General features: G+C 47.5%; 2 protein-coding genes and 1 pseudogene across 4 annotated transcripts; 1 reads left to right on the top strand and 2 right to left on the bottom strand.

Annotated features, from left to right (window-relative positions):
• Nucleotides 1-21,295: 21,295 nt before the first annotated feature.
• Nucleotides 21,296-22,289, bottom strand: LOC144125549 (E3 SUMO-protein ligase ZBED1-like; annotated as a pseudogene).
• Nucleotides 22,290-31,426: 9,137 nt separating this feature from the next.
• On the bottom strand, nucleotides 31,427-47,159 carry LOC144115931 (large ribosomal subunit protein uL29-like). Of its 3 annotated transcripts, none has more exons than XM_077650559.1 (7): nucleotides 46,988-47,159; nucleotides 46,510-46,580; nucleotides 42,845-42,951; nucleotides 42,535-42,715; nucleotides 40,101-40,217; nucleotides 39,703-39,858; nucleotides 31,427-31,723 (listed from the first exon to the last, which is right to left on the bottom strand). In XM_077650559.1, the coding sequence occupies exons 6-7, from the start codon at nucleotides 39,726-39,728 to the stop codon at nucleotides 31,492-31,494; spliced, it is 258 nt and encodes an 85-aa protein (XP_077506685.1). In that variant the 5' UTR covers nucleotides 39,729-39,858; nucleotides 40,101-40,217; nucleotides 42,535-42,715; nucleotides 42,845-42,951; nucleotides 46,510-46,580; nucleotides 46,988-47,159; the 3' UTR covers nucleotides 31,427-31,491. The 3 variants fall into 3 exon arrangements, with proteins under 3 accessions (XP_077506685.1, XP_077506687.1, XP_077506686.1); XM_077650561.1 differs by having other exon boundaries at nucleotides 39,703-39,820; XM_077650560.1 differs by having other exon boundaries at nucleotides 39,703-39,817.
• A 152-nt stretch (nucleotides 47,160-47,311) lies between these two features.
• Nucleotides 47,312-52,741, top strand: LOC144115930 (histone H4-like). The gene has a single exon (XM_077650558.1). It carries the CDS (start codon nucleotides 51,382-51,384, stop codon nucleotides 51,691-51,693), a length of 312 nt encoding a protein of 103 aa, XP_077506684.1. The 5' UTR covers nucleotides 47,312-51,381; the 3' UTR covers nucleotides 51,694-52,741.
• The last annotated feature ends 19,142 nt before the right edge of the window (nucleotides 52,742-71,883 follow it).

Genomic DNA, 71,883 nt, shown 5'->3' with positions numbered 1-71,883 from the left:
CTTGCGCGCTAGTTCCCCAGGCGCCCGCGAGAGGCGCTCCGCGGATTGTCTCCTCCGACGGCGTCACGAGACAAACGAGTCAAAATGATATTAAAGTCAGTGGAACTTTAAATGGATGGATGGATGGGATGGAAGGTACGAGCATCCTTTTTGAACCAGGGCAGTGGTTGTTGCCACTATGCTGTTTTTTTCCTTTATTTTTGTTTACTCTGCTGTAAGTTGTTCATACAATTCTCCATTTCCTTTAAAAAAACGTCTTCGTACACTTTAAAACTTCTCTCACCTCTCTGCTTTTGTACCACCAATCCTCCAATCGCTTTTTGCTAATTTCCACCGCAGATTTGTTTACATGACTAATTGTTATCTGTAAACCCTAAGGCCTCAGGAAGAGTGACTGTGCCTGCATCGACATCGGGATGGATAACATCGTATTTTAGGATGAGGTGTTCTATTGTTTCTTCAGATTTACCACACACAGCCCATGTGTCATCTTTTTCGTTAAATTTTTTTTTCTGTAGCTGCGCGTTCTAAGACACCCTGACCAAGCGTCAAAGAGGAGGGCACTGCCTCTCGAGTTATCATAAAACGTTTCCTTCCTGATCTGCCTTTTGCAGCATCGATATAGTTCTACAGTATGCTTCTTTTCCATTGAATCTATCCAATTTTTACCTTCGACGTTTTTAACCTGCGGTTTAATGCTCTTTCTTTCTCCTTCCTCGTCTCTGGCAAACTTACTGGCCAGCTTTCTAGTTCGTTTCCGCCACTGTGTGTCAACGCTCTTTCTGTACAGGTATTTAAATACCTTAGCTGCCCAGCGGTTATCATCCAATTTCCTCAGGCGTTCTTCGTATAGTATTTTACTCTAACCTTCTCGTGCTTCGAACGTTGGCCAGCCCATATCCCCCTGTACTGCCTCGTTTGTGGTTTTCCCGTGGGCACCTAGTGCTAACCTAGTGCTAACCATTATTCCTTTCCAAATACCTCTGGGGACTTCATACCTGTTGTACCGCCACAATGCCCTATGTTTCGTTATCCCGACATCTCTTCGCCCTTTTGCTATGAGAGACTTCGTGATTTTCCATGTACATATGCCCGTTGTTTACCCATACCCCGAGATATTTGTATTCGGCCACTCGGGTTATTTCATGGCCTTGTATTGTAAGCTCCTCATCAGTTGTGCCGTTGAAAACCGTCGCACCTGACTTTTAGTTGCGCTAAAACTGAAACCTAGACTGTCTCCTTCGTCTCCACAGCAATATGATATGCACAACCAGCGCCATCTGACGAGCATGAGGGAAGACATGGAACGGCGGGAGGTTTGAACCACCGCAGCAGGGCAACAAAGAAGAAAATGTGTTTCATGGGAGTCAACGCAAAGGGCTCACACACTCCGAGCCCCCGCGCTAACGCATTCCCTACGCATCAACAACATTGATAGCCCGTGACTTTTTTTGTCGCTCGATATTCCGAACCACAATGCCGATCCAGATAATTTCACAACTGGGCTCGCATTTAATGTTGACAGCCTTCTATTTCGCAACATATTTGCAGTAAATATGAAAGCTATGCACCACCCCCAATAATGACACTGCAGCATGTTATAAACACTCTCGAATCTCGTCGAAAATTCAGTCGGCTCGCTTTCTTCTATAACTGCCTTTCAGGTAAGCAGAAGTTGCCGGAATGTGTAAAGCCGCATTTATACCAGAAAGACTACACACACGTCCTCATTTCCTAGCTCCGATTTTGGCGAGAACAAACACTTCTGAACCCAATTCTTACCCAGAACTGTCACAGAGGGTAATTTTTTTTGCCGTAGCACACTTTTGCAGCAAGCGACATTGCCAAGGAATTGTAGAGTCAGTTCTTGTGTGGTTAACTGTATTTCGGTTGTTAAGAAATTTTCTGCTTGTCTAGTTTTCCTCAATTTACGTGTATGCAATTTCTTTTTAGAGTATAACATGCTTGTAACGTGTGAATTTATATTATGTCCTGGGTGCCCCTTCTGCCGTGACCATGTATATGTTCGTCGGGACAGCCTGACTGCCCCGGCTGGGTGAGGAGGGAAGTCTCCCTCATGGGGAAAGGGAACGGCGACGGGAGCGCCACCTCGTAGGTTACGCGGAATTCTGCGGGACCGGACAGAGTGTTCGGGATCCGGCCAGCGTCACGAGGGGTAGGAGCCGCACGCTCTCGTCACCTTCCGCGGCAGGCGCACGGGGATCCTTTGTGCCTTGCCACTGGACTTCTGGTTCCAGGCAGCGAAGCGAGCGCAGCAAACGCGCGCTCTGGTCGCCTTCCCCAGCAAATGCTAGGGAATGGCTTTGCCTCAAGAATGTTCGCCGCCGATACTTCCGAAGTCGCGCCCTGCCCCAGCCGGTAAGTCGGAAGTCCTTGTTACGTAGCCTTCTATTTCCGTGGAATGCCTCGTTGATGTTTTGTATCTAGCTGGCCCGCTCTGTGTATTGATTGCAAGTGTAATAAATAGCATACGAGTGTTAACGCTATTGTCGTCCCTTCTCTTTGTCCCTCGAGCACGAGCCCATCCGCGGTTAGCGAGCGGGAACGATGCATCCGCGGAGTGGGAGTGCGGGGTGGCGGGCGGAAGGCTGGTCCCCTTTATTTCCACAAGATAAATCTCCCACACCTACTCTGTTGGGCTATATATCTTTGAGTACTTAAATAAATTTATCACTATCAATAGGCTTAACCACAGAATGGGGGAGGGCATTACATTCTCTTATCGCCAGGTGTACAAACGAAAATCTGACTGCGTCTGTTCGCGCAAATGGAGGTTAGATCCTTTAATTGTTGTCACGTCGATGAAATGCACGTACGGCAGAACTAATCAGCAGCGCGCAGTAGGGTGTAAGTTTAAAGTACATTTCATGTAAAATGACAAGACGTGATATGTTAATCATTCTACTTTAACGGCGCCAAAATCACACGCACGCACGCACGAGAGAACAGAACGGGACAGAGTCACAGAGCGCCTGTCCCGTTTAGTCCCATTCTCTTCTCTCGTGTGTGCGTGTGTGTGTGTGTTCTGAAATGTCAGTTTCTGGTGTTCACGACGTTCCTATTCCGACGATGGCGTCAGCAGTGCAAGTAAAGATGAAGGAGGCAAGCTCCTCTTGGTTATTGATAATTCTTCACAAATTTGCCGAGATTAAAAAAAACGGAGTTATTTTAGTAGTTTGTCGCGGGTGGCGGCTCTGCGGAGCGCATAAGCAGACCTTGTCGCTCACAACATCATACTGGCACATCCAGAGAATAAATTTCTCAAAAGAAAACCTCGCTTTTTCGTTTGAATCACCGTTTTCGCGGGAAAAATCTCGTAGTTTTTTTTTCCGGGCAAATTGGATCCGTGGTGAAAAGTCTTCCTCAATATAAACCTTGGAGTCCTTAAAGGGGTAGAGACACCACATTTTTGTGTTGCGCCTGTCGGTTGTAAATAACGCGTAGCGATTCTGTAGGCATGATACAGGATGTTAGAAGCACGAACTCGTACTATATATTTATAATCGTACTATTTGTACCCACTAGTATCGGTCTCGGTTCCTAGTTGCCAGGTTTTTACATGACGTCAAAAACCAGGCAATGCGCTATCACGAGGGCCCGGAAAACCGTGACGTCGAGTGGGCACGTCGTCTGCTTGACACGCACGTAGCGCGCGTAAACATGGAGAGACGGGAGCAGGGCAAGTCGCAATGGCGAATAGCTCCGAGTCGGAAGGTGAAGAATTTTATTTTGGCGAAGGCACTGATTATTAGGCATCGGGGGACGACACAGACGATGAAGAAGAAGACGCCACGGCTGCGAACTCCTACAATCTGTACTTTTTGTTTTTCAGTGCGCTCTACTTGTTTTTCAAATGAAAGATCCTGTTGATCTGTCTCTTAGTTACCAGCGACAAAATATTCCTCAAGTTAAGTCATTAAAATGTCTTGGTGTCATTTATGATGACAGTTTCACATGGCGCTCCCACATTGACCATGTAGCAGCGAAATGGGCTCGTGCTGTGGGCATGTTGCGTAGATTAAGTAATCCCCGGTCTGGAATGCGGAGAGGTGAACTTTTGCTGGTATATGTGTTGTATGTCCGACCAATTTTAAAATTTGGACCTGTGCTTTTTTCTGGTACGGCTGCTTACAAAATTCGCCCGCTCGTTCTTTTGGAGCGGGAAGCGCTTCGGTTGTGCCTTGGCCTCCCCAATTGTGTGGCCAATAACGTGCTTTATCTTGAAGGCCGTATTCCTCCTTCATAATCTAGATTTCAATTCCTAACTGTTCAGACGTACCTAAGGATATATGAATCAGATTTACGCCGCTCCTTGTCTGTTTTTTGTTGCCAGCCGACTTCTTTTTTTGGAGTCCACTGGCCTAGATTTCATACCCCGCAGGTAGTTATGGTACAAAATTTGCTTGAACCTTTAAATGTTCTTTTGTATAACATCCTTCCGACAAAAAACAGTGGGTACTCTGTAGAAATTGTCTGTGATGATATTTTTCCGAAAAACGCTAAGCATTTACCACCCCTAATTTTAAATGGATTATTAGAGGACCATTTACAAAGCCTACCTATTAGCTTAACGATAGCTACTGACGCCTCCCAATGTGATGAAAAGGCAGAGGCGGGAATATTTTGCTCGGTTCTAGATTCCTCTTTTTCTGTGCGGCTTCCCGACTACGTCCCAATTTTCCTAGCGGAGTTTCTGGCGGTGGTGCTTGCTCTTCGCAAACTAGAGCCAGCTTTCTCTTCAGTGGCTGTCATTACAGACTCTCTTTCTTTGTGTTCGTTTTTTGCTTCCGCTGTAGATTCGCCAATTCTATACGCCTTCCATTCCTTACTGCCTCCGCATTTGAGCCTTGTTCACATGATATGGGTCATAGCGGTGTGACAGCCAATGAACTTGCGGACTGCCTGGCAAAGGCGTCCCTCAATGGCCCCGTTCTACCTATCGTTCCCGCTACAGCGTACATTATAGCAGCGGGGTTCTGGCGACAAAATTTGTTAAGAATGACAACTGAATCACTTTTAAGATCTGATGATTACCTGCACCTGAGGTATTCATGGAGCAGGCAATCATGCCATTCACGGCAGGTTGAGGTATCTCTATCAAGGCTCCGCTGCCGGATCCGTCCCTTAATTTTTCGTTTGCACAGGTCTTGGTTGGCGCTTAATCCCGTCTGCGTATTTTGTGGTGAGCACGAAACCATAGACCATTTTTTGTTGTTTTGTCAACGGTACAACATGATGCGAAGACGGTTTTTAGAGAAACCTCTACAACAGCTTGGCCTTTGTTTGAACAACCCAGTCTTGTTGTAAGGAGCCACCATACTTGGGTACAGCCACAAGTCTGTTTTTACTGCCGTGCAAAATTTTTTAATGGAATCAAACGGCTACCTTGTTAATTTTTTTTTTCAATATTATTTTTATTCTTACAATTATCATTATCATTTACCTACTCGGCTATAAGCATCAGTCTCGATCTCCTGCGTGCGTTATGCACTTCCCTTTTCATTTCGTTGTTGCTTTTTGTTTACTTCTTCCGGAAGTTCTTACCACTCATTTTAATTTCGTCCAGGAATTATTTACCTCAAAAACTCTCTGTGCCCCAAATTCTTGGCCAATTCCCCTATGTGGGCCTGTGCCATACTATGTGGACAACAACTACAACCACTTTATTTTTGTCCCGCTGGCCGGCGATTCCGAAGAGGAGGCAGGCGTCTGGCCCGACGCAGTTCTGGTGGTGCCAACGGACGCCGAGCGTATAGACTTCAATTGGTAAGCAGTGTTGCTGTCGCGTTATTTTGCTGCTCGTCTAAGGGATTTTTGTTTGTTTTCGTCCAGCTGCAGTGTCCGATCTGTTTGCCATTATGTCAGTCACTGCCAGTCAAACGTCGCCAAGGACAAAAAAAAAACGAGTCCACTAACACGTACAACCTCGCATGCTGTAGCTCGGCCTTTGCTGTTTGCGTAAACAATGCGTACATATTTTGTCGCGAGCACCCATTACGCCGTTTGGATGCCATTTCTCCCTGAACTGTTAGCACGTGTTCTCCCCCACATGTATAGTGCCGTTGACTTTGCGTGATTGAGGAGTATAATTTTGGCGGTCCAGCACACCTCTATTCGTTTCTTTTATTGTTTTGTTCGTGCTCCATGAAATACACGATCTTGCGTGTGTCGCATGATTCCTATGTGGCGAGCGTGCGCTAATTCGATAACTCGCAAAAACGCGCCTGGTGCATGCACAAAGCGCTATTTCCGGAATTGCCTTCAGCTGCGGGCGCGACGGCTTGCAAGTGCAGTTTTGCGTGCTTGAATAGTAGTATAGTAGTAATAATAAAAATAACGACGTTTATCGTAGGTGTGAATGCGGCCGCTGTCGCGCCATGGACACCGTGCTCGGGTCTGTGTGCTGCCGTGAAATACCTGAAGTAGCTGCCCACATCCCCGAGTGTGCGCAGTGCATCACCAGCAGCAACACGTCTGTACAGGGGTGCCTTAACATCTACGCACTGCAACTTGCATATCTGGCACCTACGGCTCCTGCGCGCCCTGGCCTGCTGCCTCGGAGGTACAGCGAGAGATCGTCGGCATCGCGGGAAAGCGGAGCACACCCCTCTGTGCTGTGCAGCAGCTGGTCAAGCCGTCATACAGGAGGAGCCCCAGGACCATCTCCTCGTGTACACCGACGGCTCAGTGGCCCGCGACAGCTGCTCCCTTGCAGCGGCGGCTACCATTCCCGCCCTGCAACTGCACATCCAGCAACACGCAACCTTCCTGGGCTCCTCCACCACGGCGGAGTTGAAGGGGATGCGGCTCGGGCTGGACCTGCTGCTCACCCTCGGCCCTCTGCCGCCCAGGAGTGCTCTGCTGTGCGACTCCCGCGCCGCCCGCGCCGCCCTCAGCCGCCTGCAATCTAACGGCCGCGGTACTCCACTAGTGCGGGAAATTCGCTCGCGCATCGAGCGCCTCGCGCAGAGAGGATGCACCGTGCGTGCACAGTGGGTGCCCGGTCACTGCGGCACCGCCGGAAACGAAGAAACTGACGAGCTCGCGACCACTGCACATCAACTACCTGCCAGCGGTCTGCCCCTTGCTCTGGAGGACGTGCGTGCGGCCATCCACGACCATCTCCGAAAGCAGCACCCCGATCCACGCATCGCAGGAGGTGAGCGCATCGACAGTATCACCGGCTGTCGCGCACTTACACGGTCGCAACGTGTAATGATCCTCCGCGCACGCATTGGCTGCGTGTGGCCCGGGGAACGACGGGAGCGTAACGGAATCGCGACGAGTGATGTGTGTGACGGATGCGGTGCAGTGGAAACACTAGAACACCTGCTCCTTCACTGTGCCGCGTTCGAGATGCTCGTCGCGATATGCTTGCGGCCTATTGGGCGCAGGGCATACTGCCAGACTCCATCAAGACGCTATTGTGGCCGCAGGGCAGTGCGCGCACTCGTGAGCGAACTTTGATGAGCCTCTGTGCATTCCTCGAACACACGGGCCTGACGTCCCGTCTGTTCTCTGTCAGGTAGTTACACGCAGTGACCGAACGCTCCGCGAGTTCTACATTGAACGATTAATAACTGGACGCCCCACACCAGTTGTAGCCAACACAGTGCTGTGCGCGTGTTTTAATTCCTCTAAAATGAACTAATCACGCGCACAACCTGGACACATTTCTTATTGTGTAAATAGTTTGTATACATTACTTCTCCCCCTATCCTCTCTTCCTGTCCCCTCACCTCTTTCATTTCATTTCTCCATTCTGCCTACTATCCTTTATTTCCGCTGCCCCAGCTCAGGTGCTTCAGTATCGATGGCAGATGCCGGGGCTAGCAAAAATATTTTCCTTCCTTTTTACTACTATTTTAATAAAAAACCACTACCACCACCACTACTGGAAGACAGACCGGCCTCGTCAACGCACCAGAGATCCAAATGTAACTGGATGCTGCATGTTCGATCATATAAGAGAGGCACTTGCAAAATTGTCATGCTCCACTCCTGTATCAGTTTCAGTGATGACATTTGTGTCTCTTGCATTAAACTCCACATTTGGCTTGATCCTCAAACCTAGCTTCGACACCATTTCGCTTGCAGCTATACAGTCTGAATGCAGCCACCTTAGTATGAACTGAGTTTCAAAGTTTCAGCACAGTCGTTGAAATTTTGGCAATCCTGACAGCAAATCTGAAAGCAGTGAAAATATAGCTTCCTACATAATATCGCTACATACTCTCTTATTCTCTATACACCTAGCCAGGAACCTCAGTTGCTGGCACTTGGCACTAATATTGAACAACTAATAGAAAAACTGATTCAAGGTTCTGTAACTAAATGTTTTTTTGCGTTTCGCACATCACCATCATAACGCAGCGACTATTTTTTGCAGCCGTTACAGGTACACGGTGCACCGACAGTTTGTGCGCTGGATTTGGCGTCGCCTTGGGAGGAGAAATCATCTATTTATTTACTTTTTATTACTTATTTTTTACACTTTTCTTTATTTTTCTACATTACGACTCCTTTATGATTCGTGTTTAGGAGCCGGACGTGACAGCGTGTTGCGGCATTGCCAAGGAGTCCACGGAACGCAATCGTCTGTTCGGCGCGGCGCCTGGCCCGTTGAAAAATTTAAGGAAAGGAAATACGCGCCGCAGTGGCTCGTTAAAGATCCCAAGGTGGTCGAAGCCCTCCACTACGGCGCCTCTTCCTTTCTTCTCTTAGTCGCTCCTTTATCCCTTCCCTTGCGGCCCGGTTCGAGTGCCGGCCTAGATGTGAGACAAATACTGCGCCGTTTCCTTTCCCCAAAAACCAATTTTCAAGGAAAGGAAATGACGCCTGTCGCACATATCTTAGTGGACACCCAAACCACACCGTAAGGGAATAATAATAATAATAATTGGTTTTTTGGTGCAAAGGAAATGGCGCAGTATCTGTCTCATATATCGTTGGACACCTGAACCGCGCCGTAAGGGAAGGGATAAAGGAGGGAGTGAAAGAAGAAAGGAAGAAAGAGGTGCCGTAGTGGAGGGCTCCGGAATAATTTCGACCACCTGGGGATCTTTAACGTGCACTGACATCGCACAGCACACGGGCGCCTTAGCGTTTTTCCTCCATAAAAACGCAGCCGCCGCGGTCGGGTTCGAACCCACACCGTAAGGGAAGGAATATCAATTGAAATATTGGTTTTAAGGAAAGGAGACGACGCCTGTCTCACATATCTCGATATACTTTTCCACTCCTGGGTTTTTTTGGTGACAACGGCACGAAATTTCGTTGAACGGTCGAGGTATACAGCTTCGCTGTAAAAAAATGTGGATTAGCTCAGCTAATCCAGGATATACAAAGCGAAAGCTGTCGGCGTTCACTGTGTTCATTGGCATTGGCGTTGACAATGTTCTAGACGGCGCGTAACTGGCTCTCTGGGTATGCGGACGCCTCATTCTTGCTTTGATACATGCGGCGGTGGTGAGAGAGATGTGGCCTGAATGGATTAGCGCTGACAGCGTTGTGGCTGACATGCGGCACTGCAGCAATAGCTAGGCCGCAGCGTTCATTTGCTATTAATCTCTCGCGATCAACCATTAACCGCATGCCACCTCCCAGGGTGGCAGGGAGGGTGCGCTGTTTATCCTCTGTGCGGAACCCAATCAAAGCAGTCTTTTGCAGTTGGGCACCAACGCCACGTACATGAAAGCGAGATTGAGGTCTCCACGGAGCCGGTTGTGCGCCTTTCGTGAAAATGAACGGCCTTTGCAAAATTGTCAACGCCAATGAACTCTATGAACGCCGTCGGCTCACTTGTTTTGTTTGGTTTTTGCGGAAAGGAAATGTCACAGTAACCGTCTCACATATCATGGTGGACACCCGAACCGCGTCGTAAAGAAGGGATAAAGGATGGAGGGAAAACGGAAACTGGAAATTGAATGTTGGATTTTGAGGAAAGGCGCTGCGCAGCGGGGGAACACCTATGGCACGCATGCGCAGTAGTGACTAGGGAGCGAGCGAGAGAGACAGAAATATCCGCGGCGAGGCGCGCGTTGTGACATCATGTGCCTCCTCGGAGCACCGCCACGGCGAAATCGCATGTTCGCCTCCTCCACGACTGGAGAGCGCATGCGCTCATCTCCTGGCGGCGGCGCCGCGAAACACCTTGGAAGTGTCACGGCCGGTCTCGAGCGGGGGGGGGGGGGGGGGGGGGGCTCTATATTTTGGCGCTGCACCACAGCTGATCTCCGCGAGAGGGCGCTGCGAGCCAACCCTACCTAGTGTTCCTGTATATGCTCCCGCAGGGAGCAGAGTTGCGCGACTGTTTTCCTCGCGCCGCTCTTGACGCCATTCGCCGAGCGGCCGTCACGTGATTCCGCAGGCGACGTTTGCTCCATTTGAAGTGGAAGAGCCAACTGTCCAGGCGCAACGGCGGTTCCTCGCCAGCCCCAGTACCCTCTCGGCTGCCATCGTGATCGGACGCGTTCGGTGCGGTCGGCTGCGGTGTATTCCGGCCTTTTCCGTGCGCTCCAGTTGCATATATTTTGATAGTGTGCAGTGACGGCAGCCTCCAACTATGACGGGGTGCAGTGCTCCAAGCTGCAAGAACCGTACAGAAAGCGGAAAAGCTTTTTACGCAGTGCCGTCCGGACGGTCAGTCGTACGTCAGCGACTGCGCTGGCTTTTGCGTATGGGACGCGTGAAAGCAGCCCCGAAATGAACCCGAATATTCGAGGTAAGAGAATAAACAGCACAACCTTACCGTATTTGCATGACTCACTTAGCCACATAACCTCCATTGTCTCATACCTCCCTCCGGCGTTGCAACCATCATTTGGCTATGTGCCTAGTCTGACAAAAATTACAGTTCAATATAAATTACAAATTGTTCAGCTGGCACGCTCAAACTCCATGCGGCGACTCATCAACAAATTATCTTCATTTTTCCAGCAGCGCTACAAGTTGAACAACGATTCTGTTCCTAACCTGGCTGCACGTGACAGATCATTTCTCATGTGCAGCCGCTGCCCGCCCGTCTGCTTATTCTGCTGCCACCTCCAGCATTTTGCAGAAATTGTTTGTTTTGTGAAATAAAGAATGTTTGACAAGCAAACTCTATGTGAAATTTTGTTCTAGTCCCAGTCTACAACACAGAAGTGGGAGGCCAGTCTCTCAGCATGAGAACAAGCTTTGCCTAGGCTTTTTAACTATTTTATTTGTTAAAAATACCCTTAAGGTTCCACTGACATGGATGTTAACACTGGAGGAGAGGGGAACAAAAATACCATGAAATACTTGAAAAAGCAAAATTGGATATTCAGATAATTATTTTTCCTTGACTAAAAGCATAGAGCACTCCAAAACAAAGATATTTCATAATGCAGTGAAGGTACATATAATTCAAGTAGGTCAAGAGAAAACGCTATAGTGCTTAAGGAAGAACGAGCAATTAAATAACAGCACCAGAAAGAGATATCACTTTTCGAGATCCTTAATTGGAAACTCGTATAACACAATTCAGCTGCAGTGACTTAAGGTAGGCTTCTCTAACTTTTGGATATTAAAGAAGTACGACACGTGATGTGTTTGGCTTGAAAAGATGACCATGGCATAGGAAAAGTGCAACTGAGGGCTAGAAGTCAGAGCAACAAATGATACGTATATTTTGTGAAAGATAAGCGCGCGAATTTGCGATATCTGTGCCTTTAGTGGGTTACATTTACTTGCGTGCAAAATGCATAGCTTTAGACTGCCCGCATTCACATCGTATGCAGCGTGGTTTCACAAGCTTCGTGCGACATCGACGGTCGCAACCCTATAGAATAATGTATTTCAATGTGGTTCTGCAGGGAGATGCACTGCCGCACTTCTCTTCATCGCACAGCTCACGCAGGTTTTTCATTTCTAAGCATTTCTGCGCCATTAATGTCCGTACTGCGAGCTATCGCTGTCATTCCGCGATCTTTCTGTCATGCTGTATGATATTTTCGTCAAATCAGATTATTTCTGGACGTTTTTTTCAACGAAGTATGATAGGCTTAGCATCGATCCCTAAGCACTGAGACAGTAAAAGGAAAAAAGGATGCCCGCAATCGAGCGCCGTTTGTAAGCTTTTTAAAAAAAAGCAAACTGCTCTACAACGCCAGCCCCGTCATGATCCCAGCGCCTGTGCGCTCGAGGAGCTGCTTTCCCGCACAGCTTGGAACAAAATGGCGGACCTTCGCGCAACTCTGCTCCCTGCGGGAGCATATACAGGAACACTAACCCTACCCTAGCCTAGTAGGGGGGCAAATCAGCAATTATCGGTTAAGAAAAAGGTTAAAGAAACAGAGAGAGCTCTGTGGGGAACAGGGGTGCTGACGAAATCGGCACTGGGAACATACCGAACCTTTAAGCAGGAAATTGCCAAAGAAAATATCTATGATAATTGTAGGGGAAGCTCTTTGTTATTCGAGGCCAGGACGGGAGTTTTGCGCACTAAGACATATAGAGCCAGGTACCACGAGATAGACACGTTGTGCGGTGCGTGTGGAGAGGAGGAGGAAATGGCTGAACACTTGATACTTTTCTGTAAAGGGCTTCAGCCTGCAGTGGGAAGCAGCGAAGCTGATTTATTCAAAGCATTGGGGTTTAAGGACAGTGAAGGAAAAATAGATTTTAAGCAGATAGAAGTCCCCAAGCGAAAGTTATCTGATTGGTGGATAAAATTAAGACAAGAGTAAAATTTCTATGAGTCATGGATAGGTGGCTTGAGCCACCGCCCGATTTAAAGGGTTCAGCCTTATCCCCATCCATCCATTCATCCACCCACCCGTCCGTCCGTCCATCCATCCATCCTGGTAAAGCCCATTTAACCCTTGATGGATGCCTCAGCGGAGGGGCCGCGCGCATCGAGGCACCCTTAAAGCCCCTCAATGAACTTCTTAAATTTAGCAAGGGTTGGCTCGAAGCGCCCTCTTACGGAGACCAGCGGTGGCGCAGCGCAGAAATAAATGCTACCCGGGTTCAAACCCAGCCGCGGAGGCCGCGTTTCGATGGAGGCGAGAACGCAAAAAGCGCCTGTGTGCTGTGCAATGTCAGTGCACGTTAAAGATCCCCAGGTGGTCGAAATTAATCCGGAGACCTCCACTACGGCACCTCCTACTTCCTTTATTCTTTCGCTCCCTCCTTTATCCCTTCCCTTACGGCGCGGTTCGGGTTTTCATCGAGAGAAATGAGACAGTTACTGAGTCATCTCTTTTCCTAAAAAAACAATAGAGACCGGCCGTGACACTTCCAAGTTGTTTCGCGACGCCGCCGCCAGGAGAAGAGCGCATGCGCTTTCCTGTAGTGTAAAAGGCGGATTGACTGATATTGCTTCCCTTTTTTTTTGGCCACAGCGAATCTGTTTTAGCGATTCTGGGATAAAGAAATAAACACTGCTGGGGAAGACTGCTCACCATGCAGTCTTCCCTCATGAGAACGGGGTGGTTCGAAGTCAAGGACGGTATTCTTCAAGCGAATCACGTTCACAATGCGCAGCAGTGGGCGCGCCTTCAGGCAAGGCTTCAAAGCCGCTCGTTCTTCGAGTAAGTTCTTCTCAGTGCACAGAGCTGCTGTAAGGAAATAAAAATTCAGATATGATATGCCTCAGCAATGTCTCTAGTCAAGTGGTCTGGATGGTGATTTTATCGAAGTCAAGGGCGGTATTCTTCAAGCGAATCACTTTCACAATGCGCGGCAGTGGGCGCGCCTTCAGGCAAGGCTTCAAAGCCGCTCGTTCTTCGAGTAAGTTTTTCTCAGTGCACAGAGCTGCTGTAAGGAATTAAAAATTCAGATATGATATGCCTCAGAAATGTCTCTAGTCAAGTGGTGTGGATGGTGATTTTATCGAAGTCAAGGACGGTATTCTTCAAGCGAATCACTTTCACAATGCGCAGCAGTGGGCGCGCCTTCAGGCAAGGCTTCAAAGCCGCTCGTTCTTCGAGCAAGTTTTTCTCAGTGCACAGAGCTGCTGTAAGGAATTAAAAATTCAGATATGATATGCCTCAGCAATGTCTCTAGTCATGTGGTCTGGATGGTGATTTTATCAAGTAAAGGCTTATTGCCTACATTATGAGCAGTGCTTAGAAATATTGAACGAGGGCGGCCTTTTTAGGGACAAAAAGTGCTCTTGCAGTTGCACATTTAGGCAACGGCCCGTTTGACCAATATAGGTCCGACCACAAGCGAAAGGAATGTGGCACGCCACTCCTCTCACACATGTAACATAGCCGTTACCATGCTTCACAGTGCATCGCTTCTTTCTATCGCGCATGCCACTGCGGGCAGCAGCCCGAGCACAAATACTGCTCAATTTTTGGTGGGCAGAAAACAAAGCCTTCACGTCATATCGGTTACCCACATTTTTGAGTTGGTGCGGAAACCGATGCACATAAGGAACAACCACGACCTTTTTCTTTGCCTCCCCTGCACCTGAAGAAGATTTATTAACAGCTTTAACTTTTTAAACATCTTTATAGAAGCCAGAGACAAGACATCCACTGGGGACCCCGCCAACCTTAACCGATTCAGTTGTTCCAAAAAGCCTTCTTTTATAGAGTGAAAACACGACCTCTGCAGTGACGAACGTAAGCAGCTGACAGCAATTCCACATTTTACAATTTTAGAATGGGTAGACCTAAAATTTAAAAGTGGTTTCACTAACCGCGGTAAGTACACCCAACAAACGTGCCATATTCCTCTGCCATATTCTAAAAATAAGTTCAATATCTTGGGTCCAAGGACCAGCAGCAGATATTAAATCAGGTATCAGGTATCTGCAATCGAACCCATCCGCGGCAGCCGCGTTTTTGTGGAGGCAAAACGCTAAGGCGCCCGTGTGCTGTGCGATGTCAGTGCACGTTAAAGATCCCCAGGTGGTCTAAATTGTTCCGGAGCCCTCCACTTCGGCCCCTCCTACTTCCTTTCTTCTTTCGCTTTCTCCTTTATCCCTTCCCTTACGGCGCGGTTCAGGTGTCCGCCGATATATGACATATACTGCGCCATTTCCTTTCCCCAAATACCAATTATTATTTTATTGTTATTCATTGGTGGGCGTTCCAAATGTAAACTGCAGTCCACACCCATACTCCATAAAAAGCTTAAGCACATCCACTACCCGCCTTGTCAAATCATGTCTGTCAGCAAACACCAGATAATCGTCGACATACCTAAAAATCTTATTTGAAAGGCCACTCAAATTCTTTTCAACACAGGAATCAACTCTAGATAGAAAGATATCACTGAGGACGGGAGCCGCTTTGGATCTGATGCAGACGTCAGTCTTCTGAAGAAACAAACCCCCATGTGGAATTGCTGTCGCTTGCTTAGGTTCGTCACTGTAGAAGTCCTGTTTTCACTCTATGAAAGAAAGCTTTTTGGAACAGTTGAATCGGTTGGTTGGCGGGGTTCCCACAGTATGTCTTGTCTCTGGCTTCTATAAAGGCGTCGAAAAAAGTTAAAGCTGTTAATAAATATTCTCCTCCAGGTGCAGAGGAGTCAAAAAAAGAGAGAAAAAGATCGCGGTTGTTCCTTATGTACATCGGTTTTCGCACCAACTGAAAAATGTGGGTAACCGATATGACGTGAATGCTTTGTTTTCTGCCCCACCAAAAAGTGAGCAGTATTTATACTCGGGTTGCTGTCCGCAGTAGCATGCGGGGTAGAAAAAAGCGATGCACTGTGAAGCATGGTAACGGCTACGTTACATGTGTGAGAGGAGTGGCGTACCACATTCATTTCTCTTGTGGTCGGACCTATATTAGTCAAACGGGCCGTTGCCTAAATGTGCGACTGCGAGAGCACTTTTTGTTCCTTAAAAAGACGCCCTCGTCCCGTCTTTCTAAGCACTGCTCTAAACGTACCTTTGCTTGAAAAACCACCGTCTTGTTTCGCCATTCAGACCAGTTGAATTTATAATGGCTGGAGTTCATTATATTGAACGCAATTCGGGACGATCACATACAGAAAGGAATCATTTGTAGAGGCTGGTGTCACTACATATATTATGCGAGCTGATTTCATTATCGTCTCGGGTGTCAAAGATGGCGTTAAGACGCGCACGGCGTGCCAACTGGCCGTGAGGGAATGCGATAAGTTTCCAGAAATCAGGGGAACCGCGCAATAGAATGGATCGAAAACTGAGGAATGGACGGAGGCACTCAGACGCCACGTTGGGGAGGCGTCAAGGACGCTAATGGGGGACGATGCTCCCGGTATAGCGGATAGCCGACTTCTGCACACGTGGGAGGCCAAAGAAAGCATGGAACGCAGGCTGAAAAAAAAACATAAATGGAACAAGAACCTTGAAGACGGATCGTGAGGCATAACAAAAAAATTGAGAGCTAAGCGATTTAATTAAAACAAAACTGGTGCACCAGATGCGACGGAACGGAGGGAGGCATGAATCTCTCCAAAACGTGGAGCATGCTCAGGCATCTGCTGGACCGGACAAATTCGAAGGAGATGACGCAGAGTTTACGAATAAGTTTGTAAAGACATACTTTGGGGATACCAAACGCTCCGCCCTCCCGAGCTACGGTGGGGCGCTCAACGAGACCCTTGACGCCCCAATCACGGAGGACGAGTCGAGGGCAGAAATCGTAAGACTGAGCACGAAATCAATCCCGGGCCCTGATGGGATCACAAATAAAATACTGTAAGCAATCTGGACGATGAATCCATTAGTCTCCTAACGGAAATCATAGGAAAAGGTTGGGAAACGGACCAGTTGCCGGATAAATGGAAAACGGCAAACATAATGCTAATACCCAAGCCGGGCAAACCTCCGATTGGAAAACTTGAGAGCAATTTCCCTAACCTCATGCGTAGGGAAGCTGATGGAGCACGTAATAGACAAGATTAACGTGCTTCATACAGCAAAACAACCTGTGGCCGCACGAGATGGTCGGTTTCCGACCACACTTGTCCACGCAGAACGTGATGCTCTGACTAAAACATGACATCATAGACTCGCGATCGAAAGACGAAAGTGATTCGAAAGCGATTCTGGGCCTAGACCTCACCAAGGCCTTCGACAATGCCAGAAATGACGCCACCCTCGAAGGGCTCGCAGTACTCGGAGTCGGGGAGGGAACGTACACCTACATCAAAGACTTCTTATCGGGCAGAAAAGCCTGCATGAGATTTCAAACTTTACTCTCCCACGATAGAGTTAGTAAGCAAAGGCACACCGCAGGGCTCAGTGTTATCGCCTTTACTAGTCAACATGGTGATAGAGGACTCCAGGGGAAACTCAACAAAATCGAGGGGATAAATTTCAGCATGTATGTGGACGACATCGGCATTTGGACTAACCAGGGGAGCGATGCGAATACGGAGGAACGCCTGCAGGCAGCGACCGACATCATTGTCGAATACGCGGCCGAAAGGGGACTTTCGTGCTCGCCGCAACAATCGGAGCTGTTCGTATACAGCCCAAAATGCCTTCGCTGCAAAAACAGCGGAGACTTTCATATTCAGGAAGAGGGCAAACCGGTAGCAAAACTAGAACAGATCAGGATCCGGGAGCTGGTCATCCAATCGCACGGGCATAACGGAGAAGCCCCGATGAAATTGGAAACCTACGAGATGCAAACCCTCGGGCTCTTGAGGAGGATCGCGAATAAAGGAAGAGGCCTCAAGGAGAAAAACGTATCAAAACTTATCCAGGCATACGTAATAAATAGAATCAGTTACGCGACGCCCTACCTCGACATCAAAACCGGAGAGAAAGAGAAACTAGACTCCTTGATCCGGAGATGCGTTAAGAAGGCGCTAGGACTGCTCATGGGCACCTCGACCGAGCGACTGCTTGAACTCGGGGTGCACAACACGTGGACAGTATTGGCGGAGGCAGTGCGAGACTCCCAGTTAGAGAGACTAAGTACGACCGATACGGCCAGGGTGACCCTTGCAAAAGTGGAACTAGAGCCAGACAGAGGGATCCAAAGCAAAGTCGGAATTAGTAGGAAAAGCAGGAACGCCTTGGCAATCCCCCATTTTATAGAAACATGCACCCAGAAATTAAAGTAGAAAGAAGTGCCAAACGAGCCGAAGCTCTACAGCGAAGGTTCGAAAATATGGAAGCTATGGAAGTCCCCTATGTCGATGCGGCGAGTGGCAGAACGGGTGCGGAGGTAGCCTGGGTAGTCGATGGCCGAGGGGCGCCGGTATCCGCGGCAGCCATCATGTTGTGATTTGGCATTATGGAGGAAGAAAAAACTCCATGTTTGGCATCGCACCGCTGCCACCAATGTTGTGACTTTGAGATGGTCCCGTTGCGCTCGCCACCAGTTTTGTGACAGAGCGTTGCCAGTTCTCAAGTCGGTAGCGAAGACCCCGAGTCAGGCACGTTTCACATGCTGCGACTGGACCGAAAATATCCGGTGTAGTCGGTGAGGCCGCAGTGCGATGTTCGGTCACTGCTTTCACATGCGACACCGACACAACGAATTTGGTCGGAGGGACAGGCAAGGTTTCTCGATGTTTGCATAGGCAACCCATTATTAAACGCGACAGAAATGTCACACGAAATGTGTTGATGATTTCATGACCAGCGTATTTTTAGATGCATGGCAATATTTCGCATGTTTTGATTAGAATAATCAGTTTTGCTTCCACCGCGGCAACAGCTCCCACGTGACCCCACGTCGCACGCCGTCTCGGCGCTCCCCAATGGTCAGTCGCAGAGCGAACACACCGACGCTGCGACTGAATACCAACCGGACGGAACTCGACCGCAAGCCGTCTGCGACTAGACCGACGGCCCTCCCAGTCGCAGACCGACAGAATTCGCACTGTCGCAGGGGAAAATCGCATGCATGTGAAACGGGCCTCAGGCGTCGGTGAGAATAACAAAATGGATTTTATACACTATGTACAGGTCATTATACAGGACAAGATCGGCTCGGGGGCCGAGAGCTAACAGCAAACGCGACTGTTCTCGCACGGCGACGTCCGGTGAGGCTCCAACGCGCGTCACACATCTCACTCCCCTCGTGAGCGGCACTCGGCTCACGGTGGGTCGGTCTCTCTGTAGGTCGGAGGTGCTCTCCAGGCGGCAGCGTTGGGGCTTATAAAGCCCCGAGAAACGGTTGTCACTAAAACGGCCCTATGCAAAGCCAGCACTTGACGGTCGTCCGAGAGGTCCAACCAGCGACCGCGCTGGCCACCTGCTTCAAGTTTGCCGCGCACGGTGACTTCAAGGGGGAAAGGAAAACCGGCGCCTGGCTGTCTAGCAATTTGCTGCACGTTTGGGCATGTCGCTCGCCGATGCTTCTCCATAGGGCGCTGTTGCCTTGCGGCGCAGCACCGGGCTTGTCCAAGGGCGTTCGCAGGAGAAATTTTGCATCTTGTAGATTTGGAATCCGGGCTGGTTGTCCGGACACAACACCCGGGTAGTCGATGACTGAGGGGCGCCGGTATGCGCGGCAGCCACCCGAGGCCGCAACATAGAGACTGCCAAGGAAGTTTCGATAGCGCTCACTTGCGTAGGAACAAAAGTCAGGTTAATATTAGCGACTGCAAAACTGCCGCCCGAAATTTCGAAAACGGGAGGATATCACCGGAACGGCCAAAATCCTGACCAAAAGAACGCTGAATAGGTAATTTCAGTTAATTTGGACACCCGCGCACGCTGCCGTCCCTGGCAACGAGGCGGCTCACGAGCTAGCCCGAGCTCTCTACTTCCGGTTAGCCGTCGAGCCAACCGCACACTGGGCATACGACGAGCGTCTGCAAAATTACGGGGAAATCATCGAACATTATAAATTGGGACGTAGACCCCCGCCAGATGTTGGCCTAAATAACAGAGAAGCTGTCGCGTGGAGGCGGCTCCAAACTAACACCTTAATGATACCGGTCTGGGCGTTTCACGTGCTACCAAAACATAGGGAGAACGGTCAGTGCAAACACTGAGGGGCGAGGGGGACCCTCGACCACATAATTTGGGCGTGCCCGCAATCCCCAGGGGTGGAAGACCCTTCGCAGCAGGGTCTTCTAGGCTTGTCTTCCCTGCCAGCCTCTAGTCCTCGGGCGCGCGACTCCCTGTCTTCCCAGGCCTGCGTTCCAGGAGCGGGGAAGGAGGCGCCTTTTTTCTAATGGAAATAAAAGTTCCAATCAATTCATCCGCCAATGGGGTCAAGCGGCGGAAAACGAGAACTCAAAACAATTTCCGTTGACCAGAAGGCGGTCATTATCACTGCCTCTGGCCTGGCTCTAGTGATGCAAAACTATCGGAAAATTTGCTATCGATAGTTTTTTGGAAGCTATCGATAGTGTGAAAAAACTATCGATAGTGCTGCTGTCGATAGACTATTGATAGTACTATCGATAGTAAGACTGTTGATAACGAGACTGTCTACAGTGAGACTATCGATAGTAAGACTGTCGATAGTAAAACTATCGACAGCAACACTATCGATATTTTGCATTCGTTGCCCAGCGATATTGACAAAACATTTGCGATACTTTGTTGGTTTCACGGTTTATGAGGCTTAATCCCCGAAAGAAACTCAGGCTGTGAGGGGTGCGTTGTGCAGTCCGAATGATTTCGACCAGCTGTGGTTCTTTAACGTGCACTGGCGTTGCACAGTACACAGGCCTCTAGCCTGTCGCCACCATCGAAATAGAGCCGGCGTGGCCGGAATCGAGCCCGCGTCTTTCTAGTCAGCAGCCAAGTACCATAACCCCCGTGTCTGCAACGACAACTGACTGTCTGCAATGCTCAATTCATGCATTTAATAAACATATTGTAGACTGATAAAATATTTCATTCTGCAGAAAAAGTCCCGGAGCAAGTTCATCTTTACATTTACACTCAAAAGTTAACCACTACACCATACCAAGAAATTTATTTGTTGATTTTTTATTTCAAAACCATAAAATGCAGTATATATATTTGTGCAGTGCAATTTCGCAAACTTATAGAGGCTTCCTGTCCGCTACAAATGAACAGCTACGTCCACTTAATTATCATGCGTCGGCCAAGCATTCTGGTGAAGGAACACGAGCATGTCAACTTCTTGCCCTTCAGCCTGCTTCTTCTACCTGAAATGATCTGTCCGGCCGATGAGAATGCGCGCTCTGCCGGTACCGACGTTGCTGGAACGCACAAGTACTTCATAGCCACTTCAGAGAGCGGTGCTGTTGACCACTGCCATGATTTCCAGAATTCAAATGGGTTGCTCTTCCTTTCCTGTGGCTGTAACTCTAGGTACTGGCAAACCATTAACTCTGCATTAGAGGTTGCGGTTGAGGGCTCCTGTTATCGTCTCTCAAGGAACCGCCAAATTCGGCTTCCTGCCGAGACTTCGGTTGAAACCACCTGCTGTCTAGATGGTTCAACTGAACGACTAGCTGGGATTTCTGACAACTGGCGGCTTAGTTCACCGACCAAACAAGCACTGGCACGGTCTGCGTTTGCTTTAAGTGAAAAAGCTCTCTCCTTTAGTCGTGGGTCCACCAGTGTTGCAAGAGATGTTAACTGTCTTTCTTCGTAAGTGTCCATTCTTTTATGCAAGGAGGAGACGCATTCGCGTAACACTTCTTTACCAACTTATGTTTTCAGCGCAGGCCCTACACGCTCTTCCAGCTCTCGTTCAATACCGCAGACCACAGGAACGATCAAGGAAATGGTAGTGTACTCATCTCCAGAGAGCAATTTCGTGGCCTCCTCAAACGGTTCCAGTATTTCCACGACATCCTCGATGAGCATTATATCTTCTTGGTGCCCGGGGTAACTTCGAAAGCGTTAAAGTGAGAGCTTCTCCGACCTCCAAGATCCTTTTAAGCGTGCAAAAGACGCTGTTACACCGTGTCGGTGTCTCCTGTTTGAGCTTTAGCGGCGGAACCTTACCAGCACGCTCTTGCTCTTCTCGGAGCTTGGCAGTAGCAGTGCAGCTGGACCTTACGTAGTGCACCATGTCCTTGTACTTTTGCAGCACGGCTGCTAATTCTTCGCTGCTTTTTGGCAAATCCTGGACAGTGAGGTTCAGCGTATGAGCAAAGCATGGTAAGTGCTCGGTACCTAACAGACGAGCTGCAAGAATCATCCTTTTATCTTTGTCGGTGACAAGAGCAGTGATTGCTTTGCGAATACGCCAATCTTCAACCACATCAGCAATGGCGTCGGCAACGTTTTGTGCAGTGTGCGCTCCCTGAAAAACTGCAGCGGAGAGCACCGCAGGCCGCATAGTGGCACCTTGCAGAAAATGGCACGTGACTGCCAGGTAGCTGTCAGCCGTGCATGATGTCCACATGTCTGCTGATATGGCACAGTGGCTTGTTGACGTCAGCGTAACGCGCAACTTCTCCTTGGCGTTCTCGTATAAGTTCGGCAAAACATGAGAAAGCTGGTGGTGGTAAACACTTTTAGTCAAAATTCATTCAAAGGTGCTCTTTCGCAGATCGAGTGGGGTCTCCATTGCGCTTTTCTTCTTTCCCTGCTTTACTGCCGGTCGCGTGATGTGGCCAGGAGCCCTTGGGGCTCGGCGACTTCCAAATCTCGGCTCACGGCCCGGAATAGGGTCCTCGGGTCGGAGCTGAGCACCGCAACCTCCCACTCTTCGGGGTTCGAGAGCTGAAGGTCCATCGGCGGTGTGTCCCGTGGACATTCATGCAGTATATGAGCTAAGTCGGCCCTATCTTGACCACATAGTTTACACTGGGGCAATAATCCGAATACATAATTATGTGATGTGAATTATGTGATGATTTATGTGATCCGGCATCCGTTAGCTTGAATGCCGAAAACAAATCCGCGTGCTAGGGGATTGAACATTTGTTTTGTTTTTTTCACCGCGCACTGATATCGCACATCGCGTGGCCGCTTTTGCATTTTGCCGCCCATTGAAGAAACCGCGCCCGGCGCGCCGCCATCCGACGCCTCCTTCCTGACCAACCAGTCCTGACGTCACGCAAGCACTGCGAGGCGCCGAGAAGCTGGACTACCGATAACCGAAGCACAACGAAAAAAAAAAAAAGAAACGAGAGAAAATGCGAGCTAGCGTTCGTCTGCGGTGACCCGCGTCAGTACGAAAGCTAGGAGTGTGTATACAAAGACGAATGTAAGGCCGCTGTAGCAGCGCGAGTCGGTGCCAGCGTGCGCATCGAATCGTAAAAAGAAATCTCCTGGGCATTTCTGAAGGCGCGCGCGGCTGCAAGCGCATCACAGCAGAGGGGCCAGGACCTCCTCCTCCCCGCGACCTTGGCGAAGTAGGGCTCGCGCGGATGGTTTTAGGGCACTCCAGAATTCGGGGGAGACGTAGTTTAACGTGTGCTGCACCGCCTTCTCTCTCTTCCAGCGCCCGCTTCTGGAAGTATTGAACTGGGTTATTTAAGAGCGCGTTGCGTCATGTTATCGGAGTTTTTGGTCAGGCTTCGCGCAGCGGAGTAGCAGACCCCGGCTTTCTGCAAGCCGTGAAGGGTGAGTGTGGAGCTCGAGCGTTAATTTGTGTCAGCTTTGGTAGCTGAGTGTGCAGCCCCTGATGTTTCTGTGTATGAAGTCCAGTTTCTTCGTTCGTCTGTCTGTCATCGATCGTCCATAGCCTGGCTGTCGGCTACAGGTCCAATGCCAAATAAGCGAGAACCTCGAAGGAAGTGAGGTGCGAAGAAGGAAGAACCTTGTAACATCTTTACTACGAATTTAATTCAACAAGGTGTCATTCATTCAGATTGGTTTTTGGGAAAAGAACTAACAAAAACGTGGTAGAAAACACGTAAAAGGAAATTGGGTTTACCCATTAGTCGTGCCGCTGAAGACTAAGGGCATCGGGGTGAATTTTTGGCTCGCTACGTGCAGAGTTGGAGGCTGCGGCATGTGAATGGCACGGAAACTGTTCTTTAGTTGCGCAAGTATGTATGCATGGCTTGATGCGTAACAGAAAAATACTGTTGCACCCTCACTGCAGCATGCGCGGTCACATCTTTCTAGTGCAAATGTATGGCCATGCTTATCAAGCGTTTCGTCGGTGGTGAGGTTGTAAGCGTAGCAGTGGTTTATTGCTCAAACCTCGGAAGTATTTCCAATGGAACAAAAAATAATAAGGACATCTTGATACACTATAGCTAGATAAGTTAAATATAAGCAAAATGTCACAGATCACAGGAAGTTCCACAGATATTTATTTATGTATCACATCGCAACGAAGGCACTCGATGGCATGACGAAGAATGCAACAGGACGACGCAAGAAAAAGAACGAACGTTAATTGCTGCAGCTCGTGATAGCATGGCACATGCACTGTGCAAGCCTAGTGCATTTTTCTACACGCCGAGCTGTATACACGTTAACCAATTTTAAAGATAACTGTCAGGGTTGTGAGAGAAAATAAAATGACTACCACTTTAAATTGAGACGCAAAAGCGGGTCAATTCAGTTTAAAAGGTGGCTGGGACAGTTAGAAAGTATTATTGATATTATTGTCGATAGTATTATCATTATTACTGTCGATAGTTTTTTATACCATCGATAGTGCTGCATCACTACCTGGCGCACACATTCGCCACAAAACAATCCTGCCATGCGGTGAACTGTTGTGTCCCGTGTACTCGTGAGCTATGCGGCAGTGCCGACCGAAAGGGGCACCCGTGAAGAAATCGTAGCCGCACGCCCCATTTTACAGCAGCCCATATCGGCTTCAGCGCCTAGAAAATGCAGCCAAATATTCTGAATACTGGAAGATGTCTAGTATTCAGTCAAAACCTGAGCAGTCATTGCGGCAACAAGGCTGTAGAAGGGCGTTACGTATAAGTATTGGAAGATACCTACAACGGCTGCATCGCTACCATTATCCTCCATAAAGTCAGCGAAAAAATTCCAATGAGGAAGGGTGTCAGGCAGGGAGACACGACCTTGGCAATTCCATTCACCGCCTGCTTAAAGGTGGTATTCCGTGCCCTGGATTGGGAACAGTTGGGGATAAGAGTTTGTTTCACAGGCTGCATCAGCTGACGGCAGCATGCAGCGGCCATGGAATAGGGGCAACCGACCATTGCAGAGATGGACTCATCTGAACTGCATAAAAGCCCTTGCGCTAGAGCTAAAGTTAACCTACCCAACTACCTATATATATGCAGACCAAAATAAAAGAACACCAAAGAACTAGCTCAGTTAGATTTATTTCTCCAGACATTAAGTGTACCCATACATGTACGCTAGGAATACTTGGCTGCTCCCAATGAAACTGCTCAAACCAATTTTCTCGTCCATCTTCATCAATGCACAGGTACTCTTTGCATTTTTTTACAATGTACCCTTCTTCGCCGCATGCAATTCGGTACCTTGCAACGCTGTGCATTGTTCTGAAGCACTTTTGCCGGAATGTGACGTACCCCATCATACCTTACTGCATACGGGATGCTCGATGCCCTGGTCGACACAGAGGCAGACATTCGCAGCGGCTCTTCATCTTCCGTGGCGAGTTCTGCCTTCATGAGGCCAAGAGGGGCCTGTAGCTTGATCTCAGAAAGCCGCATTTCTGAACTCTTCACGACTCTGTACAGCAACCAGCTGTTGACATCGGCAAGATCTAGAGTGGAAAATGACTCTCTTGTACCACTTCTTGGCTTTCAGGACGTTTCTGTACAACGCGAGTAGCTGACCTGCCCGGTTCACACCACCCATGCTCAGATTATAGACTTGCACTAAGCTAGGTCATGGAAGGTGAACAAATACAGCTTTTTCGGTCGAACCTCTTGCAGAATCCTGCACGATTTACACTGTGGATGTTCGATCCTACAGTGACCGCTCTGTTGTCATACCACTGGCATACAACAACGGCGCTGTCTCGTTCTTTTCGGGGATCAAACGATGCGCGACCTTCCGACTTTAGCAGTTTTTTACATTTTAGCGAGCAGCAGCGTCCTTCCACTTCTTAGTGCTGCAGTGCAACCGCGTCCACGGTGCTTCATTTCAACAAGTAGTTCAGTTGACGTGAAGTAATTATCACAGAACACTTCTTTCGCGGCACAGTGCTCTGCGAGGTGGGCCACGACCTTCCTACTTTCAATACCCTACCGAATGTCATTTGGCCCATTTGCTAGGTTGTCTCCCTACAGCTGTAGCTTACATACATAGTAAGACCACCCAGCAAGTGCCCAGACTTTATAGCCCCATTTCTCCAGCTTCATCACAGACTTTCCTACTTTTAATGGGATAATCATCTGATCAATAGCTATGCATGGTTCCATTCCTGCTGCACTGAGAAACTTTTCATAGAATCTAATGAGCACGCTCCGCACTCGGTAGAGGCGGTCATACCCTTGTTTCCCCATTTTCTTTTCATTGTCACTGTTGCACGCATTGAAGAGAGATTATCTCATCAAAACGGTTCAAATCATGCAGTCAGCAACATGCGACTGGTATAGCAGCCGTGAACAGTATATGCGCATGAATGGCAAAGGCACAACAGACATGTACAAAATTATTCCAATTCACCTTTCTCTTGTCCTGTGTCAGGTAACATTTTGATTCAAACTTTAGGTGCTCAACCATAACTTCATCCAAGAGCGTTGAAAACATGCTCAGTGGAGTTTTAGCTTTGTTCGGTGCGACTTTCGGGACAACCTCGCTCGTTGGGTAACCTTAACAGCGATGTCCTTTTCAACCAATGCCATATTTTCTTCACCTTGTTTTCAACTATTGTCGATTGCTCCACCTCTGAAGCCTGGTTGTGAGATGAATCACTTGAAAATATGTCAATGGTTTCTCTATTGCTCGGCGCTTCATTGCATTCATAATCAGGGCTTCGCAAATCTGAACATTCAATGCCACTGGGCCACTCGAAAACAATTTTCTTGTTACCCAGTCCACGTCTGTAAGCAAATGAAATCACGAGTACATCCGACTGAAAGCAAGCATGACCCCCGTCTCATAATTATTACACATATTTATTGATGCACTGCGCCGGCAACGAGGCGAACCACGTGCCAACTACAGATACAGCGGTAACCTCACAGTCCTGCTGGCGAGAAACGTGGCCGCACCAAGGACAACTCCCCTAACAAAACTTTCACAACACATTGCTAGATTTGAATTGCAGACAAGGAAAAAATTCCATTAAAATGCACGCACATACCTCGTGCAACTACTGGAGGACGCTATTTTTTCTCCTCTGCTGCTTTTGTTTTGGCAGCAACTGCTGGGATCTAGAGGCTTTCATGAAACGTTGATGTGGAGCGAATATGTGAATGTAATCTGGTAGCTTAGGGTCACAGACGAGATTTGGAACCTCGCGTTACTTTCTGCCCTCAGATGAGGCCGCTGGGAAACAAAGGGTTAATGGAGAATACATAAGAAATCTGCACTTTGATGATGACACTGCCTTGCTAAGTAACTTGGGAGATGAACTGCAAAGTATGATCAATTAGCTAGATAGGCACAGCAGAACGGTGGGTCTAAAAATTAATATGCACAAAACAAATGTTCCCAACAGTCCTAAGGGAACAGCAGTTTACAGTTGGTAGCGAGGTGCTGGAAGTGGTAAGGGACTACGTCTAAGGCAGGTAGTGACCGCACATCCTAATCTCAAGAGTGACGCAACTAGAAAATTAAGAATGGGGAGGAGCGTGCAAGTTATCTCAGATCATGAATGGCAGTTTACAAAAATCCCTCAAGAGAAAAGTATACAATATGGAGGCTAATGAAAAGGGTTCAACTCGAGGACAACACAGCGAGCTATGGAAAGGAAAACGATAGGTGCAACGTTAAGAGAAAGCAAGGGGGGCAGTGTAGGTCAGGGAACAAATGCGGGTTAATGTCATCCCAGTCGAAATAGGCTTGGGCAGGGCCTGTAATGCAAAGGCAAGACAAACGATGATTGTTAAGTGTAATGGACTGGATTCCAAGAGAGCGTAAGTGTAGCATGAGGTAGCAGAAAGTTAGGTCGGCGGATGGACAGGGTTAATTGGAAAGATAAGGGACAGGCCTTTGCCCTGCAGTGGGCGTAGTGAGGCTGATGACGATTCTGTATACGCCGCTCCCCGTCTTCTATGATATTCCAAGGCCCATTTTCTGGGCGCCGAGCTCATGCGGGCAGCGGAAGAAACAGGTGACAGTTGGCAAGGCTGACATATTCAGTTGGTGTACGTATATCCGGCCGTGTGGTGGGTACTTACTTCCTGTTGAAGGCTCCCACAACGCGCACCGGCAACACACTAAATGCCAACTATGTTGCCCTGTTGCCCTCAGTATATAATGTGGCAGGTAAGCCAACTGGCACGCGACACGTTGCAACCTAGGTCGCGTGCCGCTACAACAAAGAAATCGCAGGGCCTCTTCGACTTCGTTACAACGATCAACTGTGTACAAACAAAACATCTCCCAAAACATGGGGAGAGCACGCGACAGGGTTTTTACTTCTGCAATTGAAAACTGTCACGCTTAAGGAACCCCGACCATCGCATACTTGCCCACTTACACGCTGATTTCTAGGAGGTAATGCAACCTTAAAAATGGCACACGCTTCGCATGTTAGCTTAGGGTTCTGTAAAGTATATGTTCAAAGCCCTGTAAAGTATATTATATATTCATGAACCGGATATGCAGCAGTGTCCCACTATACATTCAAGTAATTATGCATTAGAATGTGCTTGAATCCAGCCTAGTAGTAGATGTGTTCAGAAAATGCTCCACAATCTGGCCTTTGGTGAGCCACGTATGAGCATTACAATCCATACACACATTTCTGCTTTGCCATGAGTAGAAATATGTGCCCAACAACACATGTACACACTTCAAAGTGATGCAGAAACAATGCCAGTGTAAACTGATGGGCTGTTATCTCCGACCACAAAATCACGAGATTGCACAGAAATTGTAAACTACTTTTTCCATAGGCATTTCTACAAAGCAGTAACGAGAGCTTTCCTTTTCACTTCACTTTATTACCTTAAAGACCCCACTTTGGGGGTGTTACATAAGGGGTGGGAGTACAAATATAGGTTGAATATGATTGCTTACATGATATTTATGAAATGCATATTTAAATTGTTCACAAAACTTGATTGGCAGGTGATGGCATCAACGTCGTGGGGAAGGCCATTCCAGTCTTTAGCAGGGCGAAGAAAAAAGGATGCGGAAAAAGTGACGGTGCGGGTGCGTTGGCATGACACATGCAGTGGATGGCCGGTGCGATGAGATATGCGAGCGGGCGGTGTGATGTAGGGTGTTTGTCCGAGGGAACTGTAAAAAAACTTATGAAACAGACTAAGAGAAGCAATGCGACGACGATGGGCAAGAGTTGATAAACCTGATTGTCGTTTAAGTGACGATACACTGATGTCGTATGAATAGGCAGAATGAATGAACCTCGTGGCGCGATTTTGGAGATTCTAGTGAACTGATGAGATATGCTTGTTATGTTGAGATATGCTCCAGATAGCAGACGCGTATTCTAGTTTTGGTCGAATGAGTGATTGGTAGGCGAGAAGTTTAATACTTTGAGGGGCTTGCCGTAGATGACGTTTCAAAAAACCCAATGACCGGTTAGCTGATGCGACGATGTTCGTTACATGAGAGCGCCAGGAGAGATCCTGGCACAAGGTGACACCTAGGTACTTGTATGAGTATACAGATTCTAGTGGAACGTTAGCAACGGAGTAAGGGAAAATATGGGGGTTACGCCGGCGGTGAAAAGATACGAGTTTACATTTATTAGGATTAAGCGACATTAGCCAGTCGTCGCACCAGGCATGCACTGTGTCAATGTCGTTTTGGAGCTGTGATTGGTCAAAGGTGTTGGAAATCGTGTGGTAAATAACGCAGTCGTCTGCAAACAGACGAACATTGCAAACCAGGTTTGAGGGTAAGCCGTTTATGTAGATTAACAATAGGAGGGGAGCAAGTACAGAACCTTGGGGTACGCCTGATGTTACTGGAAGAGGGTTGGAACTGGCTGTTAGCGAGAACAAACTGGGAGCGGTTAGAAAGGAATTCTTCGATCCACAATACGGCGTTAGGATGCAGTTTTAGCAGTAAACGCCTGTGGGGAGCTTTATCAAAGTCTAGAAAAATAGCGTCAGTTTGTAAATTTAGGTCGAGGTTAGAGTGAACGTCATGAAGAAAGACGGCCCGTTGAGTTTCACATGACAAACCCTTGCGAAACCCGTGTTGTGAGGGATGAAAGAAGTTGATAGCGTCAAGAAAGTCCATGATTTGAGAATAGATGACGTGTTCCATGATTTTGCAAGGTATGCTGGTTAATGATATCGGACGTTAATTTAAAGGAGAATCTTTGTTACCGGACTTAAAGACGGGAATGACCTCTTTTGTTACCACAGTTAACCACGTAATTTGTACACCCCTACTTTGGTACCAAAGTTCATTACAAAAACTCACTCGCGCATTTTATGCTCCCTGCTGCACCACACCACCAGCACGCACGCAGGTGCACACAGGGCAGGCTTGGCAAGATCGGCGCAGCTGTCAAAGGTGCGAGTCGCGAGGGAACGTTGCCACGCTGCTCCAAGGAAGATATTGTTACGTGGTGGCAAGCCAAGGAAAGCACAACATGTCAGAATGAAGATGTGATTTAATGGCTGAGGGCCTAGCACGAGCATTCCGTCCCGCGCCACTTCCCTCTTCTTAGTCTTCATAACAATATCACTAGGCTAACGCCAAGCCAAAGCGAAGTCATACCCGACGCATGCGAGGGACGAGCACAACCAGCTCTTTTCGGAGAGTGCGAGACTAGGGTGCCGGAACCAGTGTGCCGATCACCTTGATAACACCTTCCCCACACACAGCAACATACAAACAGAAGAGTCAGCACCAGCTAAATAGCCATAGAGAAGACGATATAATGAAAAGAAATACTGGCAGCAATTGCCACAACGCATCCTTCCCGGACTGCGCAACCATTTGCTGCTTGTCAGCCGGGCTGAAAGTGAGAGCGCCTTTTCATCCACAATTTACTTAGACTGCTGGCTTTGCGATCGTATTGTCGAGAGTTCACTGCTTTCAGCTGCACACGTGCTGCTATGGCATCCAGCTTGGCGGAGTGGGAGGGGTATGAACTTTTTTTTCCCCCAGTAAAGGGAGAGTTGGGGAATCATGGGTGACAACACGTGGTATATAGAACATGTGCATCATGATCTGTAGCTTTTTAGGACATGTTTATGAAATCTCAGCGTAATTTACGCACCCCCCTTTTAAAGCTTTAAAGAAAAAAAAGCGTGCAAATTACGCGAGTAAATACATTTGAACCTGCACAATCTTTTATTTCTTTCCTTTGCCACTGCATTCCTTAAGAACACTCTCAGGTGCAGCAGTCAAGGCAGGCATCCTTGCATGCTGCATCTAGGTATCTGTGCCAACAAAGATTCGCACCATGCAACTCTTGCAAAGGCAATGCATTTCTGAGCTCAACTGAGGAGCAACAGCATCACATCACATATATAGGTTGGTTGGACGATGGACCCCTTTATTTACTGCGTTGGTTGTCACTGTACATCGAGCAACATTCACAGCTTGAGGGCAAACTTGCGGGGTGGGTAGGCAGCCAGCTTGCGGGTCAGCTTGCGTGTGTGCAGCCGCTTCTCATGAGGCGTCAGCTCACGGCGCTTGGCACGGGTCAGCTTAGGCCGCAGGTCCCTGGGCTTGTACTTCTTGCCCCGGTAGAACTTCCGCAGGTTCGCCTTCTGTGTCTGGTGGATGACTGTCAGCACCCGTGCAATGGACTTTCGCACCACCCGGCTGCAATACACCAGGTACACGATCAACCACATTGTATATACAAGGTCTCTCATTTAATCGAGATGTGCATCTCTTTAAACAGCAAAAAATATGAAGTGCAATTGTTTGAGTGGTGACCATAAACATGTCTGAATCTGCTTGACAAATGAGACTAGACGCCATTCAGTTAATTATCATTTGAAGCAATTTTGTTATATGCATTGTACCAGAACGATGCTACACTTAAAAGTTGCACAAAAAAGATTAGGACATGGATGACGAAAGTCATGCGAAAAACTTCAAGGAGTCGAAGGGTGGGGCCGTCGGAGGAGCGCTGCTGTTCTGGCGTGTGAGAGGAGAGGGAAAGACACAAAGATGTGGAAGTTCGAATTTTGTCCGCATATAACTCAGCTTCCACAAAATGCATTAAAATAATTCTTGCCGAAGGTTAAATATGGCGGCGTCTTTTGACACCCCAGACATATCGCAATATTATTAAGAGCCCCTTTCTGGGGCCCTTTAAGGACGATTTACACGACAGACCATTGGCCTGCGGACTAGGAGTCATGCGACGTCCCGGACCGTCTGGTTGTTCACTGCTGGCCAACAATGCTGGCAAACTAGCACGACAAATGATCATGAGCATGTCTAATGAGCATAATGCCACGCGCAAAGGTGAAGCCCCGAGGAGCGGTGATGATCAGATTAGACATGGGCACGGCCTTTCACCCTACCTGGGCCATACGCGAGCATCACGAAGCAGAAGTGGAACATCATGTGATGCCTGGCCCGCGAGCGAACTGGCTGTTGTGTCAATCTGCCTTTACCCACATGAACATGTCTGCCCACTGCAGTGAGTTAACAGCAGAAAACTTTTTTCAACACTGAAGCACTCCACCAAACGAGTGGCGCTAACACAGCGAGCCACAAAGCTGCAGTTTGAAGCACTAATACGAGCGATAACTATCACAAATACACGTGCAACTTCCCTTTTCCAGTATTCTGTACCAGTAGCAGTGCTGCAGTATTACAGCAGCAGTGTTAGTTATGCATGTCCTTTCAAACCATTTTAAACAACAAACAAGAAAACAGCATTAAACCTAGAAGACACTGACACTAACTGGCCACAAGGCCCCAAAAGTTTATTCCAACAAAACTCTATAGCATACTAGGCACTATTCATTACAGTATGTTAACCCAACAGAGGAACGAAGTTTTAACATAGCACATCGCTACTGTTGGTACTTCCCTTTCTATGTAATATTTAAAATGCAAATTTCTGGAAAAAAAAAAGCCAGTTTTCCACTTATTTCTACGACTACAGGGTAGGACCTTGCCAGGATATAAAAATTTGCCTCCACCCTTTAAAAATCAATTCGTCGTACGACATACTTGTAAATAAACCTTACTGTGCACCTCAGCAAGTCACTGCAGGCCAGAACATTTGGTATCCCTCGTTTCCAAAAAATTGCGTAACATCTGTGACTCCCTTGAGTGAATGCACAAAGCACTGATGCGAAGGCTTACATTGTTCATTGAACTCAAATTAATCAGTCTAACATGAGCAGGTTATCCAGATCAGTTATTACATCTCATGACCCTTTGTGGCAAGGTATCTATGATTGTGCACATGACTTTTCAAAAATTTTCCCAAATTGGCTACCTGTTCTTCTCAAGTCAGTGATGCCGGCTACATTTGAAATCCCTAATACTGTAGACAGAATGGCAATGCCACTTCATGTAGAAAAAAAAAGGTTCGTTCTGCCAAAACAAGAAAAGATGGACATTACAAAGTTTTACGGCGCATCTATCTCTGGTACTGTCACTTTCTTCAACGTGGTGGAATGTTTTACTCAAAAACACTATACCCTACTTCACAAGTAGTTTGCAGCACTGCAGATACTGTGCAGTGGAGTCCTTAGATTTGCGATATTTCAGAGCGCACGTCGTGCATGCGGAGGCTGCCCAGCTACTTGGATGTTACAGAGTCTTCGGAGTGCGTTAAAAAAAATGCCGCCTCACATGAACAAAAGAACTACATCTAAAATGAAATTTTGTTTGTCTAAATTACAAGCCAGATGATGCGGCATGCTGTAAGCAACTTGGAGGGCTCCGAAGTCTAGCGGCGAAGTTGTCGTTACCAGGCAATGAGCGCTGCAGTCTTCGCAGCGCGTTACAAAAATGACGCCTTGCGGGGAAAAAAAAAGAAAACCACCAGAAACGAAACTCAGGTTCTTCGACTACAAGCTGGACACATAGCACAGCCATAAGCAACGTGGCAGGTTTCAAAATCTGAGCACAGAGTCATTAGCAGACTAGCGATGCTCAATAACGCAATAAGGAAAGAAAGTGATATTCAATATTATGGCTATACAAAAAAGCAAAAATGCTTGCAATCAAAAGATAGCTACCAAGAACAAGTTGCATTAACCTGCATCAAATTTTCACCTGCTGCCACCTGTGCTAAGTGAAACAAGACAGGAGACAAGCACAGCATCAGAACGCACATGTAATACACCTGTCAAGTGCGCAAGCCAAGATCGCTTGTGGGGTGTGCCACTCGCCATAAGTGCACTGTGGCAAAGCAAAACAGTGTAGGTGGAGTGTCATCCACAAAAGACTGCAGTTCGGTTGGAGTTCGCTTACGGAACACGCTTTTCTAGCCAGGTGTGTAGACTTCGAAAGCACAAAATGTAATGCATAAAAAGCACCTACAGCTTTATTTTACTTCCTGTAAAAGTTTTTAACAAGGATTTCTGCTATACCGAGAAGCAAAACACATCAAAGGAACCAGATTACATGCAACTCCTCTACACGCTACCATCTTGTTTGCTGTCAAAATTCTGGAGAGGCCTTCTTAGAAACATTTTGGCTGATTCTTGCCTTTTCATTGTTTTTTTTAAAAGTTGTCTAAGGTAGTTTTATTCGTGCTATCGCATCAAACAATAAATTATCAGAGGTTTTTGCTTTTTCATCTGCTTTTCTGAAAATTCTGCTCACTGTGTCGCCATTTTTGTTACTACAAGTGACACTTTGCTGCCCTGTTTAGCAGCGTCATTCGAAGTGCCGGAATGCACTCCTCCCGCAAGTGCCCTTAACTTGAGTGCATGACAGGGGTATTACTAGCCGAACAAATACCACACACCAGACATACCACAGCACACACTACCACAGAATAATTTTTACTTCATGGAGACCATGGCATATAAGCACGGTCTTTCTCCCAATGGCATCAGCAAGTACCATTTTAAAAGGCAATATACAAACCTGATGTAACACTGTGAAATTTCTTGCAGTGCCACTGATTGGCTCAGGGGCTTTGTGACGTGTCACATCCCATCACACACACACAAAGAGGAAGGGGGTGGGTGTGCATGCAAGCCTTGTTTAAAGCCCTGCCACATAATGAATAATCTTTTCCCAGCCTATGCCATAAGCGCACCTTTCTGGTCTGCAGGGCAAAACATAAGGTGAACCGAGGAGTCTGATCAGGAGAAGAGAGGTAGCGGACACGCTAGTCACGAGCAAAACCCATCCAAAGACGAACGAAAGAGGACAATTTTGAACATTGGGCCATGCTCCTTCGATGGCACGTTGTTTGCACTACAGAGAGGGCTGCTGACCAAACTAGTTACGTATGTTCATTTTTCAATCACATACGGGAGAACAATATCTTTAAAAACAACGAACTAGGATTTATTTGCCACTACATAAAGCGAAAAGAAACACTAGCTGGAGAGCGTCGAAACGGGAGCCTCGCTTCTCCGGGGTAGCAGTGTCTGGCTTTGCTGACCTTGGCAATGCGATCGTCCATTCTGCGCAACCGGCCCTCACACATCGACACCGCTTTCCCTCAGAGGGACTAATGGGCGCTTCCCAACTGTTCTTGGAAGCGGCCGAGGCGTCCTTCCCTCAGACGCAGTGGGCGGCTCCCAATGTTGTGCAGTGAAGACGTCTTGGGGGAGGGGGCGTAACTGTCTCGGAATATTTAACAATGTAACCTCTCCAGTTGACCGTGGTGAATTGGCCTTAGAGGATTACAGACACCAAATTTTTCATGTTTTCTTAGGAACAGCAGGCAAGACGTTAGTACAGGTAGTATGCACTGTCGCACAGCTGTGCCACGGTGCTGTACGTCGCCGGCCGCCATGCTTGGGGTGCACATAGAAGACGAACTTCTGCTCCGCAAGCATGTTTACATTGCGTGTCGGGTTGCCACTTGGAATCCACGTGCATCACAGATTCAGCCGGTGGTGACCGGGCGCGATAACCGTACAAAACTAGATAGCTTGTAAACGAACGCTGCTTCCATTGGGCAGTTGCCACGCTTGTTAGAGCTGCTCAAGCGGGCTGAGAAAACAGGTGCAGCGACGAAAGTTGGTCATGGGTTTGGTTCCCCTCGATTCTGGGATTGAAGCTCGGATAGTGGTCAATGACAGCAGCTCTTCCGTGAAACCAGAGATCCGCATGTAGTTCAGACACGTTAGCGGGAAAGTGATCGGATTTCCTGCCTCGCTAGGGTGTGCGTGGTGCATGAGCACACTGGGTAAATCTTCTAGAAAAGCAGCCAATTCTTCTTGTGTGGGAATCCTCGGCGCACAACGCATAAACATGACCAAACTTGGGAAGCCTTGTTACCACATAGGAGCTGTCATTTTTTTTTTGCACAAAGGTGGTCATAAGATTGTCACCACAACCACTCACAAGGCAGCAAACTGGGCACTGTGCACGCAGTGTTGGCAAAATTCGACACGAGAGTACCTAGTAGCCGACACTTCATATTTCGTGCTGCGTGGTCTCTTTCGTGCCAGCTTCCGACAACACAGCGCAAGCTGCAGAAATTAGTGTGTTATTTTGGTAGAAACCAAGGTTGCTGCACCAGCTCACGAGCCATACAGTATCACCCTGACGCAAGCGCAGATTTCACATCGTCCACGATGAAAGACACTGCCCGGGTGGCCAAGACTCCACCGAAAAACGAAGCACATGCCCCGAGAATTCAAGATCCAAGCAAGCATGAGGTCACATCCTTTAAGCAAACTTTTGCGAACATCCTGCGTTTGCTTTATGTAGTAGAGCTCGAATATCAAGGGTTCTACACAGAAACGCAGTCAAAAGTTATGCAGGGAGTACTGCAGGCTACTAGTTGTACCGAGTCACAATCTCCGTAAATGTGCCTGAACTACATGCAGCCCTGCAGTCATGGAAGCGCTGCCGTGACTGACCACTATCTGAGCTTCAATCGCACAATCTAGGGAAAACAAACCCGCGACCAACTTTCGTTGATGTGCTCGTCTTCCCGCTTGAGCAGCACTAACAAGCGCAGCTGCCCAATGGAAGTGGCATTCGTTTACGATGTAGTTTCACGCAGTTACCGCGGCCGGTGACTACCAGCTGAATCTCTGATACACACGGATTCCAACTAGCAGTCTAAATGCAACACCCAAAGAAAACATGCTTGCTGAGCACGAGTTCATCTGCCATGTGCACCTCAAGCATGGCGGCCGCCTGTGACTCTCCACAGCACGGCTGTGAGTCAGTGCATACCACCTATACAGAAAATAGCATATCGAATTCGCCTACACCAGGTATATAAAATGTAACTGAATGTCTTCAGACGACGTTTCATTTTTAACAGCTGAATGGTGACTGAAGTCTCTGAAATTGGACTTCAGGTCACGGAAAGCCTGTTTCACATGCAAGAAAAAGTGCTAGCGAATCCTGCTGCCGCTGCGCAAAAACCAGTTTTGAGCCGTAGCAGCAATGAGCGGGGAGGTTCCAACAAATTGGAAATTTTCGAGACTCTCCCCTCAATCGCTGTCGCTTGCATGTTAACCAGCCTTAAGGGGGGAGGCTACCCTTGAACACCAACTTTTTTGTTTCTTATATATCTGAATGAAATTTTCAGTGTGGGCTCACAGCATAACTATTTGAAGAACTACCAAGTTTCATGGAGCTGTGGGCACCGGTTCTCAAGTTACAGGAGTATATCAATGTGGTTCACATAGGTCGCTTATTCCAGGTGAATATCGCTAGCACACATGGCGTGTGCAGAACATCAAGGTAAGGTTCAGAAACCGCAGCTCTTTTTGTTGGGACATTTTCTCCAAGGTAAACTTAAGAGAAAGGCCTTGCTCCTTAAACAAGTTCACAATATGTACAGGTCCCACACTATCACAACCTTTGTAAAAGACCAGAAAATCATAGACGTAGCGAAAGATTTCCCCCAGCCCATGCAATTTCTTGGCGATCATTCCTTCCACCCTGCTTAAGAGAATATTGCTTAGCACAGGGGCAACCTTCGAATCGATACATTTAGCAGACTTTTGAACATATGCCGCACTGCCATACTCCACAAACATGCTCTTCACTTCAAATAAAAGGAGGCAAGTGCCAAAAAAGACTTATGTTACACACCCGTTCCTAAAGACGAGCTCATCGTTGTGCTCCGATATACACATCCATAAGCTTTTCACAAGATCTTCATACAGGATAGAATAAAATAGTTCTACATCGACACTAATCACAAGACAATCAGCTGGATTGTCATTCTTAAGATACTCAACCACACTGCGAATTGATTACAAGAAATGGATCTTCAAGATGCGAAGTACACGGATGCTTTTGCAAATAACCAGAGATAATTTTGCATGAATCCTTTTCTGAAATTTATCTGAAGAGCATGTTATTGAATAGCATTTATTTGAAGAGCATGTTTGTAGAGTAGTGCAGTGCGGTATGTGTTCTAAAGTCTCGAATATGTAGTGGTTCAAAGGTTGACCTTGTGCTAAGCAATACTTTCTTGAGTAGGGTGGATAGAATAACTGTCCAGAATGTGCATGGGCTGGGGGAAAGATCTTTTGCTATGTCGATGATTTTCTGGTTTTTTATAAAGGTTGTGATAGTTCGGGACCTGTACATCTTCTCAAGTTGTTTAAGGAGCAAGGCCTTTATCTCAGGTTTACCTTGGAGCAAATGTCCCAAGAAAAAGAGCTGTGGTTTCTGGACCTTACCTTGATGTTCAGCACACTTCATGTGTGCTGGCAAGTGTTAAGCTGCTACCTGGCTACATGTCGACCATTCCAAGCTAGTGAAAGATAGCATTGCACTTTCTAGCGCGGGCTCAGAATTGATGAAATTATGCTTTCACAGCATGACGACTAGTTTCCAAGAGCAGATTTTAAGGTTAACGAACGCAGGATTTCCAAACCTTGTTACTGCAAGAGCATATGATAAATTGTTAAAGAAGCTGAGACAGTTTTGCGGTGACCGGCACAAACAGGCTGGGGCCAGCCAGCGAGATGCCAAAAGACCAGTTGTGTTACCGTATGTACATAAATTGTCGCACAATTTGAAAAATGTGGCCAGAAGGTATGATGTAAAAGTGGCTTTCTCGGCCCCTAATACGTTGTCTAAAGCATGTAAAATTTTAAGAATAATTCTGTGAATGTGGCTCGAGAAAAGTACACGTGTAGAGTGAAATGTATATGTACCTTGTAAAATGAATGTGGTATCAAATATTATTATCTTGTAGTCTGGTTTACGTAGGTGCAACTGGAAGGTGTATGAATATAAGACTACAGGAACACAAGAGGGTAGGGGCTTGGCTAGGTGGTTGGGGTAATTCTGCTGTACACTGCATGGGATGTGAAGTCTGCTACCCTTTCCTTTTGGCAACACGCATTTTGTCAGTAAATTCAGAGAGATTAAATGGGAGATTATCGAGGCTAGACACATCTTATGACTCCGTGAAAAATGTGTGTTTTGTCTATCGTGTTAACACACAATGAGTTGGACTACCTCGATCAGGGAAATGTTGAGGGCGATTTTTGACTCATGTTGTCCTGTATGCTTATCTGTAACTACATGGTTTATGGTATTGCTTGGCTTTTTATATATTCCCTGTTCACGCCAATAAACTTTAGTCGCGAGTCAGCACCTGTCTTGTCTCCTTTCTCATCCCTGTCTTTCGCGCTGGTGGATTCACCGCAATGGCTCACCTCTGCAGAAATCCAAGGCATGACATTTTCCTCTTCACACTCGTGGTTCAGCGCATAATACGGCAAAGGCTTTTCAATTCCAAGGAAAGTTCGTGGCTCCATTGAACACTGCCTCCTGCTTACAAGACACAGAGCAGCAATCATTGTAGATTCTACCTGTGACACAAAGAGCAAAGTTTTAGTTTGAGTGGACTAAACTAGGAAAGCAGCACAATATGTCTATAGCCAAATAACTGAACTGAAAGAAATAGAGGGTAGTGTAATAGTGAACACACTGATATATTGCAAGTGAGATATATGCATAATATATTGCAATATACAACACTGCTACCAATGCCTTAGCCAACTACTTCATAAATAACAATAAATGCAGTATCACAAAAATACTGATAACGTACTATTAGTGTTAATAGTAGCAGTGCAGGTTCCATGAACAAAAAAGGGCCCAGTGCTGACTGTCGTTCCCACAGCAGCCTTGTGACCAATGGCCGGTGTAAAGGAAAGAGGAGGAATGACTGAAAAGAGAAAGAGCCAGGGGGAAGGAAAATAGGTATAGAAGGGCTTAGGATATCATAGGCAAATAAGGTTGTTTAGACAGTGAGCACAAAATGAACATTACCACACAAGTAAAGACATACAAGACCAAACATATATATCATTGTGCAGAGTGGCAAACTTGATGCCATTTAGCCCAAAATGTGTTTTCAATAAAGTGATTATAATTATTAATAGAAAAACTGACCGAGTGAAACCATAACAGGGATGAACAAGGAAGTTGTTAATATTCTGGCAGAAATTAAAAGAAGAAAATGGATCTGGCCAGGGCATACAATGCAGAGAATGAATCACCAATGGTATCTTAGGGCAACAGAATGAATTTGATGGATTTTAATGGCACAAGGGCATCTGTGGCCAAAGAGTGCCTTAGCACAAGTTAATTTCGTCTACTCAAGGTGAAATCAGAGACCCATTTCCCAAGCATTTCATTCCAGATAAGCTGAGCACCACGCCAGGAAACAGCTTGTGCATTGTATCCCAACAAAATGAATTTCACCCTAAGGAAAATATAGCAGGAGATAGCTGATTATAAGCTCACTAGATAAGATTAGGTGATTTCTGATAGTGTGGCATGTAGCTGGTGCAAGACACAGATAATTAAACTGGAAAAGGCCATTGTCCTGAGGTGAATGTAAACTAAGCAATGAGGATCATGAAATTCACTACACTAGAGCTGTTAAGAATCAGCTCAAGTTCCATGCTTCAAGATGATGCAAGTTTGCTCAGTGAAAAAAAAATAAGTTCACCCAAGAATTGGTATCTTGGCGGTATCAGGCTGCAGGTGCAGATGAATTAATCCTGCCTCAGAGAAGAGCTACATAGAGCACAAAACATTTTAGGCCAGTCCTACACTGACAGCTGTTAATAACTATTTTAAAACTGTTTTTCATTGCACAAACAATAATACCGAGCTTGTGTTGGTCATGTGATTATGTTACTGAGGCTCTCCTAAAAATTCTAGCCAGAGCTAAAATACAAGCTGTCTCAACTAAGTTTTTATATCAACAATGAGAACATAAACACATGCAGATTATTCAAGTAGAAGTTTTATTCTTCATGACGTGCCCTACAAATTTTAAATTATACTGAAAAGTAATAGAGTGGAGTGCTTGTGCCAAAAATACTAAACCTCAACAACAAAGAGAACACAAGATAAAGGCAACAACATATTGCCCAAAATTTAAATGTTTGACAGAACAAATATGAAAAGAAAACCTCTCCACAACTGGAACAAAACAGCGTGATACCGAGCACACATTTGAAAATTGTTTCATCCAAATCCCCAGTCTGGAGCTCCAGCACTCTTCAGCCAGCATGTCATGAAATGTACCATAGTTCTGGTAGCTGTAAAGAGTATACAGCTGATCCGGCATTTTGATATGTGAACAGTAACCCTCAATGACCACCAGGCTGAATACTTTCAAGAGGCTGTTCTAGTAACAAGACTGCAGTGAAACACTTAGCAAGTTATGCTGGCGTAATAATGCAAACCGTTAATCAGAGAGTTCGCTACCACGCAACTCTGTAGTAACTCCTAAAGTGTTGCAATCGAATGAAAAAAAGGACTGCCTATTATATAAACAAAAGTCAAGAGGCTGCAATGCAAGGCCACGACAGAAGTGCTGCAATACAGCAATAGCGATACAATGTACACTTTAAGCAACACAATGAAACATGATCTTTTATCCTTAATTATCAGAATTTAAATATTTGTTTTCCTTGCTCTCTTGCAAAATTAAGTTTAGATTGTGAAAGCGCTCAAAAAGACAAGGATATAGAAAGAGATTTCCACACAGTGCGCTTACTTCCAGTGTCTTTTTGAGCACATCCACTATCTAAACATGGTAACCCAACTAGTCTAAATGCTGTCGTTATTCCAAAATTAAGCCTTTCACAAAGTGGGAGCCCCTTTCCCCATACAAGGTACACCATAACTAATCCAACACTTTTTTCATATGTTTTCTCTGAGAATAAACACTGTTTGAAGATTTTGCAATAGTACTTGTCTTTTCGATTCTACGAATGTATCATGCAAGTGTTCAATGAAATGACCATCTGCCTATCTTGATCATTGCTCAAAATCAGGGTATAATGCACCATGAAGGGCAGGCTCTGCTTGATTTTTATGTTTTCCTAACGAAGCATGTATGTGCAACCCTTCTGCTGGCTTGTATGCAGCAGGTTTGTCTAGCTAGGCGAACTGTGGTTTTCCTATAAAGATGAAATGGTACTTTGGAAGTGAATGGTTTTATAAAATGCATTTAACATACATACCGGGACTTTAACAGCACCTGGTGTAAGCAACATCAGTGGGGGGACCGCAGGAGTGGCCTAGTGGTCCGAGCATCTGCCTCGCAAGCAGGAGGTGCGGAGTTCGATCCCCAGTGCCACCGGGTAACCAGCGGTGATACAATGGGTCGTTTCAATGGCCAGTTTAAAACTTGAAATAACCATGCTGCAATATATACAAAAAATGATTTGTGTGCTCTCTCTTACATGACATAGTTAATCATATCATAGTGTTGGCAGTACACAAAATGCATGTGTGGAACATATACATGCACTTTTTTTGTTCACATCTTACCTGCTACGTGCTGTTATCGCATGTTATGTGCTGGGAAAGCAACAGGTAGTGAGCAATGTTGTGTTGCAGCCTTTCTTCTGGTGGAATTTGAATCATGTGAGGTGCAGCTGAAAGAAATTGTTTCACACATAAGTATATTTCATGTAACACAACAAAAAGTGCACAGCCCCATCATGAGTTGTGGTTTAAACTAACAGCGAGCTTTTTACTAATCTATTTAACATATGATGCAAGTCAGTGATGCTGGAGGCATAAAACTAAATACTGTGAAGTAACAAGAGCTAATATGGACAATCATGCCTTTGAGAGATATTGTCAATATATATTTTCCTGAATGAACTAAAGTTATCCTTAGAAGCATTCAGACGAAGATAATTTTGCTAAATGCCTTTTGCCAGAATAGGCCTTTTATGAACCAGTTGCAAATGAAAAGAATAACTTTAAGACCATGCTATGCATGCTCTAACGCCAAAGTAGTTGCATACAAGCAGTATACTATGCCCCTAGTTTTATGGTGGGCCTGTACTGCACAATTTTCATGCAAGGTAGTGGAAAGTATGTGCCATGAAACAGACCTCTGCTTGCTGAAACTGGCAAATAAGTACTGGGTTTTTAAGGCAGGAAAGAAGTTACATAGTTCCTTCTGCAGGTTTTGAACTTCAGGTTAGTTATTTGAAAAATATCAATCACTGAACTGCAATGATTGAAGTTTTTAGCAAATAACATTTCCATTGTAACAGTGGAACCGCTCTTTTATTTGAAGAACGACTTTTCAAAAGCCTGCGTTTCATGGTGGCTGTCAAGTAGCCCTGATAAAGATAAACCAGTCACGACACACAACCAAGCCCCCGTAGCACATTTTCAACTATACCCTCATGATATAGCTTTAAAGTAAGTGTTAAGCAATACAAATACAAATCCCTTGATTTCCTTCATGATTTATCACTGGTGTATACATACAAAGATAACCGTACAAGATGTGGAGTGCATGGTACAGAGAGAGTAGGCAGATGGTTTCTTGACACTCAAAAAGTGAACAAGGGAAGGAAAAATCTCAGGGTGCTTGCCGTTTCGACAAGACAACTTGTTTTCGTCTGGGGTCAACATATACAGAGGAAACTTAGAATCAAGTACCGGGTTGTCCACTCTTAGTGCGAACACGCGAGCACATGGCTGTGCTCTTTGGGCCACTGTGTCAGACATTGCCACACATCGAAGTGTAACATGACACGAAGCACCACATCCAGGTGCATCTCCTCTTGCGCCATTTTGCAGCGATGAGTGGCTGCGCCGCACACAGTGGACCTCTAAAGAGTGTGGCCATGCGCTCACATGTTTGCACTAAATGTGGCCAGCTCTGTACATTCCAGAATTGGCATAATTATTTGAAAAGGCCTTGCACATGGTCAGAGGTTTCCCAACCCATAATTTCCCCCTCCTTTCCTGCTTTCTTTAATTTATCCTTATACTTTAACCTTACGCCCTGCACCTCCTGACATCACTTCTCGGAACCTTGGCTGCCATACTCCTCCCCCTCCCCCTTCTTTTTGCCTTTTCTCCGAACCTGCCCTCATTTTCTCTTTTTCCTTCAAATTATTTTGCCCCCCCCCCCCCCTGGTATTTTATTCTGCCATGCTGCTTAATTCCTTTATCCTAGTTTTTCAGGAAAAGGCAGCCAGCCATACCAAGCCACCTGTTGCGGCTGGACATAAAGCCATTCAAGCCCACTATCCACACTCCATACCCCGAGATTCATTTCTACTGAATTGGGCTTTTTTGTTTTCACAGTTTTGCAGGTCAACCGGTTAATCTTCTTTAGCAGCTATCATGCCTGGTCAAGGTTCACGCTCCCCATCGTAACGCCCTTCCCATATCGCACCCTCATCCCACACAACAGGCCTTTCGCCTCGAAGTGAAAACCTTATTTAAACCCCACCAATGATGAACACTTTGCCAGACAAAGACAAGTCCTCTTGTCGAAACGTCGGCAAGCACCCTGAGGCTTTTCCCTTCCTTATTCAGTTTGTGAGATACCAGGGACAGGTGTTCAAGCAGCCATACCACACTAATACCCCTGCCACACGGGCACCGCAAAGGCCTTTGAGAATCATATCCAAAGGTGTAAGGAGTGCAGCTACCCGGTACAAATGTTGCGCCTTTGTCGCTAAGGGCCTTGGAGGTGAAGGCGCTCAACCAAGACCTTCGGAGCCCGAAGACGCGGCATTTGAGAAGCTGTGATCGCAGTACCATCCAAAGTCAAAAAGTAAAAGCAATAAAAAAAATAGATAAGCTAATAATGTTTGAAAACATTTTTTTCAAATACGAAAGGTGTGTCTGGCTTTGGTTTTTGTACGGGTGTTTATGTTTTATGTTCAAATTTCAAGACAGAGAAAGTGTTGCGGCAACACTGAGCGCCCATGGTGGCCAAGGCAATACACGTACAAAACCTGCTCCTGCTGATGAGAGTAGCTGTTGCAGTACTTTTAAGGAAGCAATCAGAATAAAAAAATTGTCAAAGCTCAAGGAATGAACAGAATACACCACTTTAATTTTAGAACACTCACTTCAGCCACCTCGAGTATAGCAGCGGGTGCTAAGCCTGAACGACTTTCACCTTTGGGCTGCACCGTGTAGCTGCATCGCTGCTCCTTTAAGCTTTCGCTCCTTTGGTGAAAAATGGTGCCTTTGCTGGAAAGGCCTTCGAGGAATGCCATGTGACAGGGGTATAAAGCACATTTTTTACTGACACAAAAGACTCAGTGCCTTTAGTTCTGACAACATTCTGAATCATGCTTTGGTGGCTTAGCATATCAAAATACTGGACATGACAAAATCAGCTAATGAGTGAGGGCTATTATTTGCTATAGGTAAAATTATAACATTCTCCTAAAATATTGAAAAGAAACCACCAGCACTGACATCAATGTACAATTTGGCTGTAACATACTGACATGACAATATAGTTACACGTAAATTCCCTTTTCGCACTTCCAAACTGCATGCATTATTTCTAGAAAGTGCGAGAACAGAAGCTCATACATAGTGCCAAAAAAAAGAGTGCATAATAGTACCACTTATGAGGTGTTTATCGGCAACTGCAATGAGCAAGGCTATGTTAATGGCAATCCAGAGTTATTATGTGTCTTACGAGCGCATGCACTTGGGAGGTGATAGCAGCTGTGGACGCAGCTGTCCATCGCAGTTTTGAGTCTGTCGAGATAACACATGGGGTAAGGTATTCCCTGTTTTGCTGCCGAAGGCAAAACCGTCAGCGAGTGGAGTTGCCTTGCTATTCACTGTCAACATCTACTGCTCAAAGTAAAGGAAACTAGGGCATAAAACATACAGCATTTCATATTATGCTTTGGCCAAATGCAGTGAGAATGAAACAGACTAGAGACTTGTCTTATGACGTTTGCACTCTTTACTTTGCACCAGAGTAAAATAAATTTATGTACAGTTGACCTACATCTTGCCACAGTCCTAGAAGAAATGAATCCAGGTCTCAGAAATTCTACCGAGAGAATACTGATGCTGCATGTGCATTTCTCTCAACTGTTCTGAAATATGCAGAAGTTACCAATTTTTTTACTACCTGATTACATACTGTAATCTTTGCAAGGAATATGAGGTTAACGGACTGGGAAAAAATGTCGGAATGGTACCTTTGGTACTGGGCACTTGGACAAACAAATGACCCACTGGGCGTCCCCAGGAGCTCTGCTACCAGGCACCCCTAGCAACAGTAGTCAATTTTCCAGATCCAAAGGAGCCATGCAAATGATTGCCGAAAAGTCAAGTTTAAGGACAGCAGATGCATGAACACAAAACAGTTTTCCAACTTTGTTTCAGTGTGATAAATGGTTTCAAATCTCTAGACTATATCTGGTAGTACACAAATTATCAGAACACCATCTCCCGCTCAGAATCATCTCAAAACATATTCGACACGCAGTACCAACATGGACAGTTCGTGCTTAATTGAATCCAAAAGTTTACGCTGATCGACCAATATTACTCTAAATAGAGACAGAAAGCGCATGCACGTTGTACTGACGTTATCGTGAACATAACATGCGACGAGACGCAGGGTTACAATACAAACAAAAAACCGCTTTCAAAATTTGAGAACAAAAGGCTCACCTTCTCACAAGTTCGCCAAACCGGAGACGTTGCCGAGTGGCTGCCGCCAAAGTCACTCGCAATGCACAGAAACAATAAAAATGCAGTGCCGCTGACTTTCCTTGAGCAATTCCAGTCGATTGAACTTCCAACTGTTCGCACCGACTACCTCTGCAAGCATGTCTAAAAGTTATCGGCGCAGCCACGCCATTTGCAATTTACGGGGATACACGGGAAATTCATAGCGCCATTCGCGTATTCGCGCTCAAGCTCACGTCGCTGATGTCGCAAAGGCGCACAACGGCAAAAACATATAAGATGTATTTAATTTTACGGTAGCTTTTTTAGCTGACAACCTGAATTGTTTGATATATTGTTTTTTCTTTTCGTTGCATGAACGTTATTACCACCAGCGGCAGCGCAGCTTGGCCATGGCTAGCCATGGCGAAGTCGAAGCGCTAGCCGAGCCCGCAGTCGGAAACATGTGCGCAGTTAGCGCAGTGTGGAGTTGAATGAACAGGCGCTATGGAATGGGTTTTTGTTCTTCCGTGTTCGCTGCGTGCGTCCTGCGCGTTGTGTGTCTTTAGTATGTGTGTGTGTATGTGTGTGGCCGGAACGCTGCATTGGAGTGTACATACAACAGCTCGCTGTCCCGTGCGGCATCGGTGCGTAGTAAAACGATCATGCAGAATGTGCGTTACAATGCCAGTGGCCCTGCACGAAAGAGGAGACTTGAAGCCGACGGAAAAGCTGCTCTCCCTCGTGGGACTGCAAGAATCTGGCGAGTAACAGTCGACGCGCGTTTCGGTGGATGATTCCGTTTACCACGCCAAAAAAATTCAGCACTGGCCAACAGCAATGATGAACTGACCCGATTCTTGGCCGATCCCCCAGTGTGGGTATGTGCCATCTTTTGATAGGCTAACAACAACAACAACAACTGCTGCTGCATCATCACCTGTGTGATGTTTGTGACAAGCTTGTTGGATGTGAACGTGGCTATGAATGGTATTCGCCGAGCAGTGGCCCTCAGGGCGTGGCACCAGTGGATACCTGAAGACGATTACTGTTTGCCCGCGCCCTGGCGCCTCGCATTCAACCGAATGCTTTGGCGTTAATTATTTATATCTGAATTTCACACGTAGTTGGACTCGCAAATATTACAGCGTACAAACGTACCGTCGGAAGAGCACCCTTTTTCATTTTTTTTAGGGAGGGGGTGGGGGAATTACCGTCTGCTCAAATTTAATGTCACTAATATTTTGAGCTTATTTTCTAAACAGGTGCCGTGATGGCACTGTAAGCAATGCATTTACTGGGCAGAAGTTTATTTTATGTTGTGTTGGCACAAGGTTAATGATTGTCATTGTACTGTGGTGCCATGTTCAAACAAAACACATAATTGTACACTCTCTTTGAAGAATGTGTAATGAGGTAATAAATTACTGAGCAGCGAGTATGCACTGTGGTAAATGCGACGAACGTTACTGAATTACTTCACACCTGTCATGTTCTGTTGTCGTTAGTGATTACGTATGCCTTGGTGTCTGCTGCTTTCCAGTGTAGGGGTCGAGAGGCATGTCGAGCTCCACTGAGCAGCTTTTTTTTCCTTCCACTCTCTACTGGCCAACGTGGTAAAATATACTCAACATAATGCGTGATTGCTCAGACCTAGATTAGACTACCATTTCACTTATTTACTCTCAGGGCCAATTGGCATCGAACAGAGGAGAGCGACTAACATAAATACATGTGTAGGCAGATTAATTAAAATGATTATACACAGCAGACTTGAAGGCATTGGATGCAGTGGTGGACATGACGAAGGCAGAGAAGATGTGACAGCTGGAAACGTAAAAAAGTGGAGATCTGCGTGAGTTTGTACGCGACTTAAGGTGAACGCTAGCAAAAAATTAAGAAGGCGCAGAAGACTGAGGCCAGAGTTAAAACTGTAGTTTAACAGAGGAAAGCACCTCCCAGCAAGCCAAAATGTGCACATGCAAGCAGTTATGTGAACACAGAACATAGAAAATTAAACTCCTTTTTGGACAGAAGGAAAGCTAACGCACATTGCTTATTGTGATGTTGCTTAAAAAGTTGGTGTCTAGTTGTTGCCCTTCATATCTGGTCCTTCCACACCCAGCAACTGAAATGCCATCAAAAAGGAGCATCTCCAATCACTCTAATTACATGGGAGGTACACATCGCCAGATGTCAGAGGCTTGGCGTCTCATCTTGCAGACTAGCTAGTTTGGCAGATTTAAACTTTACCGCATGTAAGAGGCATGCGGTAGCCTTGAAGGGGAGTATTTCATAAGTGTTACAGCATATTGTACAGTCTGGCATGCTTCATTATTTATATCACAGTAATATGCTAGCACAGGCTGGAAAGTTTGTAAGTGAACAGAAAAAAACAATGTTCATGCCATATCTTAGCCACATTCTTAGTATTGTATAAAAAGTGCAAATAAGGAATTCCTCATTTTTTTGTCAGCTTTTTCTTTCTGTGCATTGATTTTTTGCAAGTTAGCAAGGTTCTACAGTCTTGTGTGCCTATCGGCTGGCCTCTTGTTTGTCAAACGTACCGAGTACTCAATGGGTCGTGTCAGTGCAAGCTAAGTAAACGATGGATAGAAAATTCGTGCTTTCAGAGTATTTCCAGAAAAAACTGCTATTATTTCCTACTCAGGATGGGGGAACAGCATCGATGGTGCACATCCTCCTTGTCACTGCAGCAATTATGGCTGCTCGCTGCTTTTTGGTGGCGTTTCTTTTATCTGCAGGAAGAGCAGGCATGAATGGGCGGCAATAGGTACCTACTAAATTAAACATTGCATTGAGCAATATGTTGTTTTGTCGGTGCTTTTGTTATCCATGAAGGAGTTGGTGTTTTTGATTAATGGTTGTGTAGCAAAGATGTAACTGCTAGATTGCACTGCATTCACAGATTTGTTTGCCCATGCTTTTGGTTTACTCAGTTGTTTATTTCCTTACCAAATGGCAGATGGAAATTCGGCTTTCAACTTGTGCACTTTCATCATGTTTGCAATGTACTTTCAGCTGGTGTTCAGTTTCACTTTGGAGAAGTTGTCCAACCATTGTCTGTGTCTAAATGTTTTCTAACAGTTGACCTCATTACGCAGCATTTCTCACAGAAAGCAAATGTTGCAGTAACATTTTTATTAAATGTTACTCTATTATGTGGCTAGCAATGTAGCGAAAAATATTTTCATCAAGTCAGCTTTTAACGTTATAGCAAATTAAGGCCTTTGTTATTTAACGTTGCTCACAATTTGTACCAATCACTCAACCTTGAAGCAACATAATGCGTTATCACCCTTCCTCGGCTCTTCATTGTGTTATTCACATTAGACATGCTCACGGTCGTTCGCCATGCTAGTTTGCGGACATTGTTGGCTAAGAGTAAACCAGACAAATAAAAAATCGGACGTCATGTGATGCCTATAGTCCGCGGGCCAGCAGTTCATCGTGTAAAAGTGGCGTCACATCATAAGCATCTTCTGTTTTTGCTGCCTTTAAGCAAGTTATTAGTGCGGTTGGTGCAACACATAGTCGATGGGGTCAACCGTCCTGTCGTGTTAAGTTTTGATCCCTTAAATTGAATGTTTAGTATTTTTCCCTGCAACGACTACAGAGGAACACGGACATTTCCTTCAATACTGGACTGAATATACGGTCATTCCCTACGTTTCATTGAAAGCAGAAGTGGTTCTGTATTTAAAACGTACATAGTCTACGTTATAGGTACGGAATTTTTTTACAGTGCATACCAACTAAGCTCTCAGAGCAATGTTGTAGTGTCCATATATGCCTGACCCGGCGCCTCACGGCACACTTTCAAGACGACTCGTACTGCTGAGGAAGTGTGTGGCCTGGCAGCCCTGCGAAAGTTTTCTTTGTATACAACGCCCCCACAATGACTGTTTGGGTGTCGAGTAAGCCAAAACAAAGCTCTACCAGCAGAAGCACTCGTGCCAGGAGAAGCACCCAAGGCGCCGGTGGACAAAAAGCGCTCACGGCCGAGAACTGGTACTGGCTCTCATTGCTTTGCTTTTCATTTGCAACACAAACACGGTGTATGTGAGTGCGCATGCGACGCAAAGCACAAAAGCGGCGGAAAGAAGCCCTGTTCTAACGCGCTAACGCTGTCGGGGAGCACGCATTTCAAGGCTCCCGCCGCCTCACATTACAGCGAACAGCCGCTTTGCACGCGCCGCGCATGAGGTGGCGCCACTTGCTCTGGAGCAGTGGCGCCACCATACCAGCGCACGAGGGTTCGTGTAGAGGAACGCTACGCTGGTCAGCGCTGGTGATTAATCTGCCGAGTACGCTCCTGGATTGTAGCTATCTACGGCTTTGCTGCTCCGTGTTGGGGAGTTCCGTTTGTGATTACCATGTCTGGTCGTGGAAAAGGCGGAAAGGGACTCGGAAAAGGAGGTGCTAAGCGGCACAGCAAGGTTCTTCGTGACAACATCCAGGGTATCACGAAGTCAGCCATTCGCCGTCTCGCCCGCCGTGGTGGCGTTCAGCGCATCTCCGGTCTCATCTACGAAGAAACGAGAGGTGTGCTCAAGGTATTCCTGGAAAACGTCATTCGCGATGCCCTCACCTACACCGAGCATGCCAAGAGAAAAACTGTGACGGCCATGGACGTTGTCTATGCTCTGAAGAGACGGGGCAGAACCCTCTATGGTTTCGGCGGTTAAGGACTTTTATTTGCCGACCATCTTCTCTACAGCGGACAGCGTTACTCCGGTTTGGACTATCTTTTTGTGTACAGTCTTGCAGTACTGTTCATGTGTAAACCCCCGTTTCTAACCAACTTCGCCGCCGCAACATCGCAGCCCATGTTCTGAATTTTTCAAGATGGCTGTCATTAGAACAAAAGGCTTCGGGCGGAAGCACTTGATAGGAGTGCTACTTTTCGTGCACTTGTGTTCATAGGTGAATAAATGTTTCATCATCATCAGTGCCTATTGAGGGGCTTTACGCTGGCCACGCAGAGCGGTCTCCAAGGTAGAACTGGACGACCGTGTACGTGGCGTGGCGTTGGTATCCAACTGCAAAAAATTTGGAGGACGCTTAAGCTTCGCCTTTAATCCGCTGGGTATTTCGGCGGAATCTCTGCCGCGGCAGCTGATTCCGCTCGCTCTCGCCGCCGAATGTCCAAATGTGAACGCGCCATAAGAGTGGAACGCGACAGCGTGTTGCAGCACTGCCAGGGAGTCCACGGAACGCCATCGCCCGTACGGCGCGACGCCTTGCCCGAGACAAATCGCTCTGCTACGTTCGGTGAAACGGACGCGCGGAGTGGCAAACCACATAGAAGCGCTGCCAGGCGCCTTGCCGAAACGCACGGGACTCCAGGTGCGTTTACGCACCGCCGGCTCCCTCCCTAACCTTAACCCAGGCCTCCCACTGGCGCCGACTCCAGACCCGAACTGCTCCCTACCCTATTCTCCTTCATGCCTGCTACCCCAATCAATTCCTTTCTTGTAAGCTCTGCGGGAAACCGGGAGGCTTCCTTCATGTCCTCCTCACATGTCCTGCCTTCCCACACCCTCCATCCCCCACCACGGCGGAGTCATACTGGGAGACTCTCCTGGCCAGCTCCGCTGCTGCTGACCAGCGCCAGATAATTACCGATGCCCTGAAGCGGATAGCCCTCCAAGGGCTGTCCTTTGCCCTGTAAGGACATCCGCCTAAGGGTTGTCTCGTGCCATGTTAGGGGGTTTGCCCCCCTCGGTATTTGGCAATAAATGTTTCCACCACCACCACCACCCACACAAGCTTCGTGGTGAACGCGCTTTGGATGTGCGCTGCGTTGTTCGCCGCTCATCGCGTGATTCCTGCGTGCCCGCACGGCCCCACTGCGCCCGAAGAGAGATATGTCAGACGCGTCACTTCCTTTCCTTAAAATCAATTTTCATTTCATTTTCCTTACGGCGCGGTTCGGGTGTCCACAGAGATATCTGAGACAGGCCTCACTTCCTTTCCTTAAACCCAATTTTCATTTTGTTTTCCTTCCCTTGCGGCGCGGTCTGGGTTGTCCATCGAATTATGTGACAGACGTCCCCTCCTTTCCTCGCGCTGCCGTCTCGCGCTGTCAGCGAGGAGAGGGATTTTTCGCTCGCGGCCGACGTCGACAACACCGGCTTTTCTGCGACAACGCTGTCGCGTTAAAACCTGCTTTGATTGCGTTCCGCACACTGGATAGGCAGCACGCCCACCCTGCCACACCCGCCGCGGTGGCTCAGTGGTTAGCGCGCTCGGCTACTGAGCCGGAGTACCCGGGTGGGAACCCGACCATGGCGGCCGCGTTTTGATGGAGGCGAAATGCAAAGGCGCCCGTTTGCTGTGCGATATAAGTGCACATTAAGTATCCCCAGGTGGTTGAAATTATTCCGGAGCCCTCCACTACGGTACCTCTTTATTCCTTTCTTCTTTTCCTCCCTCTCTCCCTTACGGCGCGTTTCGGGTGTCCACCGAGAAAAGTGAGACAGTTGCTGCAGCATTTCCTTTCCTCAAAAACCAAATTTCAATTTTTCACCCTGCCACCCTGGCAGGTGGCAGTCAATTGTTGATTGCGAGATGGTGGTGATGAAAATATTTTAATGAAATTGTTTAGGAGGTTGTAGCGGTGGTTAGTGCTCTCAGTCCGGAACCCCATTGCAAGGCCTAGCTGCTGTCCGGGCTCTTTCGATGAGTTCTTTTAAGGCGAAAGCTTTACTGGCCGCGAACTTGCGATTTCGCCGCGGCCGCACTCCAAGCAAGCACATGACGTCACAACGCGCGCCTCGATCGCCGCGGATATTTCTCGCTCCCTAGTCACAACTGCGCATGCGCCACTAGTAGCACCGAGCCACAGGTACAGTGAACTAGAATACTATCCTAGTGGCGCGAACGGAAAGGCGCGGGCGTGCCGTTTGGCGTAGAAACCACCAGGTGGCGCCACTGCAACTTTTTCTAGCGGCGTCGTCGCTGGAGCTTGTGTGTGTTTCTCCGAGTCGTTGTTCCGGTGTGGCGCATTAATACGCCTGTAGTTAATAAACATGCATGCCATTTGCTTCAACTAGCTTCAACGTAACCTCATAGGCACCTTTTTCCCCCTGCCGTGCCCCTTTGAGCACTTCGGCGATGATGAAAAATTGCGTCGTCGCATGCCGTCTGCTGCCGAGAACGGGCACCGGGCAATAAGAGAGGCTCACGGATTTGCCGGTGGATGTTAGTTGTCTAGGTGCATCTTTTGCCAAGCTGATATTATTTATCTGCGATTATAGTTTGGTGCCCGATGGGGTATAACATCCTAAAGCAAATCAGGCGATTAGGGACGCCGCAGTGGAGGGCTCTGGATATTTCGACCACCCGGGTTCTTTAACGTGCACTACATCGCACAGTACACGGCCTCTAGCATATCGCCTGCATCAAAATGCGATCGGCGCGGCCAGGATCGAACCGGTGTCTTTTGAGTCAGCATCCGAGCACAATAACCACTGAGCCACCGCGGCGACTTAATTACAGAGAACTACACCCTCATTCGATCATCTGTGCGCGCACCTAGGCGCACGTAGCTACGTGTGATCTAGTCTTACGGAAATCAGTTTTTACCTGAGACGGTTAAGCGGCCTCAGAAACGCATTTTGTTCAGAAAATTTTACCCATGACTGAAAATATTTCCAACCTAATTTTCGGAAAATTTTACTTGCAGTGTATGCATGGCATACGCCAGGTTGATAAATAATACACGGGAGGCGAGCATTATACTTTTATTGACAAGTGCGGACATGTAAGAGAAAAACTGAAGCAAATATTGGTTTGATGGCAGGCACATTATTGACGTAACCAGCCTAAATTAGGTTACATAGAAATTTCATCCGTGAAAACAAGGCTGGGCTTGCAGCTACCCTAACAGGGTGCTTCGCAAATCTAAGCGCATCGACTCATTTTCAGGTACTTAAGCTTGACATTTCCGGTTGTTGCTGCTATTGATGCTTTTCATAAAAAAGTGAAGGCGGGTTGTTATGTAAAAAGCAGTGAGCTCGGCTGCAACATTCTCATAGTGGTCTGAACAGCCAATTAAGTCGAAGCTCTGTTTTTGCCTTAACCACATCTACAATATCAATGATACTGTCTGCATGTAGTTCCAGGAGGCTAAAACATGTTGTGAAAGCATTTTCTAGGTCAGCTACAAACTTGTACAGGGCGGCAGCGGGATACAGAAGACCACCGTTGTCTTTCATGCGAGTGAACTGGGCTAGGTTTAAGTTCCCAGCCGCCTCTTTGGTCAACAAAAGCAAATTGAGGCAGCTTTCACAGCCCGTCTTCAGGACACATTTCCTGGCCACATAACCAGCTATATAAAATATTAGCCGGCTGTCACTTGATGCCACAGTGCAAATGGAATGGTCTGGGGGTAATTTCGGGAGCACTGCATTTGCTGCATCTTTGTTGCCTGCATCGAGCAGTTTATCAAGACGTTCCTGCCTGCCACTATAGGAGCTAAATTTGCTGGCCCGCATCTGCATCCAAAGGGGAACAGCACGGATTTATCGTGAAGAATTTCAAGTTTTGTGTCTCTTCGTATCGATGTTGTTGCGAAGAGCATGCTGGCGTCACTGTCGCAATTTATCCGGCACCAGGTCTTTGAGGGAAGCATCACTCCTCGAGGCATGTTAACTGTGAAGGGCTCACTCTCGGTGGGGCCTGCAGCTTCATTTAGAGCGTTCAGCTCGGAAATCAAAACATCGGTTACAGGCTGACGAAGCGCTTCCTGCGCGACATCTACACTTTCATTCGGTGCGTCCTGTCGCTTGCTGTTGCTCCATGGCCTTCTTTCTGGCCTCTGTTTCGCTCTTCGGGCAGAAAGGTAAGATGGGCATTCAGGCAGGAGGGTAGGCACCGCACCATGAGCCATTGACGGCTTCCCAGGGGGAGTCGCACTTCGGAGCCATTTATCATGTGTATGTAGTCCCGCAATATGCACTCGGGCTCAAAGTGGCGCTCACAGACCGCTGAGGACCCAGAGAAATGTTTGTCATCTCTTCGCAGATTGCGCTCCCACTTCTTCCTAAGTTCGTCGTCCGTGGGAGCGGCGAACAAAGACGCCTTAGCAGCTCTTGGATAACCGCTCCGACAGCCCGGGGCAAAGCAATGGGAGTCGTCCGTCTTCCTTTTCGGCATCGTGCCTCTCTGTAGTGCCTTTATAGCACGAACTTCACACGCGCAAGACGATTTTCTCCGGATCACTCAGAGTTTACAGCTCGAGGAGCCACGCCGAAACGTAGAACGCAGACAAAACACTTCGTTTCAGCCAGTTCAGCGCCCAGAGAGCCGTTCCGAATGTGAGAAGCAGCCCGGCAGCGGCAGCGCGGGGCTAGTAAAAGGCGCAGTGGCGCCCCTTGCGGCGAGGAGAGGCGTTTTGCCTCAGCTGCTACGCTGCCGCGCGCCTCCGTTCGCGCCACTAGATATAGGTATTCTAGTTCACTACAGCCACAGGTGTTCCGCTGCTGCGCAGCGCCGCGCCTTTCCTCAAAATGCAACTTTCAATTTTCAGTTTTTTCTTCTTTTCCTCCCTCCTTTATCCCTTTCTTTACAGAGCGGTTCGGTGTCCACAGATATATGTGAGACGGGGTTACTGTGCTTTGTGCGCTCGCCGCGCCATCTGGCATGACGTCACACCGAGCGACTCGCCGCCGCAGCCGTTTGGTATGACGTCACACCGCGTTCCTCATCGTGGCGCTCGCCTCCGCTCGCTTCGCCAGCTGCGTCGCATGCCTGATAACATATCGGAGGATTGAAAATGAGAGCTCGCGTGCGCCGCAACCACAGTTGTGTCGTCTTTAATGCGACAGCATAGCTAGACAACCAGACTTATCTGGATTTGGAATCAAAGATTATCCAAGGCTAACCATGCTATGCCTAGCTTTCGCTACGTGTATCCTGGCATAGCCGAGCTAAGTCACTGCCAATTTTTTTACTCGTTTGGTCCGAGCTGGACAGAGCTGCCTCCCACCCTTCCTGCGTTGGCTAGTTATTAACAGTGGCCGCCTGATTTCGTTCGCAGGCCCATACCATATGGTACAGGTCCGCCTTACTCTCCCCGAAGAATTTGCATTGTGAGTCTGACTCCGGATCTACTGCGTATAGTCTTCGTGGGTTGTTGTAAGTGTTGGTCTGTAGCTTTAGGAGGGGTTGTTCCTCCCCTTTGTATAGTGTCTTAGCCGGCGGAGGGTAGACCCGACGGGATAATCTTAAGCGCTTAAGTATGCGAGGTTGGTCACCCAATCAACGCTGCGGCCTATAGCTGCAGTGCCGCGTGGCCTGCGACAACGTTGTCAGCGCTTATGCATGCAGCCCACATCCCTCTCCATCGACGTACCTCAAAGCGCGATATAGGCGTGCACTGACCCAGGGCGCCATGTTATGCGCTCTTCCTTTCCTCAAAATCATCGGCGTCTAGAACGTTGTCAACGACACCAATGAACACAATGAACGCCGACAGTAGTAGCAGTAGTACTGTTGTTTATTCAAAAATAAAAACCAAGAGAAAGGAAACGATTTTTGCCAGCCCCAGCATCTGTCATCACTATGGAGGCGCCTGATCTGAGGCAGCGGAAATAAAGGATAGCAGGCAGAATGGAGAAATGAAATGAAAGAGGTGAGGGAGCAGTAAGAAATTATAGGGGAGAGGTAACATACACAAATACATTACACGATAATACATATATGCAGGTTGCACGAGTGTTGAGGCCATAAAAGAAGGGAAAGCACACGCACACAACACTATGTACATTGCAGCTGGAATAGAGGACAACAGCTGGAATGGGGCGTCCAGCTGTTGATCGTCCAAGGTAGCGCACACGGAGCGCTCGGTCACTGCGCGGCACTACCTGGCAACGAACAGACGGGACGTCAAGCCCGTCTGTTCGAGGAATGTACAGAGGCTCACCAAGGTTCGCTCACGGGTGCGCGCACTGCCCTGCGGCCACAATAGCGGCGTTTACATGACGGAGTTGAGTTGAAAACCGATTACTGGGTTCATGCATAAACACCGCGGAGTCGGGTCCGGGAGTAGAGGGAGCTAGTCCACTCAACTCTGCTGCAGGGGGTGGGTTGAGTCGCTCGACCCCAATGGCAGATGCCATGTAAACCGCATCGAGTCGAAGCGTCGGGTTAGTGGGAGGGGAGGTGATGAATGCGAACCTGTTCGCTTGCGCCGTAATGCCTCCGAGACAGTACTGACGTTCCGCAATCTTGGAGGCTGCCACTGCCCTTTCCCGCTGCGCTGCTCGACGCTTGTCGCTGCAGTTGGACCGATCTCGACTCGCTGAAGACCGAATTCATGTAAAGTAGTAGTAGTAAATGTTTATTTTAAAAATAATAAAAGGAAGGTAAAAGATTTTTGCGGACCCCGGCATCTGCCATCACTGCGGCGGCGGCACCTGAGCTGGGGCAGCGGAAATACAGGATAGCGGGCAGTTTGAAGCGAAATGAAAGAGGTGAGGTTACAGTGAAAAAGGAAGGGGGAAGAGGTGATATTTACTTAAGATAACAACAATACAATTGTCCAAGTTGCGCGCATGTGGAGTCATAAAGAAAATAAAAAGAAAACACAAGCGCACAACAGCTGGGCACAACAAAAGCGGCTGTAGCGGAGGCCCCACCTACAGCTGTCACTGCGCTTGCGCGCTAGTTCCCCAGGCGCCCGCGAGAGGCGCTCCGCGGATTGTCTCCTCCGAAGGCGTCACGAGACAAACGAGCCAAAATGATATTAAAGTCACTGGAACTTTAAATGAATGGATGGATGGATGGGATGGAAGGTAGGAGCATCCTTTTTGAACCAGGGCAGTGGTTGTTGCCACTATGCTGTTTTTTTCCTTTATTTTTGTTTACTCTGCTGTAAGTTGTTCATACAATTCTCCATTTCCTTTAAAAAAACGTCTTCGTACACTTTAAAACTTCTGTCACCTCTCTGCTTTTGTACCACCAATCCTCCAATCGCTTTTTGCTAATTTCCACCGCAGATTTGTTTACATGACTAATTGTTATCTCTAAACCCTAAGGCCTCAGGAAGAGTGACTGTGCCTGCATCGACATCGGGATGGATAACATCGTATTTTAGGATGAGGTGTTCTATTGTTTCTTCAGATTTACCACACACAGCACATGTGTCATCTTTTTCGTTAAATTTTTTTTCTGTAGCTGCGCGTTCTAAGACACCCTGACCAAGCATCAAAGAGGAGGGCACTGCCTCTCGAGTTATCATAAAACGTTTCCTTCCTGATCTGCCTTTTGCAGCATCGATATAGTTCTACAGTATGCTTCTTTTCCATTGAATCTATCCAATTTTTACCTTCGACGTTTTTAACCTGCGGTTTAATGCTCTTTCTTTCTCTTTCCTCGTCTCTGGCAAACTTACTGGCCAGCTTTCTAGTTCGTTTCCGCCACTGTGTGTCAACGCTCTTTCTGTACAGGTATTTAAATACCTTAGCTGCCCAGCGGTTATCATCCAATTTCCTCAGGCGTTCTTCGTATAGTATTTTACTCTAACCTTCTCGTGCTTCGAACGTTGGCCAGCCCATATCCCCCTGTACTGCCTCGTTTGTGGTTTTCCCGTGGGCACCTAGTGCTAACCTTCCGACAGTTCTCTGATTTACATCTAATCGCGACTGAACTTAAGCCCTTAAGCATAGAACCGCATTCCCGAAAGTAAGCCCCGGCACCATTATTCCTTTCCAAATACCTCTGGGGACGTCATACCTGTTGTACCGCCACAATGCCCTATGTTTCGTTATCCCGACATCTCTTCGCCCTTTTGCTATGAGAGACTGTTCGTGATTTTCCATGTACATATGCCCGTTGTTTACCCATACCCCGAGATATTTGTATTCGGCCACTCGGGTTATTTCATGGCCTTGTATTGTAAGCTCCTCATCAGTTGTGCCGTTGAAAACCATCGCACCTGACTTTTAGTTGCGCTAAAACTGAAACCTAGACTGTCTCCTTCGTCTCCACAGCAATATGATATGCACAACCAGCGCCATCTGACGAGCATGAGGGAAGACATGGAACGGCGGGAGGTTTGAACCACCGCAGCAGGGCAACAAAGAAGAAAATGTGTTTCATGGGAGTCAACGCAAAGGGCTCACACACTCCGAGCCCCCGCGCTAACGCATTCCCTACGCATCAACAACATTGATAGCCCGTGACTTTTTTTGTCGCTCGATATTCCGAACCACAATGCCGATCCAGATAATTTCACAACTGGGCTCGCATTTAATGTTGACAGCCTTCTATTTCGCAACATATTTGCAGTAAATATGAAAGCTATGCACCACCCCCAATAATGACACTGCAGCATGTTATAAACACTCTCGAATCTCGTCGAAAATTCAGTCGGCTCGCTTTCTTCTATAACTGCCTTTCAGGTAAGCAGAAGTTGCCGGAATGTGTAAAGCCGCATTTATACCAGAAAGACTACACACACGTCCTCATTTCCTAGCTCCGATTTTGGCGAGAACAAACACTTCTGAACCCAATTCTTACCCAGAACTGTCACAGAGGGTAATTTTTTTTGCCGTAGCACACTTTTGCAGCAAGCGACATTGCCAAGGAATTGTAGAGTCAGTTCTTGTGTGGTTAACTGTATTTCGGTTGTTAAGAAATTTTCTGCTTGTCTAGTTTTCCTCAATTTACGTGTATGCAATTTCTTTTTAGAGTATAACATGCTTGTAACGTGTGAATTTATATTATGTCCTGGGTGCCCCTTCTGCCGTGACCATGTATATGTTCGTCGGGACAGCCTGACTGCCCCGGCTGGGTGAGGAGGGAAGTCTCCCTCATGGGGAAAGGGAACGGCGACGGGAGCGCCACCTCGTAGGTTACGCGGAATTCTGCGGGACCGGACAGAGTGTTCGGGATCCGGCCAGCGTCACGAGGGGTAGGAGCCGCACGCTCTCGTCACCTTCCGCGGCAGGCGCACGGGGATCCTTTGTGCCTTGCCACTGGACTTCTGGTTCCAGGCAGCGAAGCGAGCGCAGCAAACGCGCGCTCTGGTCGCCTTCCCCAGCAAATGCTAGGGAATGGCTTTGCCTCAAGAATGTTCGCCGCCGATACTTCCGAAGTCGCGCCCTGCCCCAGCCGGTAAGTCGGAAGTCCTTGTTACGTAGCCTTCTATTTCCGTGGAATGCCTCGTTGATGTTTTGTATCTAGCTGGCCCGCTCTATGTATTGATTGCAAGTGTAATAAATAGCATACGAGTGTTAACGCTATTGTCGTCCCTTCTCTTTGTCCCTCGAGCACGAGCCCATCCGCGGTTAGCGAGCGGGAACGCTGCATCCGCGGAGTGGGAGTGCGGGGTGGCGGGCGGAAGGCTGGTCCCCCTATATTTCCACAAGATAAATCTCCCACACCTACTCTGTTGGGCTATATATCTTTGAGTACTTAAATAAATTTATCACTATCAATAGGCTTAACCACAGAATGGGGGAGGGCATTACATTCTCTTATCGCCAGGTGTACAAACGAAAATCTGACTGCGTCTGTTCGCGCAAATGGAGGTTAGATCCTTTAATTGTTGTCACGTCGATGAAATGCACGTACGGCAGAACTAATCAGCAGCGCGCAGTAGGGTGTAAGTTTAAAGTACATTTCATGTAAAATGACAAGACGTGATATGTTAATCATTCTACTTTAACGGCGCCAAAATCACACGCACGCACGCACGAGAGAACAGAACGGGACAGAGTCACAGAACGCCTGTCCCGTTTAGTCCCATTCTCTTCTCTCGTGTGTGCGTGTGTGTGTGTGTTCTGAAATGTCAGTTTCTGGTGTTCACGACGTTCCTATTCCGACGATGGCGTCAGCAGTGCAAGTAAAGATGAAGGAGGCAAGCTGCTCTTGGTTATTGATAATTCTTCACAAATTTGCCGAGATTAAAAAAAACGGAGTTATTTTAGTAGTTTGTCGCGGGTGGCGGCTCTGCGGAGCGCATAAGCAGACCTTGTCGCTCACAACATCATACTGGCACATCCAGAGAATAAATTTCTCAAAAGAAAACCTCGCTTTTTCGTTTGAATCACCGTTTTCGCGGGAAAAATCTCGTAGTTTTTTTTTTTTTCCGGGCAAATTGGATCCGTGGTGAAAAGTCTTCCTCAATATAAACCTTGGAGTCCTTAAAGGGGTAGAGACACCACATTTTTGTGTTGCGCCTGTCGGTTGTAAATAACGCGTAGCGATTCTGTAGGCATGATACAGGATGTTAGAAGCACGAACTCGTACTATATAATTAATAATCGTACTATTTGTACCCACTAGTATCGGTCTCGGTTCCTAGTTGCCAGGTTTTTACATGACGTCAAAAACCAGGCAATGCGCTATCACGAGGGCCCGGAAAACCGTGACGTCGAGTGGGCACGTCGTCTGCTTGACACGCACGTAGCGCGCGTAAACATGGAGAGACGGGAGCAGGGCAAGTCGCAATGGCGAATAGCTACGAGTCGGAAGGTGAAGAATTTTATTTTGGCGAAGGCACTGATTATTAGGCATCGGGGGACGACACAGACGATGAAGAAGAAGACGCCACGGCTGCGAACTCCTACAATCTGTACTTTTTGTTTTTCAGTGCGCTGTACTTGTTTTTCAAATGAAAGATCCTGTTGATCTGTCTCTTAGTTACCAGCGACAAAATATTCCTCAAGTTAAGTCATTAAAATGTCTTGGTGTCATTTATGATGACAGTTTCACATGGCGCTCCCACATTGACCATGTAGCAGCGAAATGGGCTCGTGCTGTGGGCATGTTGCGTAGATTAAGTAATCCCCGGTCTGGAATGCGGAGAGGTGAACTTTTGCTGGTATATGTGTTGTATGTCCGACCAATTTTAGAATTTGGACCTGTGCTTTTTTCTGGTACGGCTGCTTACAAAATTCGCCCGCTCGTTCTTTTGGAGCGGGAAGCGCTTCGGTTGTGCCTTGGCCTCCCCAATTGTGTGGCCAATAACGTGCTTTATCTTGAAGGCCGTATTCCTCCTTTATCATCTAGATTTCAATTCCTAACTGTTCAGACGTACCTAAGGATATATGAATCAGATTTACGCCGCTCCTTGTCTGTTTTTTGTTGCCAGCCGACTTCTTTTTTTGGAGTCCACTGGCCTAGATTTCATACCCCGCAGGTAGTTATGGTACAAAATTTGCTTGAACCTTTAAATGTTCTTTTGTATAACATCCTTCCGACAAAAAACAGTGGGTACTCTGTAGAAATTGTCTGTGATGATATTTTTCCGAAAAACGCTAAGCATTTACCACCCCTAATTTTAAATGGATTATTAGAGGACCATTTACAAAGCCTACCTATTAGCTTAATGATAGCTACTGACGCCTCCCAATGTGATGAAAAGGCAGAGGCGGGAATATATTGCTCGGTTCTAGATTCCTCTTTTTCTGTGCGGCTTCCCGACTACGTCCCAATTTTCCTAGCGGAGTTTCTGGCGGTGGTGCTTGCTCTTCGCAAACTAGAGCCAGCTTTCTCTTCAGTGGCTGTCATTACAGACTCTCTTTCTTTGTGTTCGTTTTTTGCTTCCGCTGTAGATTCGCCAATTCTATACGCCTTCCATTCCTTACTGCCTCCGCATTTGAGCCTTGTTCACATGATATGGGTCATAGCGGTGTGACAGCCAATGAACTTGCGGACTGCCTGGCAAAGGCGTCCCTCAATGGCCCCGTTCTACCTATCGTTCCCGCTACAGCGTACATTATAGCAGCGGGGTTCCGGCGACAAAATTTGTTAAGAATGACAACTGAATCACTTTTAAGATCTGATGATTACCTGCACCTGAGGTATTCATGGAGCAGGCAATCATGCCATTCACGGCAGGTTGAGGTATCTCTATCAAGGCTCCGCTGCCGGATCCGTCCCTTAATTTTTCGTTTGCACAGGTCTTGGTTGGCGCTTAATCCCGTCTGCGTATTTTGTGGTGAGCACGAAACCATAGACCATTTTTTGTTGTTTTGTCAACGGTACAACATGATGCGAAGACGGTTTTTAGAGAAACCTCTACAACAGCTTGGCCTTTGTTTGAACAACCCAGTCTTGTTGTAAGGAGCCACCATACTTGGGTACAGCCACAAGTCTGTTTTTACTGCCGTGCAAAATTTTTTAATGGAATCAAACGGCTACCTTGTTAATTTTTTTTTTCAATATTATTTTTATTCTTACAATTATCATTATCATTTACCTACTCGGCTATAAGCATCAGTCTCGATCTCCTGCGTGCGTTATGCACTTCCCTTTTCATTTCGTTGTTGCTTTTTGTTTACTTCTTCCGGAAGTTCTCACCACTCATTTTAATTTCGTCCAGGAATTATTTACCTCAAAAACTCTCTGTGCCCCAAATTCTTGGCCAATTCCCCTATGTGGGCCTGTGCCATACTATGTGGACAACAACTACAACCACTTTATTTTTGTCCCGCTGGCCGGCGATTCCGAAGAGGAGGCAGGCGTCTGGCCCGACGCAGTTCTGGTGGTGCCAACGGACGCCGAGCGTATAGACTTCAATTGGTAAGCAGTGTTGCTGTCGCGTTATTTTGCTGCTCGTCTAAGGGATTTTTGTTTGTTTTCGTCCAGCTGCAGTGTCCGATCTGTTTGCCATTATGTCAGTCACTGCCAGTCAAACGTCGCCAAGGACAAAAAAAAACGAGTCCACTAACACGTACAACCTCGCATGCTGTAGCTCGGCCTTTGCTGTTTGCGTAAACAATGCGTACATATTTTGTCGCGAGCACCCATTACGCCGTTTGGATGCCATTTCTCCCTGAACTGTTAGCACGTGTTCTCCCCCACATGTATAGTGCCGTTGACTTTGCGTGATTGAGGAGTATAATTTTGGCGGTCCAGCACACCTCTATTCGTTTCTTTTATTGTTTTGTTCGTGCTCCATGAAATACACGATCTTGCGTGTGTCGCATGATTCCTATGTGGCGAGCGTGCGCTAATTCGATAACTCGCAAAAACGCGCCTGGTGCATGCACAAAGCGCTATTTCCGGAATTGCCTTCAGCTGCGGGCGCGACGGCTTGCAAGTGCAGTTTTGCGTGCTTGAATAGTAGTATAGTAGTAATAATAAAAATAACGACGTTTATCGTAGGTGTGAATGCGGCCGCTGTCGCGCCATGGACACCGTGCTCGGGTCTGTGTGCTGCCGTGAAATACCTGAAGTAGCTGCCCACATCCCCGAGTGTGCGCAGTGCATCACCAGCAGCAACACGTCTGTACAGGGGTGCCTTAACATCTACGCACTGCAACTTGCATATCTGGCACCTACGGCTCCTGCGCGCCCTGGCCTGCTGCCTCGGAGGTACAGCGAGAGATCGTCGGCATCGCGGGAAAGCGGAGCACACCCCTCTGTGCTGTGCAGCAGCTGGTCAAGCCGTCATACAGGAGGAGCCCCAGGACCATCTCCTCGTGTACACCGACGGCTCAGTGGCCCGCGACAGCTGCTCCCTTGCAGCGGCGGCTACCATTCCCGCCCTGCAACTGCACATCCAGCAACACGCAACCTTCCTGGGCTCCTCCACCACGGCGGAGTTGAAGGGGATGCGGCTCGGGCTGGACCTGCTGCTCACCCTCGGCCCTCTGCCGCCCAGGAGTGCTCTGCTGTGCGACTCCCGCGCCGCCCGCGCCGCCCTCAGCCGCCTGCAATCTAACGGCCGCGGTACTCCACTAGTGCGGGAAATTCGCTCGCGCATCGAGCGCCTCGCGCAGAGAGGATGCACCGTGCGTGCACAGTGGGTGCCCGGTCACTGCGGCACCGCCGGAAACGAAGAAACTGACGAGCTCGCGACCACTGCACATCAACTACCTGCCAGCGGTCTGCCCCTTGCTCTGGAGGACGTGCGTGCGGCCATCCACGACCATCTCCGAAAGCAGCACCCCGATCCACGCATCGCAGGAGGTGAGCGCATCGACAGTATCACCGGCTGTCGCGCACTTACACGGTCGCAACGTGTAATGATCCTCCGCGCACGCATTGGCTGCGTGTGGCCCGGGGAACGACGGGAGCGTAACGGAATCGCGACGAGTGATGTGTGTGACGGATGCGGTGCAGTGGAAACACTAGAACACCTGCTCCTTCACTGTGCCGCGTTCGAGATGCTCGTCGCGATATGCTTGCGGCCTATTGGGCGCAGGGCATACTGCCAGACTCCATCAAGACGCTATTGTGGCCGCAGGGCAGTGCGCGCACTCGTGAGCGAACTTTGATGAGCCTCTGTGCATTCCTCGAACACACGGGCCTGACGTCCCGTCTGTTCTCTGTCAGGTAGTTACACGCAGTGACCGAACGCTCCGCGAGTTCTACATTGAACGATTAATAACTGGACGCCCCACACCAGTTGTAGCCAACACAGTGCTGTGCGCGTGTTTTAATTCCTCTAAAATGAACTAATCACGCGCACAACCTGGACACATTTCTTATTGTGTAAATAGTTTGTATACATTACTTCTCCCCCTATCCTCTCTTCCTGTCCCCTCACCTCTTTCATTTCATTTCTCCATTCTGCCTACTATCCTTTATTTCCGCTGCCCCAGCTCAGGTGCTTCAGTATCGATGGCAGATGCCGGGGCTAGCAAAAATATTTTCCTTCCTTTTTACTACTATTTTAATAAAAAACCACTACCACCACCACTACTGGAAGACAGACCGGCCTCGTCAACGCACCAGAGATCCAAATGTAACTGGATGCTGCATGTTCGATCATATAAGAGAGGCACTTGCAAAATTGTCATGCTCCACTCCTGTATCAGTTTCAGTGATGACATTTGTGTCTCTTGCATTAAACTCCACATTTGGCTTGATCCTCAAACCTAGCTTCGACACCATTTCGCTTGCAGCTATACAGTCTGAATGCAGCCACCTTAGTATGAACTGAGTTTCAAAGTTTCAGCACAGTCGTTGAAATTTTGGCAATCCTGACAGCAAATCTGAAAGCAGTGAAAATATAGCTTCCTACATAATATCGCTACATACTCTCTTATTCTCTATACACCTAGCCAGGAACCTCAGTTGCTGGCACTTGGCACTAATATTGAACAACTAATAGAAAAACTGATTCAAGGTTCTGTAACTAAATGTTTTTTTGCGTTTCGCACATCACCATCATAACGCAGCGACTATTTTTTGCAGCCGTTACAGGTACACGGTGCACCGACAGTTTGTGCGCTGGATTTGGCGTCGCCTTGGGAGGAGAAATCATCTATTTATTTACTTTTTATTACTTATTTTTTACACTTTTCTTTATTTTTCTACATTACGACTCCTTTATGATTCGTGTTTAGGAGCCGGACGTGACAGCGTGTTGCGGCATTGCCAAGGAGTCCACGGAACGCAATCGTCTGTTCGGCGCGGCGCCTGGCCCGTTGAAAAATTTAAGGAAAGGAAATACGCGCCGCAGTGGCTCGTTAAAGATCCCAAGGTGGTCGAAGCCCTCCACTACGGCGCCTCTTCCTTTCTTCTCTTAGTCGCTCCTTTATCCCTTCCCTTGCGGCCCGGTTCGAGTGCCGGCCTAGATGTGAGACAAATACTGCGCCGTTTCCTTTCCCCAAAAACCAATTTTCAAGGAAAGGAAATGACGCCTGTCGCACATATCTTAGTGGACACCCAAACCACACCGTAAGGGAATAATAATAATAATAATTGGTTTTTTGGTGCAAAGGAAATGGCGCAGTATCTGTCTCATATATCGTTGGACACCTGAACCGCGCCGTAAGGGAAGGGATAAAGGAGGGAGTGAAAGAAGAAAGGAAGAAAGAGGTGCCGTAGTGGAGGGCTCCGGAATAATTTCGACCACCTGGGGATCTTTAACGTGCACTGACATCGCACAGCACACGGGCGCCTTAGCGTTTTTCCTCCATAAAAACGCAGCCGCCGCGGTCGGGTTCGAACCCACACCGTAAGGGAAGGAATATCAATTGAAATATTGGTTTTAAGGAAAGGAGACGACGCCTGTCTCACATATCTCGATATACTTTTCCACTCCTGGGTTTTTTTGGTGACAACGGCACGAAATTTCGTTGAACGGTCGAGGTATACAGCTTCGCTGTAAAAAAATGTGGATTAGCTCAGCTAATCCAGGATATACAAAGCGAAAGCTGTCGGCGTTCACTGTGTTCATTGGCATTGGCGTTGACAATGTTCTAGACGGCGCGTAACTGGCTCTCTGGGTATGCGGACGCCTCATTCTTGCTTTGATACATGCGGCGGTGGTGAGAGAGATGTGGCCTGAATGGATTAGCGCTGACAGCGTTGTGGCTGACATGCGGCACTGCAGCAATAGCTAGGCCGCAGCGTTCATTTGCTATTAATCTCTCGCGATCAACCATTAACCGCATGCCACCTCCCAGGGTGGCAGGGAGGGTGCGCTGTTTATCCTCTGTGCGGAACCCAATCAAAGCAGTCTTTTGCAGTTGGGCACCAACGCCACGTACATGAAAGCGAGATTGAGGTCTCCACGGAGCCGGTTGTGCGCCTTTCGTGAAAATGAACGGCCTTTGCAAAATTGTCAACGCCAATGAACTCTATGAACGCCGTCGGCTCACTTGTTTTGTTTGGTTTTTGCGGAAAGGAAATGTCACAGTAACCGTCTCACATATCATGGTGGACACCCGAACCGCGTCGTAAAGAAGGGATAAAGGATGGAGGGAAAACGGAAACTGGAAATTGAATGTTGGATTTTGAGGAAAGGCGCTGCGCAGCGGGGGAACACCTATGGCACGCATGCGCAGTAGTGACTAGGGAGCGAGCGAGAGAGACAGAAATATCCGCGGCGAGGCGCGCGTTGTGACATCATGTGCCTCCTCGGAGCACCGCCACGGCGAAATCGCATGTTCGCCTCCTCCACGACTGGAGAGCGCATGCGCTCATCTCCTGGCGGCGGCGCCGCGAAACACCTTGGAAGTGTCACGGCCGGTCTCGAGCGGGGGGGGGGGGGGGGGGCTCTATATTTTGGCGCTGCACCACAGCTGATCTCCGCGAGAGGGCGCTGCGAGCCAACCCTACCTAGTGTTCCTGTATATGCTCCCGCAGGGAGCAGAGTTGCGCGACTGTTTTCCTCGCGCCGCTCTTGACGCCATTCGCCGAGCGGCCGTCACGTGATTCCGCAGGCGACGTTTGCTCCATTTGAAGTGGAAGAGCCAACTGTCCAGGCGCAACGGCGGTTCCTCGCCAGCCCCAGTACCCTCTCGGCTGCCATCGTGATCGGACGCGTTCGGTGCGGTCGGCTGCGGTGTATTCCGGCCTTTTCCGTGCGCTCCAGTTGCATATATTTTGATAGTGTGCAGTGACGGCAGCCTCCAACTATGACGGGGTGCAGTGCTCCAAGCTGCAAGAACCGTACAGAAAGCGGAAAAGCTTTTTACGCAGTGCCGTCCGGACGGTCAGTCGTACGTCAGCGACTGCGCTGGCTTTTGCGTATGGGACGCGTGAAAGCAGCCCCGAAATGAACCCGAATATTCGAGGTAAGAGAATAAACAGCACAACCTTACCGTATTTGCATGACTCACTTAGCCACATAACCTCCATTGTCTCATACCTCCCTCCGGCGTTGCAACCATCATTTGGCTATGTGCCTAGTCTGACAAAAATTACAGTTCAATATAAATTACAAATTGTTCAGCTGGCACGCTCGAACTCCATGCGGCGACTCATCAACAAATTATCTTCATTTTTCCAGCAGCGCTACAAGTTGAACAACGATTCTGTTCCTAACCTGGCTGCACGTGACAGATCATTTCTCATGTGCAGCCGCTGCCCGCCCGTCTGCTTATTCTGCTGCCACCTCCAGCATTTTGCAGAAATTGTTTGTTTTGTGAAATAAAGAATGTTTGACAAGCAAACTGTATGTGAAATTTTGTTCTAGTCCCAGTCTACAACACAGAAGTGGGAGGCCAGTCTCTCAGCATGAGAACAAGCTTTGCCTAGGCTTTTTAACTATTTTATTTGTTAAAAATACCCTTAAGGTTCCACTGACATGGATGTTAACACTGGAGGAGAGGGGAACAAAAATACCATGAAATACTTGAAAAAGCAAAATTGGATATTCAGATAATTATTTTTCCTTGACTAAAAGCATAGAGCACTCCAAAACAAAGATATTTCATAATGCAGTGAAGGTACATATAATTCAAGTAGGTCAAGAGAAAACGCTATAGTGCTTAAGGAAGAACGAGCAATTAAATAACAGCACCAGAAAGAGATATCACTTTTCGAGATCCTAAATTGGAAACTCGTATAACACAATTCAGCTGCAGTGACTTAAGGTAGGCTTCTCTAACTTTTGGATATTAAAGAAGTACGACACGTGATGTGTTTGGCTTGAAAAGATGACCATGGCATAGGAAAAGTGCAACTGAGGGCTAGAAGTCAGAGCAACAAATGATACGTATATTTTGTGAAAGATAAGCGCGCGAGTTTGCGATATCTGTGCCTTTAGTGGGTTAGATTTACTTGCGTGCAAAATGCATAGCTTTAGACTGCCCGCATTCACATCGTATGCAGCGTGGTTTCACAAGCTTCGTGCGACATCGACGGTCGCAACCCTATAGAATAATGTATTTCAATGTGGTTCTGCAGGGAGATGCACTGCCGCACTTCTCTTCATCGCACAGCTCACGCAGGTTTTTCATTTCTAAGCATTTCTGCGCCATTAATGTCCGTACTGCGAGCTATCGCTGTCATTCCGCGATCTTTCTGTCATGCTGTATGATATTTTCGTCAAATCAGATTATTTCTGGACGTTTTTTTCAACGAAGTATGATAGGCTTAGCATCGATCCCTAAGCACTGAGACAGTAAAAGGAAAAAAGGATGCCCGCAATCGAGCGCCGTTTGTAAGCTTTTTAAAAAAAAAGCAAACTGCTCTACAACGCCAGCCCCGTCATGATCCCAGCGCCTGTGCGCTCGAGGAGCTGCTTTCCCGCACAGCTTGGAACAAAATGGCGGACCTTCGCGCAACTCTGCTCCCTGCGGGAGCATATACAGGAACACTAACCCTACCCTAGCCTAGTAGGGGGGCAAATCAGCAATTATCGGTTAAGAAAAAGGTTAAAGAAACAGAGAGAGCTCTGTGGGGAACAGGGGTGCTGACGAAATCGGCACTGGGAACATACCGAACCTTTAAGCAGGAAATTGCCAAAGAAAATATCTATGATAATTGTAGGGGAAGCTCTTTGTTATTCGAGGCCAGGACGGGAGTTTTGCGCACTAAGACATATAGAGCCAGGTACCACGAGATAGACACGTTGTGCGGTGCGTGTGGAGAGGAGGAGGAAATGGCTGAACACTTGATACTTTTCTGTAAAGGGCTTCAGCCTGCAGTGGGAAGCAGCGAAGCTGATTTATTCAAAGCATTGGGGTTTAAGGACAGTGAAGGAAAAATAGATTTTAAGCAGATAGAAGTCCCCAAGCGAAAGTTATCTGATTGGTGGATAAAATTAAGACAAGAGTAAAATTTCTATGAGTCATGGATAGGTGGCTTGAGCCACCGCCCGATTTAAAGGGTTCAGCCTTATCCCCATCCATCCATTCATCCACCCACCCGTCCGTCCGTCCGTCCATCCATCCATCCTGGTAAAGCCCATTTAACCCTTGATGGATGCCTCAGCGGAGGGGCCGCGCGCATCGAGGCACCCTTAAAGCCCCTCAATGAACTTCTTAAATTTAGCAAGGGTTGGCTCGAAGCGCCCTCTTACGGAGACCAGCGGTGGCGCAGCGCAGAAATAAATGCTACCCGGGTTCAAACCCAGCCGCGGAGGCCGCGTTTCGATGGAGGCGAGAACGCAAAAAGCGCCTGTGTGCTGTGCAATGTCAGTGCACGTTAAAGATCCCCAGGTGGTCGAAATTAATCCG

This window comes from Amblyomma americanum, chromosome 1, assembly GCF_052857255.1.
Source record: "Amblyomma americanum isolate KBUSLIRL-KWMA chromosome 1, ASM5285725v1, whole genome shotgun sequence".
Lineage (NCBI taxonomy): Eukaryota > Metazoa > Arthropoda > Arachnida > Ixodida > Ixodidae > Amblyomma > Amblyomma americanum.
The sequence above is the reverse complement of the archived record's forward strand: the minus strand, read 5'-3'. Positions and strand labels throughout refer to the sequence as shown.

Excerpts from the sequence above, each read along its gene's own strand:
- LOC144115931 (XM_077650559.1), bottom strand. The coding sequence starts at position 39,728 with ATGTCATGCCTTGGATTTCTGCAGAG. Across the intron at positions 31,724-39,702 it reads TGCCTTGGATTTCTGCAGAG|CCGGGTGGTGCGAAAGTCCA; the intron begins GTGAGCCATTGC and ends GGTGTATTGCAG.
- LOC144115930 (XM_077650558.1), top strand. The coding sequence starts at position 51,382 with ATGTCTGGTCGTGGAAAAGGCGGAAAGGGACTCGGAAAAGGAGGTGCT.